The sequence below is a fragment of the Theropithecus gelada genome, chromosome 5 (assembly GCF_003255815.1).
Source record: "Theropithecus gelada isolate Dixy chromosome 5, Tgel_1.0, whole genome shotgun sequence".
Lineage (NCBI taxonomy): Eukaryota > Metazoa > Chordata > Mammalia > Primates > Cercopithecidae > Theropithecus > Theropithecus gelada.
This window is the reverse complement of record NC_037672.1, coordinates 170,211,185-170,283,273: the sequence shown is the minus strand read 5'-3', so window position 1 is coordinate 170,283,273 and position 72,089 is coordinate 170,211,185. Positions and strand designations below refer to the sequence as shown.

Sequence of the window (72,089 nt, the reverse complement as noted above, 5' to 3'; positions counted from 1 at the left end):
ATCAAGCCTAATTAGGAATCAAACATCATTCCTAAAGTCTGTGTCGTTCGTTTTCTTGATTTCATTTGTTTTCATTTCTTCCTCATCTGTGATTCATTTTCTTTTCGTCATCCTCCACAGTGGCTTCTGCAAGAATATCGGTCTTGAAATGTACAACATGGCTCGCACCCTCTTCAAACATTGTTTAAAATCTCATTTATTATTTTGTACTGTGGTCTCACTTAAAAGCCCGTGTTACCAGGACTGCCGAGTACATGCCTTTAATTCCTGGGGTAAAGGGGTGTGGGGTGTGGGGTGTGGGGTGTGGGGGAAGAGAGAGGGCAGGAGCAAGCAAGAGGAAAAGCTAACACTGAGACAGTCCACACGGAAATGTGAGGAAAACAAGAATATTCAGAAGTCTTATAGGCAGATGAATTCTCTCTGGACATTAGAAAACTGGAAACTACCCAAACCCAGGCTTAGTAAAATACAGAAAAGTGATGAAGACCAGGACTGTTTTTTCTTCTTTTTTTTTTTTCCCATCAAGAGGTTAGTTGCCTAAGGACCACATTCCCAGGATTACAAGGATTTGCCTTAATAACCCAGGGAATATTCATCTGCAGTAGAATTATTAAGATGAAGAGATGAGATTCTATGTGAGTCACCTCTTACATGAGACTATATTTCAAACTTAAAATTAAAACTGGGAGTAATCATAGTACATTGAGATCAGCAGGTTAAAGCTATATTAAGTCGGAATTATGTTTTTCCAATTAACTTTAATTTTCAGATACTAAAATCCAGGTGTTTTGGGGAGTCAAGCCCAGATTTTTTCCACAGGGATTTATCTCCAAAACCCAGTTGGATCCCAGCTCTTTGGGAGGCCAAGATGGAAGGATTGCTTGAGGCCAGGAGTTCAAGGCCAGTCTGGCCAGCATAATGAGATCCTGTTTCTATCAAAAAATTTAAAAATTACCTGGGTATAGTGGTGCATGCCTGTGGTCCCAGCTACTCAGGAGACTGTTGGGGGAGGATCGCTTGAGATTGGGAGGTCAAAGCTACAGTGGGCTATGATTATGCCACTGCTCTTCAGCCTGGGCCACAGAATGAGATCCTGTCTCAGGAAGGAAGAAAGAAAGAAAGGAAGAAAGAGAAAGCAAGAGAAGAGAAAAAAAGAAAGAAAGGAGGGAGGGAGGGAAGAGAGAGAAAGAAAGAAAGAAAAAAACCAACTGGGTTTAGCATTATTCCTTTAAATAAAAACAAAAACAAGACCATGTACTGAAATATCTCACGCCAGTAGTTTAATCATATTTAGTCAACTAACTTTCCACTTTCCTTCCTCCACTCCCAGATAGAAAATAGTCACCTACAATTGAAAGCTGCTTGGGTATGGGCTGTGCTGCCTTGGAAGAGGAGAGTATCCCAGCTCTCCATAGGGTGTGTGCTGAATTGATGCACCTCCCACCCCAAAACATTTTGGAAATGACAGAATAGAAAGCATTTACCTAATAGGAAACAGCAGAAGATGGGAGGGAAATTTCCCTGTTCCTGGTGCAGTGGATATTTGTTCTCTTTTTCTAAGAAAGCCGTGAGTGACACCTTTATAAGAAGCTCAAATTTCAGACTACCCATGTGTTTCAGGCAATTAATTACTCAACCCCTCATTGTGGCAGGGTCTCTTCATTCTGGAAGTTGCAGTAAGATATGAGACACAAGATAAGTGAGCAGCAGGCATTGAACTACACTTTTCATTCCTCTTGTTGAAGGGAGCTTGGCTGGAAAAGCCAAAGGGGGTGGTGTCCCAAGTTTCCACCTTTTATCTACTGATTCATTTGAACAAACTGCTCTTACATACGGTGCTACCATTTCTGACATCAAATTTTCAAATATCTGGCAGCCAATTCCTTCCTTCTGTTCCAGGTAAAACAAGGAACCAACACATACACGTCACCCAGATATGCTAATTGTAGTCACTTACGATGGAAAATCTCATACATGTGAAAAAATTACCATGGAATGTTACTATGAAGGCTCCAAGTATTAGGGTAGCTTAGAGCTGAAAGGAATGTAATATTGGCTTCTTTTTAATTTTCCATTTTTTTTTTTCCTTTTTTAGAGACGGGGTCTTGCTCTGTCACCCAGGCTGGAGTGCCGTGGTGCAATCATAGCTCAGTGCAGCCTCAACCTCCTTGGCTCAAGTGATCCTCCTATCTTAGCCTCATGAGTAACTAGGACTATAGGCCACCATGCCCAGCTGTAATTGCTTCTTATATCAGGCTGGAGATTCAGTACGCAAGAAATTTAACTTTTTGATGCAATTAAAATTATATTTCAAGCCCTTATGCAGTCAGTTCAGGAACTTTCCCTATCCATATGCTGTTACCTATGAATTCTGGGCTGGCTCACACAGAACCAAGGCATTGGAGGGTCTCATGTGGTTCTATAGGTTGTCTCTACTCAGTAGACACTGACTTGCGAATCAACCTGGGTTGTCCATAGTCATAAATTCAATCCTTATGAGGCCTTTATTTCCATCTGCCTACCCTTCAATTCCCATGCGTCTGCTATTGCCCCACCACTCTTGGGCACACAGCAGTTATTCTGTTTTTATACTCACTGGGGTCCAGGCCTGGGGATTTTGTGAGACTGTTTAAGACCTGAATGGCCAAGACATAGCACATAGTTTTATATATATTCTTTTCCTCAGGGATCTATCTAGGAAATGAGGTCGAAGTTTCCTTTGTCTTAAGTCTGTGAAGGTTTCTGCCCATTCCCCAAGAGCAGGGTGCAGGCCCTTGCCCAGGAGCCCACAGTATCTGCCTCTCGTGCTTGCCCACCATGCTTCTTCCCCCAGACTTCTTCAATTTTGGTACCAACGGCAGAACAGACTTGCTTTCAACATCAGCTCCTCTCCACGAGTGAGTGGCATTTTTTATTTTGAAACTGTGATAAAATATATATAATACAATTTTACCATTTTAACCATTTTAAAATGTGTAGTTCAAGGCATTAAGTACATTCACATTGTTGTGCAACCAACACCGCCATCTGCTTCCAGATTTTTTTCATCTTTCCAAACTGAAATTCTATATCCATTCATCACTAACTCCCTCAGGCCCTGGCAACCACCCTTCTACTTTCTGTCTCTATGAATTTGACTATTCTAGGTACTTTCTATTCCTATAAGTGGAATTATATATTTGTCTTTTTATTACTAGCTTATTTCACTAACATAATATCTTCAAAATGTATTATGTTGAAGCATGTGTCAGATTTCCTTCCTATTTAAGTCTGATTAATATTCTGTTGTATGTATATACCATGTTTTCTTTATCCTTTCATACACTGATTGACACTTGGCTTGTTTCCACCTTTTTTGACTTTCATGAACATTGTTGTATAAATATCTGTTTAAGTCTCTGCTTTCAATCCTTTTGGCTGCAAAAGAATTATACCCAAAAGTGGAATTGCTGGATCATATGGTAATTCTCTGTTTAATTGCTAAACTGTTTTTCACAGTGCTGCACCATTTACATTCCCACCAGCAACGTAAAAGGGTTCCAATTTTTCTATATCTTTGCCGTCCGGTGAGTTTTAACAGGGGTGCTCTTGACACTTGGGGTCAGCCCTTCTTTGGTATGCAGGACTGTCCACTCCTTGCAGGATGTTTAGCATCCTTGGCCCCACCCACTACTTGCAGGTAATGGGATATTTCCCAGTTATTGTGACAAACATCTCCCCAATCCCACACAACATAATTCCAAATGTCCCCTAAGGGGTGGGAGCAAGCTTCCTGGTTAGAACCCCTGGTATATGCCATGAGTCCTTGCTGCTTCCTTAAGGCCTCATCTCTGTAAACTCAAAATCCTAGTAGAGGCTCCTTTTTTCTCTTTCTGTCACATTCCTTTCTTGGTTCAATAAGCAGAAGATGATATAGTTTAATTGAATGGAGGAGACATGAGGGGATCAGAGAAAATACAGAGGAAAAGAGAGAGAGATTTCAAAATACTAACTCACCACACAAGGATTTTTCATCTTATTTACTTTCCTGTTGAGAAACTAATGGTTTTTGTGATCTCTATTTTCTTGTCAGACAAATTGAAATTTTCTAAAAAGACCTCAGGCTTGCAACATATCCTTCCAAAAAGGATATGAGCTATATTAAAGAAATGAATGTAATGATAAATACAACTCTTGTGTCTTTCCTGGGATGTTACACTGGTCTAGGGATGTATCTGATTATGACTTGCTTAGTCTCTTAACTTCTCATGACCTCTGACACCTCCCATGGGAAAGTGAAGTTTAGTTAAATGGTTGCCAAGTGTCATCCCTTAAAAACAGTGTAATTGTAGGCAGTGGTCAGTAAATAATCACAAAAACTCACATATAATTTGAAGGAATCAAATTTCTGAAAGTGTAAAGAATTTCTGACTCTTTTCCCGTTTCATTTAAATTTTGTGTTACATTTTCAAGTTTTATTTTCATAACTTTCTGATGTTCTGTCTCCCTATTCACAAGTCTGGATTTACAGAGTGGTTCAATTCCTGAAAAGTGGTCACTAATTAACTGATGCTTAACATGAAATAACTTTCTCATAAAAATAGACAAAAGCAAAAGATGTATTCCAATCAATTGGAAAAATTGGCAATTATGCTACTTCCCCCATTTCTGTATTGCACTAATGTGAAGTTAGTCAATAGTCTAAGAGAAAATACGTAATAATTGAATTTTAAACTTTTTTTTTCTTGAGAGGGAATCTCTCTATGTCACCCAGGCTGGAGGGCAGTGGTACGATCTTGGCTCACTGCAACCTCTGCCTCCTGGATTCTCTTGCCTCAGCCTCCTGAATAGCTGGAAGCACCACCACACCTGACTAAGTTTTATATTTTTAGTAGAGATGGGGTTTCACCATGTTGGCCAGCCTGGTCTCAAACTCCTGATCTCGGGTCATCCACCCACCTCAGCCTCCCAAAATGCTGGCATTACAGGCGTGAGCCACCATGTCCCGCCCAGGAAGTTAACTTTTAACAGATGTGTTTGTTGTTCTAAATCACAAATCTAACCAAATCGTTATCTGCCGTGACTGACACTGTGTCATATAACTGCCATCAGGATGTATTCAAGCTCTTTAGCACAATAGAGTGAGGCCTCCGGGATGTGGTGGCTGCAACCCCCCATGGCCTTATTGCCTCCCCAGCCCCATCAGCACCCACTGCCGTAGCCAGGTCTGCATATTTACAATCGTCCTGCACCCACGACTGAGTCCTGCCTCTTCTTCCTTATGCACAGAGTTCCCTTCTTTGACAAAGCTCCTTTCCTTTTTTCTCTGCATCTTAAACATCACTCTCATTTTTCAGGATTAATCCCAGGATGGAGGGCTCTCCATCTCCCATCCTCCAACAGCTAGATCATCTGTTCCCTCCATGGGCACTCCTACTGTATCTTACAGAAACTTCTCTCACATTGCCTACACCCAGTTGGCTGCAAAATCTATTGCCCAACTTAGGGTACGTTTGCAAATAATAGAGAGCTATTAGTAGACTGAGAAAACTGTTAGAAAAGAGGACAGCTCTAGGCTAATAGGATGTGTGGTCAGGCCAGCCTACCATTAACACTTTACTCGTAATTTATTTATTTAGCTGTCCCACCTTGCCAGATGGTGAGTTCCTAGCTGGCAGAAACCAGGTTTCTTTTCTTTGGTATCTGTATGCCATGTGCCTGACACAGTGCCTAGTATATAGTAGATACTCAACTAAAGTTTGCGGAACACATTCGTGGCTAAATAGATGAATTAATCAACACATTAAGTGGGGGCTACTTTTTTAGAATAGTTTTTATTCCAGCAATAGCTTTGAAGATAATGTTGCAATGGCTAATTTTTCCTTAAATTGACTAAGCATGTCTTTAAATATTCTGTGGCCAAATACTTGAGCTTATAATATAGGCAAAATTCTTTGCATGTAAATTTATTGTCATTTAATCATATATTTATTAAAGTTACTGAATCATGTGATTCAATCTCACCTGCTGTGATGGTCAATTCTGTGTCAACTTGACTGTCCCACGGGGTGCCCAGTCATTTGGTCAAACATTACCCTGGGTGTGTCTGTGAGTGTGCTTTTGGGTGAAATTAATATTCTCAGCAAAAAAGATTTCCCTGCCTAATGTGGGTGCACTTCATCCAATCAACTGACTAGAATAAAAGACCCAAACCCTCCCTCAAGTAAGAGGTAAATAATTCCTCCCGCCTGTCTGCCTTTGAGCTGGGACATTGGGTTTTCCTGCCTTTAGACTCACACTAAAACATCAGCTCTTTTGAGCCTTGGGTCGGCCAGCTTGTAGACTGGAACTGTATCATTGGCTCTTCTGGTTCCCAGGCCTTTGGACTCAGACTCCAGCTACGCCATCAGCTCTCCCAGGTCTCCAGCTTTCTGACTGCAGATCTTGGGACTTCTCAGACTCCACAATCACATGAGCGAATTTCGTATGATAAATCTCTTCCTCTACTTTATTAGTTTTGTTTCTAATTAGTTAGAATACTAACTAATACACTTGGCAAAAGAAAATCTAATTTTGTCAAGTTCATCCATAAAGTGTCACAGCTTCACGTAAAAATAATGCTTGTAAAGGTATATACTGGAGATAAAACTGGTAAAGAAAATCATAAATGATAAAGGTAGACTATATGTAAACACACCTTGCATATTATTAGTTTACTCCATAGCCATTTTTAGACACTGAATTTTATTTTTCTTTGTTTTCCTTTTTAAAAGAAAAATTATTCCATGATATATTCACTGCATAACAGCTAAAAGGTTTGTGCCTCAGTTAAGGAAGAAATGGTAAGAAAAAGAAGGCACCCAAGTGTTAAGAGGTCAGTATGGTTCTTGCTTTCAACACTCATTTTCCGGCCGGGCACAGTGGTTCATGCCTGTAATCCCAGCATTTTGGCAGGCCAAGGCAGGCGGATCACCTGAGGTTGGGAGCTCAAGACCAACCTGACCAACATGGAGAAACCCCGTCTGTACTAAAAATACAAAATTAGCTGGGCGTGGTGGAGCATGCCTGTAATCCTGGCTACTCAGGAGGCTGAGGCAGGAGAATCGCTTGAACCCAGGAGGCAGAGGTTGCGGTGAGCCGAGATCATGCCATTGCACTCCAACCTGGGCAACAAGAGCAAAAAAGCAAAACCAAATTCATTTTCCATCTTCCACCCTTCAGGACTTAATACCCTCTGCTAGGCTGGGTGTGTACATAGGCTACCAGAGTGCCCATTTGCCAATACTTACCAGGCAAGTCAATCCAAAAACTGGTTTGCCTGAACATTTTTTTTTTCACTCTGAAATGGTCATTTTTTAAATTTTTATTTTTTGTTGAATTAAAGACTCATTGAAGTGTAAAATGGTGTGTGTAGCAAGATGGGTGAGGTTGGTAGAAGCTTAAGACAAGATTATTCCAATTTCTATACTATCAGCTGCCTGCAGGATGGGGTGATTCTTTGTAGAAATATTTCTTATGTTTGTTTCATAAAAAGCCAAAGTTAGGATACCAATAATGTCAGAGGTCAGGTCCAGTGGAGGCTTGGCCATAATGAAAAAGCCTAGAAAAGTCCAGAAGGTTTTGGTTCTCTGGTCCAAAACTGCATTGTTTTCTCCCAACTGTACCCAGTTTATTAAGAATTTACCCTACCATGTGCTTGCCATTATACGGGATGAACCTAATACTTCAAAGGACTTTTGAATTTATTCTCATAAATCAATCAGATGGTTTCTTTTTTCTGACTATCACTATACTTAGTATATAAGTATTTCTAATCTTAGTATCCAGGAGTAATGACTTTTAAAAATTCTTTGTGCACAGTCATAATTTTATCACGTGAACAGAGTTTCTTTTAATTTTCAGAAAGTATATGACATTTTCAGTTTCTATCTCTTCTTAAATACTTAATCTTTAAAGGTTTAAAATTAGCAGTCTTTCCTTATTTCATTTTAATTCATTCCCTTTGATCTTTGGGGGAAAATGTGCTGAAAGTCTGTTGCTCACGAAGGAATTTTTTAAATGTTTTCCAGAGTCCACTGATTTTTATGAAGTTTATTAATTTTATTTACCTTTTGTCATTAAACTATGAACATATCTAACTTTTAAAAACTATTAAATAAACTTGTATTTCACTGCTATTAATGAGAATGATGGTGCTTCTAAAAATTCCCACAATAGTGAAAAATAACAAATCAAGTTACTTAATTCAGATAATTTCCTTGAACTATATTAAAACAGTCATATGGTTTCTTTAATGTTGTATAAGACAAAAACTGATTTTAGTAAGTAAATATCTTTATGAAGCACATTTAAAAATAGAAAATGACTAATGATCCAATTTGGCTCTTCATTATTTGATTTGCTTTGGTGGAAGGGTGATTTGTTTCTTCACAGTCTTTATAACCACATACTCAGCAACCAAAGACTGCCTGACACGTCAGTATGACTGAAGCACTCAGTTACCTGTGAGCTGGTCTCAGTCACTTAGACTGTAAGCTCCACAAAGGAGGAATTATGTCTCATTAGTCTCACATCTCCCATATGACCTGCTTGGTGGGTTGCACAAAATAGATGCCCAATATAGGTTTCTGTACCAATTAAAAGTCTTGTTATCTTCTGTTCTTGTAATAATTTATACTACCTGGTAAACACATATTGAGATGCTTTACCAATGATATCTGAAACAACAACAACAAAAACAACACATCCCGACCACCACCCATGCAAAAAAAAAAAGAGAGAGAGAAAGGAAGGGGATAGATCACAAATATGAACTCTACCTCATGTCCCCATTCCGCCTGACTCTGTCTGGGCATTCTTCCTGGGCTAGAGATGCTCTGCCTCCCAGCAGAAGACAAGAGCCCTAGAAAGGCTGTCATTCATTTACTGGAGAGAGAAATGGTTCATCTACACACATACTCAGAGCCTGGCTAGCTACAAAGCCGTGGTCCGTGGTAGGATGTGCGTCCTAGTGGAATAAGTAACCTTGAGCAGGCAATGGATCCAGCAGTAACAAGCCTCCCCTGATGCCGGCATAAATTCCGAAGGAGCTGCACGGAGAACGATTCTTCCTTCACTTTATCTAAATCCTCTGAAGGATGAGTGGGAGGATGGTTTCTTCTCCCTTCCTGAGATTGTTCTGTTAGTGCCTTATGCTAAGAGAACTCAGCAGATACAAATTTATTATTTTCTTTTAGACAGCATTTTCCCTGCAGTTGGAAGAAAACCGCAGCTCACATCCAAAAATATCGAATTCCCAAAATACATGATTCCAGTAGGGAGTTTACAAACTTTGCTTCTTACCAAAGCAAAATCTTGAATACATGAAATCTAATATCTTGCCAATTTAATGAATGCCTAATAATTTTTAAATAGCATATATCATTTTAATACTTTAAACAGTTGGAAGATTATTGAGGGATAAATTGTCAATTTTTTAATAAAAAGAAAATTCATAAAAATTAAATATTCTACATTTATTTTATATTATTATCTTGGCAGTTTTATTTTTTATGACAAAATTCTGAGTCTGTTATATTGTCCAAATCCTAAAAAGATTTAATTGATTACAGAAAAATTTATTGGGAAAAATTGCTTTGCCCCTTCTTTTTCTCTAAACAATTCCTGAGTTTTAAAAATACTCCTTAAAGGAACTGATTTATTTTTCGTGGCCCATCACCAATATCCAACAGAGTATCCAATTTTTAAATACTGAACCCTGTCTTGTGTGACTTCCAAACTAAATGAAATGAAAAGGCCTCAGGCAGTCTGTGTATACACAGGGTGGCAATATTAACCTTAAGTTACTCGGATCACTGCACTGGGGATACTTCAGAGCCTCTACTCAGGCTACTTCTGAGCATACTATGTAGGTCACTGTGCAGAAGCCTACCTCTTTCACTCTAGATAAAACATGACTTTCTGAGCACTTACTCTGAGCAAAGCATGGTGCCGCAAGTACAAAGGTGGATAAGACTCAGTCCTTGATTTGATGGTCTTTATTGGAATAGGTTTTCAAACTGTGATGTCACTGGGTCTCCCAGGGGCAAAAAGCTTGCTTTTATGGATGGGTTTTTAAGTAGGGATGAGTTACTTATAAGTACACATTGTGTTATTTGTATGCTTGACTCTCCACGGTGCAAAATTTCTTTCTAATGCTGATCAATTGCATACATGATAGAACAATGAAATACTTCAAGGACATTCTAAATCACTCTCCTCCTTGTGAGAAAATATGCTAGAGAGCCTAGCCTGGTACAGGCAGCTGTCCATGTCTGATGTGGGCCATCTCTGAGAATGAAACCCCTCAAAGGGCCAGAGGGTGCTCTTTCTTCATTTCCCTTACACTTGGGTGTTATTCAATACTCATCTACAGTCATGTGTCACTTAACAACTGGGATATGTTCCAAAAAATCTGTCATTAGGCTATTTTGTTATTGTGTGATCACAGAGTGTACTTACACAAGCCTAGGGTGGTATAGTCCACCGTACCACCAAAGGCATATAGTGTAGCCTAGGCTACAGTATACCTAGGCTATATAGTATAGCCTGTAGCTCCCAGGCTACAAACCTGGACAGTATGTTACTGCACTGAATAGTGTAGCAATTGTTGCACAGTGGTAACTATTTGTGTATCTAAACATATCTAAACATAGAAAAGATACAGTAAAAATACAGCAGTATAATCTTACGGGACCACCATTGTATCTGTGGTCCATCGTTGATGGAAACATTGTTATGTGGCACATGACTGTATATGCTTAATATATAGTGAATATTCAGCAAAGGTTTTCATCAGTGAATGGATAAATTGGCAAATTTCGTGGGCTTAATTGGGCTAAAATATATAGGGAGTCACTATTTGACTTAACACCTAGACATTATTTTACTGATATTTTTCAATAATTCTATTTTTGTAAAGCCTTCCTTCCATTTGGGTGCAATTTCCACTTGGAGAAAATCTCCTCATTCCCCATCCTCTTGTAATTAAAAAGCATGGTTTGTTTGTTTTTTTAGATTATTTCAAAATGTTCTCTACTAATCCCAAAGCTTGCTAGTTTGCATGACTCAATGTGACAACATAATTGGAACATCAGAATATATGTGGCTTTTAGAATTCAGATGAAATGAGATTGAGGCAGATTCAGTTAGCCTAGAGACACTAAATCTCAAAGGACCATTTTAACGAGAGTGTCCTAGGCTAATATTTTGCACCAGTGGGAGGGGTTCTAAGAATTATAGGTGAATGTCTAAGTTACCATTTTTTTTTCTAAGTTGTTGGCAAAGTTCTCCCAAAACAATTCAAGACAAAAATCTGGCCTCAGGTGACAAGCAATTTTTGTCCTCATATTCAGTCTTTTCTAATCTCCCCATGCTCACATAAACCTAAAAGGCAATAGTTAGGATGCTAAGGATGACTTCTTTGCCCCTGTGGTTGCCTGTCTCTTGAGTGGATTCATTCACTTTTAATCTAGTGCATTGACTAATCACTTAGGTTAAATTCTAGTCATCATATTACATAGTATAAAGGATGTCTGGATTCTACACCAATGCCAAAAAACTAGATGATACGATGTTTTACTACAACAGGAAAATATCTTTTTTTTTTTCCAATGGACTGCTTACTCACATTCAAACAAGAGAAGAGTAGAGGAAATTAACATGATACATTAAGAAAAATATATTTTCTTTAAAAATATTGCTTCAATTGGTTGTACGTTCCATGGGGAATGTTTTTGAAAATCCAAATGATCAGAGAAGTTCCAGCCCTCTGCTTTTTATGTAGAGTTCTGTATGTTCCTTGTCCTAATATTAGGTACAAATTTGGAAGAGGAGGAGAAACGCTCATAACTGATAACATTCAGAAACTAGAGAAATTAGTTGATAGCCAAATTTATTTTTTTCCTGTGGACTTTCATGAACAAGGTGACTAGATTATGTTTGCTGAGTCAAATAGAATATTGACATACTTCAAATGAAGTAAATGAACTTCAGTATTACTAAATTTTACATTTCAAAAATTGTGTAGTGTTCAAACTGATATCTAATTTTATGATTCACTATATTTTTGCAGCTTTGAGTATGGAGTACATTACTTTGTCAAATATTATATGGCTGAATGCTAAAATTTCATTATGAGATGGCCCACATACTTCAGACGCAGTATCGGAAAAAAGACTGAGTTAAGCATTTCAACTCTTTCTTTAAGTTTTTGTCAGATATTTATCAGGTCTGACATTATTTTTCCATTTTCCCTAAGTGGTTATCTTGTACCGAACCCAGCATTGCCTCTGATTAGAATCCTGGTCTCCCTTAACACCAACACTGTGTTGGTTTCATAACTCTGTATGAGGTTTCAATCCTCATTCTGCCATTTGACTGTATCTTCCCGACTGAAAGACCATGGAAAAAGTGTCGTGAACAGTAATGAAAGGACTTGGACTTTCGCTCTTTCTGTAGACTGAAAAATTGTTGGTTAGGAGTTCTTCACTTGGATTCCCTTCCTAAGATGGAATGTAACATACTCCAGCTGACACTATTCAAGGCAAGAAAATATATCATGATTAATTTGACAAATGACTCTAGACCCAGCACTGCTGTTTAGGAATTCTCCCTTTGAGTGCATTGCTTAGGACAAATTTATGTACTAAATAAAAAAGAAACTTGTTCCATTTGGCCACGAGTGTAAGCGCTCTGAAGTTGCATAAGATTTTTTTTTTTCTTCTTCTTTTTAACCTGTATCCCTGACTTCAGACTGGCCATTTTGTCCATAAATGGTCTTTAAACCAAGGAAAGGGGACTTGGCTCCAAACTTGTGCCAAGTCTCCTTTATTGCTCATAATTATCCTCTCTGTTTGAAAAGAAGGTTTGGAGAAAAGGAAATGACACTACCTTCATACCTGGGAAGAAAAACCACTTGTCCAATGCACACAAAGGTAAGGTTGAAGCACAGAAAGACAAATACTGCATGTTCTCACTCATATGTGGAAGTGAAAAAAGTGGAGCTCATGAAGACAGAGAATAGATTGGTGGCTACCAGAGGCCAAGAAGGGGGAAGCGGAGGGAGGAAGGAGAAAAAAGAATATAAATTTATTTATTACCATTGAACTGTACACTTAGAAATGGTAAAGATGGTAAATTTTATATATATATATATAATTTGTATAGATGTATGTATATAATATGTATAGATACAAAATATATATATGTATGTACATAATTACCTCAATAAAAAAATCCCCTCACCTAGGCCAAATAACACAATTACAGGAATGATATCACAGGAGGGACATCCCATTACTTCCTCACGTCCTGCCCACACTCAAGGAAAGGGGACTATCCAGGGCACATATATCAGTGGTTGGGAACCTTGAAGGTCATCTTAAAATTCTGCCTATCATATTAAATATTCATTGTACACCACAATTTATTTATCAGTTGTTCTGTTAATGGACATTCAGTTTCAATTGTTTTGGCCATTATGAATAAATCTGCTGAAAACATCTGGAAAAAAAAGGGAAGGTCAGGATTTTGTGTGTGTTGTCTATGCATGTGCACGCACATACACAAATTGTGGTTTAATATTCATAATATTTACCATTTTCACTATTTTTAAGTGTATCATTCAGTGGCGTTAAGTCCATTCATATTGTTGTACAACCATCAGCACTATCTATTTCCAGTGTTTTCACCTTACCAAACAGAAAGTTTGTACCCATATCAGAATAACTTCCCATTCCTCTCTTCTATCAGCACCTGGTAACCACTATTCTACTTTCTGTAACTGTGAATTTGACTATACTAGGTACTTGATATAAGTGGAATTGTATAATGTTTTCATTTTATTACTGGCTCATTTCACTTAACATAATGTCTTCAAGATTTTTCCATATTGTAGTATGTGTCAGAATTTCCTTCCTATGTAAGGCTAAACAATATCCCATTGCATGTACACACCATGTTTTGTTTATCCGTTCATCCGTGATGGACATTTGTGTTGTTTCTACATTTTGGCTATAGTGAATGATGCTGCAATGAACAGGGATGTACAAATCTCGGTTCAAGTCTCTCCTTTAAATTCTTTTGTGTATATACCTAGGAATAGAACTGCTGAGTTATGTAGTGGTTTCAAGTTTAAGTTTTTGAGAAACTGCCAAACTGTCTTTCGCAGCAGCTGTGCCACTTTACAGGCCCACCAGCAAAGCATGAGGTTTCCAATTTCTCCATTTCCTCAGCAACACTTGTTATTTTTTGGTGGTGGTGGTTGTTTTATAAGAACCATCCTAAGTGGTGCATACCCCCCATATACATTTAACATTTTGAAAATGATACTTAGACAATATAAGGGTACTATTCTGATAGTGTTTCTTTACAACCACAATTTTTGGTTAATTTGGTGGTTATTTTGTTAATTGAGAAGGAACAATTAATAGTGCTTCCAACTGAATGCATCAACTAAACTTCCTGAAAACCCTGAATAAACACATTCTTCCCCTGTTTTATGGACAGCCATGACCTGTGACTCTGTCTGTTTATTAAAGTTCATTTTACTTTTTGGGTTTAGCAGGTAATGTTAAAAAGTGAATGGGGATATTTCCAGATATTTTTTATAAAATATTGAGATGGTTGAAATAAAAGTGATTTTTATTTCATTATTTAGGTAATTTCAATATTCTGCTTTACTCGTGTGTTCAGATGCTGTATAAGTAGTGAGATTCTAATAATATCTTTTAGAAGCCCCATTCTCCAACATTCCCCACCCTTCCACTGAAACAGAAGATTGTAAAAACTGGTCAACTTACTTGACCACAGACTCTTAACAGTTTGAAAATTTGGTCATAAATATTGCTTGACTGCTGCTTGAATTGGCATTTTCCCCCCGACTGCCCATTGAATCTTGGCTCAGCTGCCTGTTATGCCACCAGCTCAGTTCCTTTGCTTTTTGGTTGATCCACTGGATAGGACGCCAGCCCCATGCTACCCATTAGCGTATGAGCCCCACCCACTCAGCTCCTTCTCTCCAACCTTCCAGGATTCTCAGTGTTCATTGTCATTGGTATTTCACACACAGTCTATAAGCCACAAAGTTTTCATTGGTATAAACACAAAATCACAAAATATCAGAACTTAGGGGTGTCAGAGGAAACTGACCCAGATAGGTTAAAGAGTTTATTTGGAGTTAATGAACATTAGATTAAGAATAAGAATTCCTGTCTACTGCTTCTCGATTCAGGTTCCTTCCGTCAATGATATAGCCTTTCTTTGGAGAGAACCCATTCTGATTACAGATACCAGACAGAACTATTAAAAACCAAGGCAGGCAGATCATTCGAAGTCAGGAGTTCAAGATCAGCCTGGCCAACGTCGTGAAACCCCACCTCTACTGAAAATACAAAACTTAATTGGGCATGGTGGCGCGTGCCTGTGGCCCCAGCTACTCAGGAGGCTGAGGCAGGAGAATCACTTGAACGTGGGAGGCAGAAGTTGCAGTGAGCCGAGATCATGGCACTGCACTCCAGCCTGGGCAACAGAGTGAGATTTCTTCTCAAAAAATAAATAATTAAAAAATAAAAATAAAAACCTGTATTCCAGGAATGCAAGTTTGTGGTAATTCTCAAAATCCAGGAAGGGTCCACAGCCTTATTCCTACACCCAAGGCAGCTCTTCCACAGGGCAGTGTAGAGCCTGTCAAGGCAAAGGGGAAATTAGTCCATTTACATCCAATGTCATTATTGATAAGTAGGGACTTACTGCTGCCATTTTGTTAGTTGTTTTCTGGTTGTTTTTTGGTCTTCTCTTCTTTCTTTCATTCCTGCCTTCCTCTAGTGGAGATGATTTTATGTGGTGATATGATTTAGTTTCTTGCTTTTTAATTTTTGTGTATCCATTGTATGTTTTTTGGTTTGAGGTTGCAATGAGGCCTGAAAATACTGTATTATAACCCATTATTTTACCCTGATAACAACTTAACGCTATTTGCATAAACAAACAAGCAAAAAGAAAACTAATAAAAGCTTGCCTTAATTTCATCTCCTCACTTTTTAACTTTTGTTGTTTCTATTTATATCTTATTGTACTATGTCTTGAAAAGTTGTAGTTATTATTTTTGATTGGTTCATCTTGTAGTCTTTCTACTTAAGATAAGAGTAGCTTACACACCACGGTTACAGTGTTATAATATTCTATGTTTTTCTGTTTACTGACTATTACCAGTCAGTGTTGTACCTTCAGGTGATTATTTATTGCTCATTAATATCCTTTTCTTTCTGATTGAGATACTCCCTTTAGCATTTCTTGTAAGATGGGTCTGGTATTAATGAAATTCCTCAACTTCTGTTGTCTGGGAAAATCTTTATTTCTCCTTCACGTTTGAAGGTTGTTTTCACTGGATATACTATTTTAGGGTAAGAGGGATTTTTTCTTCAGTGCTTTAAATATGCCATACTGCTCTCTCCTGGCTTGTAACGTCTCCACTGAAAAGTCTGCTGCCAGAAGTATTGGAGCTCCATTGTATGGTATTTGTTTATTTTCTTTTGCTGCTTTTAGGATCCTTTCTTTATCCTTGACCTTTGGGAGTTTGACTATTAAATGCCTTGAGGTAGTCATCTTTGAGTTAAATCTACTTGGTGTTCTATAACCTTGTTGTACTTGGATATTGATATCTTTCGGTAGGTTTGGGAAGTTTTCTATTATCCATTTGAATAAACTTTCTCCCCCATCTCTTTCTGTACCGCCTCTTTAAGGCCAATTACAGATTTGCCCTTTTAAGGCTATCTTAAGGCTATTTTCTGTATAGATCCTTTAGGATCTTTTTTCTCCTCTGACTGTGTATTTTCAACTATCCTATCTTCAAGCTCACTAATTCTTTCTTCTGCTATTAAAGGGCTCTGATACATTCTTCAGTATGCCAATCGCATTTTTCAGCTCCAGAATTTCTGCTTGATTTTTTTTTAAAATTATTTCAATGTCTTTCTTCAATTTAGCTGATAGAGTTCTGAATTCCTTTGGTGTTATCTTGAATTTCTTTGCGTTTTCTCAACACAGTTATTTTGAATTCTCTGTCTGAAAGGTCACATATCTCTGTTTCTCCAGGATCGGTCCCTGGTGCCTTATTTAGTTCATTTGGTGAGGTCACATTTTCTTGGATGGTGTTGATGCTAGCAGATGTTCTTTCATGTCTGGGCATTGAAGGATTAGGTATTTATTGTAGTCTTTACTATCTGAGCTTATTTATAGCTATCTTTCTTAGCAAGGCTTTCCAGATATTTGAAAGACTCAGGTGTTATGATCTAAACAGCTTTTGTTTTAGGAGGCACCCCAAGCACGGTAATGCTGTGGCTCTTGCAGACTCGTAGAGATACTGCCTTGATAGTCTTGGACAAGATCCAGGAGAATTCTCTGGATTACCAGGCAGAGACTCTTGTTCTTTCTCCTTACTTACTCCCAAACATACAGAGTCTCTCTGTTCTGAGCCACCTAAAGCTAGGGAGTGGAGTAACACGAGTACCCCTGTGACCACAACCCTTATGGCTAAACTCGGTCAGACCTGAAGCCAGCACAGTGCTGGGTCTCACCCAAGGCCTGCTATAACCACTTCCTGACTGCTGTCTATGTTTGCTCAAGGCCCTGGGGCTCTACAATCAGCAGGTGGCAAAGCCAGCCAGGTCTGTGTTCTTCCCTTCAGGGCAGCAAGGTTTTCCAGGCCCTGGGTGGGTCCAGAAGTGCCATCTAGGAGTCACGAACTACAGTCAAAAACCTTAGAAGTCTACCTGGTATTTTATTGTATCGTGGCTGAGCTGGCACCCAAACCACAAGATGCGGTCCTTCCCACTCTTCTCTCCCCTTTCTAATAGTAGAGGACACCCCTGCTCCCCATAGGCACCATCACCCCTGTCCATGAGGAGCACTGCCAGACTACCACCGATTATCTCTTAAGGCCCAAGGTCTCTTAAGTCAGCTTGTGGTGAATGTTGCCTAGCATGGTAATCACACTTCAAGGCAGCAGGCTCCCCTCTAGCCCAGGGCAGGTTCAGAAATGCCATCCAAGAATCAAGTCCTGGAATCGTGGACCCTAAGAGCCCACTTGGTCCTTTACCCACTGTGGCAGTGTTGATACCTGAAGCCAGCACGTCTCAGAGGCTCACCAAGGCCCTCAATGTAGTACCTGGCTATCACTGCTGGTTATTTGGGGCCCAAGGGCTCTTCAGTTAGCAGGTGATAAATGTTGCCAGGACTAGGTCCTTTCCTTCAGGGCACGGGGTTCCCTTCTGGACCAGGGTGTGTCTAGAAATATTGCCTTGGGGCAAGGGCCTGGAATGGAGGCCTCATGAGTCTGACCAGTGCCCTATCCTGCTGTGGCTTAGCTGGTATCCAAGATGTAAGACAAAGTCCTCCTCATTCTTCCCTCTCCTCTCCTCAAGTGAAACGAGAAGGTCTCTTTTGAAGCTGTGAGCTGTGCAGTATGGGACTAGAGGAGGGGTGATGCCAGCACTTCCTCGGCTGCCCCAGCTGGTGTCTCAGTATGTCGCATGCCCTATGAGTCCACCATCTCTGAACTTAGTTCAGCACTAGGACTCACTGCTGCCTGGGGTGGGGCAGGGGTGGTGTCTTGGCAATTCAGTGGCGAGTCAGGACTGTTTTTTTAATCTCTTCAGTGCCTCTTTCAGCGATATGAAGTTAAAACCAGGTACTTATGAGTGCTCACTTGAGTTTTGGTTCTTATGAAGGTATTTTTTTCTACATAGATCGTTCTTAAGTTGGTGTCCTTGCAGGAGGGTGAGGGGGCAGCAGGGACGGGATGATAGGTGGAGCCTTCTATTCCGCCATCTTGCCCCGTCTCCATTTGTGATTTTTCCATACATGAATATAAGGTGTAATGATCAAATCAGAGTAATTAGGATATCAGTCACCTCACACATTTATTATATTTTTGTGTTAGAAACGTTTCAAATCTTCTGGCTATTATAATAAATTATTGTAAACTAGAGTTACCTTGTTATGCTGTCCAACACCGGAACTTATTTCTTCCATCTAACTGTACTTTTGTACCCATTAACCAACCTCTTTACAACCTCCTAACCCCCTTCCCAGCCTTTGGTAATCATCATTGTACTTTCTACCTCCCTGAGATAAACTTTTTTTTAGCTCCTACATTAGGTTGTTTATTTGAAATCTCCTTACTTTCATGAAGTAGGTGTTTATTTCTATAAACTTCCTTCTTAGACTGGCTTTAGCTGTAACTCATAAATTTGGGTATGTTTTGTTTTTATTTTCTTTCGTTTCAAAAAAACTTTTAAGTTTTCTTCTTAATTTCTTTGTCGACACATTGTTTACTCAGGAGTATGTTGTTTAGTTTTCATGTATTCAAGAGTTTCATGAATTCCTGTTGTTAGTGATTTCTGGTTTCATTCCACTGTGCTCAGAAAAGATACTTGATATGATTTTAATTATTTTAAATACATTAAGACTTGTTTTGTGGCCTAAGATATGGTCTATCCTGGAGAATGTTTCATGTGCTGATGAAAAGAATGTGCATTCTGCAGCTGTTGAATGAAGTGTTTTGTCAATGTCTGTTGGGTTCATTTGAAATACAACTGAAATACAATGTTGCTTTGTTGATTTTCTTTCTAGATGATCAGTGCAATTCTGACAGTGAGGTGCTAAAGTTCCTAACTATTATTGTATTGAAGTCTATATCTCCCTTTAGATATAACAATATTTGCTTTATGTATCTAGGTGTTCCTATGTTGGGTGTGTATTTATTTACAATTGTTGTATATTCTTTTGCTGAAGGATCCTTTTGATCCTTTTATCATTACATAGTAACTTTTGTCTCTTTTAACAGTTTTTGACTTAAAGTCTATTTTATGTGATGTTAAGTATAGCTACCCCTGCTTATTTTTTGTTTCTGTCTGTGAGGAATCTTTTCCATCCGTTCATTTTTGGTCTATGTATGTCTTTATAAGTGAAGTGAGTTTCTTGTGGACAGTACATAGGTGGGTCATGTTTTTTTCTCTTAATCCTTTCAGCCAGTCTGTATCTTTTGATTACGAGGCTAGGCAACATTCACCAAAAGCTGACTTAAGAGTGGGGAATTTAAGCTGTTTATGTTCAAGGTATTATTGATAAGTAATGAGTTACTCCTCTTATTTTGTTAATTGTTTTCTGGTTGTTTTATATATCCTTTGTTCCTTTCTTCCTCTCTTATTATTTATCATCGTGGTGATGGTTTTCAGTAGTGATAAGTTTTTATTCTCTTTCGCCTTTGTGTATATGCTTTACCAGTGGGTTTAATATTTTTGTGTGTTTTCATGATAGTGATTATTGTCTTTTCACTTCCAGATGTAGAACTCCTTTGAGCATTTCCTGTAAAGCCAGTCTAGTGGTGACAAATTCCTTCAGTTTTTGCTTGTTTGTAAGAGAGTAATAATATTTTAGACACGTTGGATTACATAAAATATAATATTAAGATTAACTTCATCTGTTTCTTTTTATTATTTTTGATGTGGTTACTAGAACATTTAAAATTACATATGTGACTTGCATTATATTTCTGTAGAGCAAGTGCAGGACCAAACAATCAGTCACTATTAATCTGATTTTTGCTTTCACTGACTGGGCTAATTTTTATGCTCTTGAATTCCCCTCAGACATTCTCAGGATGGCTGGACTCACCCTGTTTTACCTCAGGTGCCTACGGCCCTATGCGTGAGCACTCAACTTCTGAGTTTGGATTATTTCAGCCAGTCCTGGGTACCATGAGGGCAGTTAGGGATCTAGAGCTTCCCATCCCCCTTTCAGGGGAACTCAAAGGGCATTCTATTCATAGCCCAACAAAGCCCTGTCTCTGAGAGTGCTCTCATGCCTGCCAGGTACCCCTAGAATCCAGAGAAACCCACAGTTCTTCCTGTAGTTGAAGACATAGACACACCTTTTACCAATAGAATGTTCTCAGGGAACAAGAAAACATTAGGACTCCTTCAGGGAGAAATGAGGAGGATGCTGGGGTCGGGTACCAGAGCTGAGGGTTAGGGACAACAGGACACCAATACAGGATGGGCAGCACCTATGCATCAAGCTCTCCAGGTAGTTTAAGTATAACTGTCACATACTCCTTAGCTGGCAATAAGATTAGGGTTACCTTTTATAAGCATGCAGAAATGCCTGAAGTACTAAAAATGTCAAGGTCCCATAGATCAAACCTAAGTTATAAGTAGCATAACAAAAGAATTTCTACTCACCAGTTTCAAGGCAATCTCACAGTCACCGAGTGCCAGCCTTGCTAGCCCACATCTGCGGGGACAGACACCTCTCGGGGAAGAGAGTGGGAGACTGTCTGCACAACAGCCAGGCTGCAGGGATCAATTATGTTTTTAATTGATAAAGATGGTTACCCAATTCTTTGACACTATATGGAAAACAGACCAAAAAATAAAAAAAATTAAAAAAAACTTTTCTTTTTAGAACAACAAAAAAACACCAGGAATTGGCTCTATTCCAGAATCTTCTGAAATGTGAGAACATCCTCTTTTTCCTTGCTTCTGAGTGTCATCAACATTATCAGCACCCTAACAGAACACCGTTTATTGTGTGCCTTTCTGTCTTCAGAATTTGTTGGCTTTTCCCACAAGACTCCTAAATACTTCATTCCTCAGTGGTTGTGCAGGGCATGACGGTGCTTTGTGGAAAAGTCCCCTCTGCCCTGGTACACTTTCCTCTGCAGATGCTTTGTTAAGTGCCATAGGTCATGGAGGAGCTCAGGCCACCCTGGCCTTCAGCATATTTTGATGCTAGTTGGGTGGCAGGGAAACAAATACATTTGCTCCTAATTCTCTTCTATCTCTTTCTGGCCTTTGATGTAGAGAAAGAGTAAAGAACCTCTCTGAGCCCTTTCAACCTCTGAGATGCAAAGTCAACTGTTGCCCATAAAGCAAGCAAGTACAGTAAACCAGTCTCTAGGCTGAGAATCCCTGGGAGGCAGGGACTTTGATACTTGCTCCTCTCACCTCCTCTACCCTAATGAAGCACAAGAAGGGAAGTTATCTTCTAGGACACCAAGCAAAAACCTTTCTGTCCTATCTCTTTGGAGCAGAGCAACTTTCCCTACTCTTTCTACTTTTTTTTTTTTTTTTTTGTCAACGCTTAGAGCTGTTTTCTCTAATTTCTACCTAATTTTTGTGCCTATTCTCAGAGTTCAATGTACATAGATTTACCTTACCAGTGCTAGAAATACAGCATTTCTACCTGTGACCTCTGAGATTTTCAACAGATGTTTACAAATAGGTGTGCATTACATAATAAAAAGTTTGAGGTTTAAAAAAATGATAAAGGAACCCAAAATGTTAATTATAGCAGCGTTTGTATGTGTACGCACGTGTGTGTTACAGGTGATAACAGACAATCAAATGAAACGCTAAAAATGGAAAAGGCAACTTCCTAGAAGTCTTGGGGTGTCTTATGATTTTCTAAGACCAAATCAGACCTTCAGATTCATTGACACAAAATCAGCTCACATAATTATCTACAACTGAATGTTAAGATATACTTTGCCATGTTTCCTGTTCACTAAAAAGAAACTTATTACCATGCAGATTTTAATTCAGTATATATTTTCAATCAAAGTTGTAGGGGTTTCACAAGAACACTCTACTTAAGATTCGAGTTCTGTGTACATAGAATCACAGAGTCCTAGGGTTTAAAATTAAAGTCACTTAGTTCCATGATTAGCTGCTTGAGTCCTATTGCAATATTCTTTCAATGTGGTTGGGATGTCAAGGCTTGGATGTCTCAAATGACAGAGAAGTCAATATCTCCCAAGTCACCCGTTCTTGAAAAGTGCTATTAGATCAGGTTCCCCTTGACCCCCTCTCTGTTATAAATCTGTTTTTTGTGGTTTCCATCCTTTATTGTTGATTTCTGCCTACCATGCTCCTGGGAAAATCTTCCTCTTGACAACCCTCAGAATATTTGAGGGCAACTAGCATGGCTTCCCAGGTCTTTCCACATGCATCCTGTTCCTCCGACTGCTCCCAAGGTGACATGGCTTGGTTCGCCTTACTGACCTATTCTGAATGTATCTCTCCTCTGTACACTTAAAATATATATACTCCTTTCTGAGTGTGGTAATGAAAGACAATGCTTTGGGTGCGGTCATTTTCCATCAGTACACTGGCACTTTGACTGCTTTTTTCACATATGACATATGATTCCTTTTCTTGACATGAGCCTGCAATATTCACTCCAATTCTCCCTGAAGGCTTACACGAGCCACTATGCAAACTTTCAGGCTCGCTTTCAGGGAACTGTCTAATGATGGGTCTGAGTAAGGCCATGGGGGAAATTGCTCCTTCACCAAGTGCAGTGGTTCCCAACCTGTGGCTGACACACCATAGGCAGCCAATGGCCAGGGGACTTCCCATTAAAAAGACTACCAACTGTGACGCCCCTTCACTGCTGGAACCTTGGGGTACTTGACATCAAAAAACACCACCAGCCTTCTCATTAAGTGTTATTTAGTCCCCGCTGGAAAGCACACTACAGGTATATGTTCTGTGACAAGTGTAATGTGTTTATGAGCATGTGCATAATGAATTATTGGAAATAGCTGTGTTTTTAATACCCCCTTAATATATAAAGTTTGACTCCTGTCAGCCTTGGGTCTGTTAAAAATATTTAAGGGTTTCCTTACATGGTGGTCTGCCAAAGCCTTCGGTGGTGATCTAGTGGCCTCACCGTAGAATCACTGAGGACCCAGGATTGTGGGAGGCCCCCAGAGGGTGATGCAAGGCTGGGGAACATTTAAGGTGTCACTTCACTCATTTTTGGAGAGGCAGGTGCGAGACTTGCCCACCTTTCTTACAACCAGGGAGCCAAGACTATTACATAAGAATAATAAGAAACCACTACAGAACACAGAATTCCAATCTCCAATACTAAGGTTAAGGAAATAGCTATTTAGCACTTACTTTATCAAGGGTTCCTCTGTTTAAGCCATTTGCTTGTTAGTACCCTAAGTTTCCTTGAGGAGTGTCCTTTATACTAACTTTCTCACCTGGTACTGTAACTGGTCTTCCATGTGCAATAGGTGTTACTTCTATCAGTCTGACCCACAACAAATGTCTCCCTTATCCTGGCCAGAAAGGTATGCCCATGAGCTTCCTAGACCTGACCCATAACACTTTCAGGGAATTGCCTGATCCCAAAATGTATGGCAGAATCCAGCTCTAAGAACATGTGGATGACATCCTCTTGGATGAGAAAGGCTATGAAGTGTCACTTAAGGCAATAGACTTATTAATGATACTGTAAATCAATCCTCAAATATACAAAATTACCTACCGAGTTTGCCTTGGTACTCTTTAGTGAAGAAAATAAAATTGAGTAAATACAGGTATATCTCACATGCAGAACAAATTCAGGTATTCCATACTTCATGCTCAGACCCCTGCAATAGCTTCCCTTCGTCTCCTTGCCTTGCCCCTAACTTCCCCCACTCTGGCCCATCTTCCTCTGTGTTGCCAATTAGCACTGTTACTATTCCTCCTCATTACAGTAGGAAAGTTTCTCCAGGCCTTCCAGAAACCAATTGTAACCTCCCTCAGCTTTCCTACATGAACTTTCCCTTCCACCAAACTTGTCTTTTGTAGGTTTTCAACTACATCACCACATGTCTGTCTTCACACCCACTTGAATAAGTAAAAGCAATCTCCACCTTCCCTGGCCCAGGTTCTCCCTTCCCTGGCCCAGCTGCCTTCCCAGATCGCACTGCCTGCAGTGCTCGCTTCTTCTTTTTTTTTTTTTTAGATGGAGTCTTGCTCTGTCACCCAGGCCAGAGTACAGTGGCACAATCTTGGCTCACCACAACCTCCACATCCCAGGTTCAAGCGATTCTCCTGCCTCAGCCTTCCGAGTAGCTGGGACTACAGGTGCGTGCCACCATGCCTGGCTAATTTTTTGTATTTTTAATACAGATGGGGTTTCACCATGTTGGCTAGGCTGGTCTCGAACTCCTGAATGCCAGTGATTCACCCGCCTCGGCCTCCCAAAGTGCTGAGATTACAGGTGTGAGCCACTGCACCTGGCCACTCACTTCTTTTTTTTTTTTTTTCTTTTTTCTTTTTTTTATTATTATTATACTTTAAGTTCTAGGGTACATGTGCATAACATACAGGTTTGTTACATATGTATACTTGTGCCATGTTGGTGTGCTGCACCCATCAACTCATCAGCACCCATCAACTCATCATTTACATCAGGTATAACTCCCAATGCAATCCCTCCCCCCTCCCCATGATAGGCCCCGGTGTACGATGTTCCACTTCCCGAGTCCAAGTGATCTCATTGTTCAGTTCCCACCTATGAGTGAGAACATGCGGTGTTTGGTTTTCTGTTCTTGCGATAGTTTGCTGAGAATGATGGTTTCCAGCTGCATCCATGTCCCTACAAAGGACACAAACTCATCCTTTTTTATGGCTGCATAGTATTCCATGGTGTATAAGTGCCACATTTTCTTAATCCAGTCTCACTGATGGACATTTGGGTTGATTCCAAGTCTTTGCTATTGAATAGTGCCGCAATAAACATACGTGTGTATGTGTCTTTATAGCAGCATGATTTATAATCCTTTGGATATATACCCAGTAATGGGATGGCTGGGTCATATGGTACATCTAGTTCTAGATCCTTGAGGAATCGCCATACTGTTTTCCATAATGGTTGAACTAGTTTACAATCCCACCAACAGTGTAAAAGTGTTCCTATTTCTCCACATCCTCTCCAGCACCTGTTGTTTCCTGACTTTTTAATGATTGCCATTCTAACTGGTGTGAGATGCTATCTCATTGTGGTTTTGATTTGCATTTCTCTGATGGCAAGTGATGATGAGCATTTTTTCATGTGTCTGTTGGCTATATGAATGTCTTCTTTTGAGAAATGTCTGTTCATATCCTTTGCCCACTTTTTGATGGGGTTGTTTGGTTTTTTCTTGTAAATTTGTTTGAGTTCTTTGTAGGTTCTGGATATTAGCCCTTTGTCAGATGAGTAGTTTGCAAAAATTTTCTCCCATTCTGTAGGTTGCCTGTTCACTCTGATGGTAGTTTCTTTTGCTGTGCAGAAGCTCTTTAGTTTAATTAGATCCCATTTGTCAATTTTGGCTTTTGTTGCCATTGCTTTTGGTGTTTTAGACATGAAGTCCTTGCCCATGCCTATGTCCTGAATAGTATTACCTAGGTTTTCTTCTAGGGTTTTTATGGTATTAGGTCTAACATTTAAGTCTCTAATCCATCTTGAATTAATTTTCGTATAAGGAGTAAGGAAAGGATCCAGTTTCAGCTTTCTACTTATGGCTAGCCAATTTTCCCAGCACCATTTATTAAATAGGGAATCCTTTCCCTATTTCTTGTTTTTCTCAGGTTTGTCAAAGATCAGATGGCTGTAGATGTGTGGTATTATTTCTGAGGACTCTGTTCTGTTCCATTGGTCTATATCTCTGTTTTGGTACCAGTACCATGCTGTTTTGGTTACTGTAGCCTTGTAGTATAGTTTACAGTCAGGTAGAGTGAAGCCTCCAGCTTTGTTCTTTTGACTTAGGATTGTCTTGGCAATGCGGGCTCTTTTTTGGTTCCATATGAACTTTAAAGCAGTTTTTTCCAATTCTGTGAAGAAACTCATTGGTAGCTTGATGGGGATGGCATTGAATCTATAAATTACCTTGAGCAGTAGGGTCATTTTTACGATATTGATTCTTCCTATCCATGAGCATGGTATGTTCTTCCATTTATTTGTGTCCTCTTTTATTTCACTGAGCAGTGATTTGTAGTTCTTCTTGAAGAGGTCCTTTACATCCCTTGTAAGTTGGATTCCTAGGTATTTTATTCTCTTTGAAGCAATTGTGAATGGGAGTTCATTCATGATTTGGCTCTCTGTTTGTCTGTTACTGGTGTATAAGAATGCTTGTGATTTTTGCACATTAATTTTGTATCCTGAGACTTTGCTGAAGTTTCTTATCAGCTTAAGGAGATTTTGGGCTGAGACAATGGGGTTTTCTAAATATACAATCATGTCATCTGCAAAGAGGGACAATTTGACTTCTTCTTTTCCTAACTGAATACCCTTGATTTCTTTCTCTTGCCTGATTGCCCTAGCCAGAACTTCCAACACTATGTTGAATAGGAGTGGTGAGAGAGGGCATCCCTGTCTTGTGCCAGTTTTCAAAGGGAATTTTTCCAGTTTTTGCCCATTCAGTATGATATTGGCTGTGGGTTTGTCATAAATAGCTCTTATTATTTTGAGGTACGTTCCATCAATACCGAATTTATTGAGCGTTTTTAGCATGAAGGGCTGTTGAATTTTGTCAAAGGCCTTTTCTGCATCTATTGAGATAATCATGTGGTTTTTGTCTTTGGTTCTGGTTAAATGCTGGATTACGTTTATTGATTTGCGTATGTTGAACCAGCCTTGCATCCCAGGGATGAAGCCCACTTGATCATGGTGGATAAGCTTTTTGATGTACTGCTGGATCCGGTTTGCCAGTATTTTATTGAGGATTTTTGCATCGATGTTCATCAGAGATATTGGTCTAAAATTCTCTTTTTTTGTTGTGTCTCTACGAGGCTTTGGTATCAGGATGATGTTGGCCTCATAAAATGAGTTAGGGAGGATTCCCTCTTTTTCTATTGATTGGAATAGTTTCAGAAGAAATGGTACCAGCTCCTCCTTGTACCTCTGGTAGAATTCAGCTGTGAATCCATCTGGTCCTGGACTTTTTTTGGTTGGTAGGCTATTAATTACTGCCTCAATTTCAGAGCCTGCTATTGGTCTATTCAGGGATTCAGCTTCTTCCTGGTTTAGCCTTGGGAGAGTGTAAGTGTCCAGGAAATTTGTCCAGGAAATTATCCATTTCTTCTAGATTTTCTAGTTTATTTGTGTAGAGGTGTTTATAGTATTCTCTGATGGTAGTTTGTATTTCTGTGGGGTCGGTGGTGATATCCCCTTTATCATTTTTTATTGCGTCTATTTGGTTCTTCTCTCTTTTCTTCTTTATTAGTCTTGCTAGTGGTCTATCAATTTTGTTGATCTTTTCAAAAAACCAACTGCTGGATTCATTGATTTTTTGGAGGGCTTTTTGTGTCTCTATCTCCTTCATTTCTGCTCTGATCTTAGTTATTTCTTGCCTTCTGCTAGCTTTTGAATGTGTTTGCTCTTGCTTCTCTAGTTCTTTTAATTGTGATGTTAGAGTGTCAATTTTAGATCTTTCCAGCTTTCTCTTGTGGGCATTTAGGGCTATAAATTTCCCTCTACACATTGCTTTAAATGTGTCCCAGAGATGCTGGTATGTTGTATCTTTGTTCTCATTGGTTTCAAAGAACATCTTTATTTCTGCCTTCATTTCGTTATGTACCCAGTAGTCATTCAGGAGCAGGTTATTCAGTTTCCATGTAGTTGAGCGGTTTTGATTGAGTTTCTTAGTCCTGAGTTCTAGTTTGATTGCACTGCAGTCTGAAAGACAGTTTGTTATAATTTCAGTTCTTGTACATTTGCTGAGGAGTGCTTTACTTCCAATTATGTGGTCAATTTTGGAATAAGTGTGATGTGGTGCTGAGGAGAATGTATATTCTGTTGATTTGGGGTGGAGAGTTCTGTAGATGTCTATTAGGTCTGCTTGCTGCAGAGATGAGTTCAATTCCTGGATATCCTTGTTAACTTTCTGTGTCATTGACAGTGGGGTGTTGAAGTCTCCCATTATTATTGTATGGGAGTCTAAGTCTTTTTGTAAGTCTCTAAGGACTTGCTTTATGAATCTGGGTGCTCCTGTATTGGGTGCATATATATTTAGGATAGTTAGCTCTTCCTGTTGAATTGATCCCTTTACCATTATGTAATGGCCTTCTTTGTCTCTTTTGATCTTTGATGGTTTAAAGTCTGTTTTATCAGAGACTAGTATTGCAACCCCTGCTTTTTTTTTGTTCTCCATTTGCTTGGTAGATCATCCCCCATCCCTTTATTTTGAGCCTATGTATGTCTCTGCATGTGAGATGGGTCTCCTGAATACAGCAAACTGATGGGTCTTGACTCTTTATCCAGTTTTCCAGTCTGTGTCTTTTAATTGGACCATTTAGTCCATTTACATTTAAGGTTAATATTGTTATGTGTGAACTTGATCCTGCCATTATGACATTAACTGGTTATTTTTCTTGTTAGTTGATGCAGTTTCTTCCTAGCCTCGATGGTCTTTACATTTTGGCATGTTTTTGCAATGGCTGGTACTAGTTGTTCCTTTCTATGTTTAGTGCTTCCTTCAGGGTCTCTTGTAAGGCAGGCCTGGTGGTGACAAAATCTCTAAGCATTTGCTTATCTGTAAACCTGGAAATTCAAAAAATAATAGTGCATCTACCCCTGCAAAGGAACGCAGCTCATCGCCAGCAATGGATCAAAGCTGGCCAGAGAATGACTTTGGCGAGACGAGAGAAGAAGGCATCAGTCCATTAAACTTCTCAGAGCTAAAGAAGGAATTACGTACCCAGTGCAAAGAAACTAAAAATCTTGAAAAAAGAGTGGAAGAATTGATAACTAGAATAATTAATGCAGAGAAGACCATAAACGAACTGACAAAGATGAAAACCATGACACGAGAAATACGTGACAAATGCACAAGCTTCAGTAACCGACTCGATCAACTGGAAGAAAGAGTATCAGCGATTGAGGATCAAATGAATGAAATGAAGCGAGAAGAGAAATCTAAAGAAAAAAGAAGAAAAAGAAATGAACAAAGCCTGCAAGAAGTATGGGATTATGTAAAAAGACCAAATCTACGTCTGATTGGGGTGCCTGAAAGTGAGGGGGAAAATGGAACCAAGTTGGAAAACACTCTTCAGGATATCATCCAGGAGAACTTCCCCAACCTAGTAGGGCAGGCCAACATTCAAATTCAGGAAATACAGAGAATGACACAAAGATACTCCTCAAGAAGAGCAACTCCAAGACACATAATTGCCAGATTCACCAAAGTTGAAATGAAGGAAAAAATCTTAAGGGCAGCCAGAGAGAAAGGTCAGGTTACCCACAAAGGGAATCCCATCAGACTAACAGCAGATCTCTCGGCAGAAACTCTCCAAGCCAGAAGAGAGTGGGGGCCAATATTCAACATTCTTAAAGAAAAGAATTTTAAACTCAGAATTTCATATCCAGCCAAACTAAGTTTCATAAGTAAAGGAGAAATAAAATCCTTCACAAATAAGCAAATGCCACTCACTTCTTACTCAGGTGAATGTTTGTCACATTTGGTATTTCTGGTACTTGTGTAGTACTTGGCATACATAGTCATGCACCATATAATGATGTTTTAGTCAACGACAGACAGCATATTTGATAGTAGTCTCATAAGATTATCACACCATATTTTTTAATGTACCTTTTCTATGTATACATATGTTCAGATAGATAAATATTTACCATTGTGGTGCAGTTCCCTGGAGTATTCAGCACAGTAACATGCTGTACCGGTTTGCAGCATAGGAGCAATAGGCTCTACCATATAGCCAAGGTGTGTAGTAGGCTCTACCATCTAGGTTTGTGTAAGTCCATTCGATGATGTTCGCACAATGACACAATCCCCTGATGATGTATTTGTCAGAACATCTCTGTTATTAAGTGATGCATGATTGTACTGCCTTATATCTGCTGGAGACAGTTGTCCATGGGTTTCCCATGTCTCTGCACCTCTTGCCAGAAGATATACTGACTGCATTTATTCTGAACTATGATTACAAGGATGTTTATATAGGGGATAGCTTTAAAATATGAAAACAAAGTCTCTCTCTGGAGAAAAGGGCAGGCATGTCTGCTGCCCATTAAGACATGGGTTCCTTAAGCTCCAGGTTTCTCTCCTATAATGCAACCTACTTCATGTGCTGGTGTCAAATGGCCATCTGTGTCACCTGTTGGGAATTGGGGCCTGGGGAAGTCACAAGAAAAAGTTGGTACTGTGGCTATTGCTATGGTTATAATAAAGGCCTTTATGTGTGACCCAGGAGTCCTGTGTCTTCTGCCAGCATCCATGACACTGCAAGGTAAAAATCTCAGACCTTTCACAGTTCTTGACATTATCTTTCCATGGGAGCTTCAGCTCCTCTAAATGAGAAAGCCAGAGATTAGAGACAGAAATCTGTATTGTATTTCTTAACATGTCTGATATTTTCCCCTATATATTCTAAGTACACGATAAGTTTTATTGATGATACAAATGATATTGAAACTAAGACAAAATCATCATAGCAACAAACTCTCCAGTTTGACTCAGTTTCAATCCATACTCATCCTTTCTGCTCTGCATGGCTCTGGATTTTGAGCAGTAGGGTCTTTAAAAACAAATACATGTGTGCAAGAGGGAATAGGAAAGGAATGAATGTGAGGAGCCCAGGGAACAAAATCCAGGAAATGGGTTTGAGAACCAAACTGTGACAAGGATGCCTAATTGCCTCTAAATATTAATTCTGCATTTTTTCCTTTGTAAAAAGAACACTGATTTTTGTTTTATCTGAGAACATTATGGCTAGCTAAAATAATACAGTTGGCCCTTGAACAACCCAAGTTTGAACTGTGTAGGTCCACTTATATGTGGATTTTCTTCTGCTTCTGCCACCCCTGAAACAGTAAGACCAACCCCTCCCATCCTCCTCTTGCTTCTCCTTTTCCTCAGCCCACTCAACATGAAAATAATGAGGATAAAGACCTCTCTGATGATCCACTTCCATTCAATGAATAGTAAATACATTTTCCTTATGATTTTCTTTTTTTTTCTCTTTGAGATGAAGTCTCACTCTGTCACTCAGGCTGAAGTGTAGTGGTGCGATCTCAGTTCACTGCAACTGCCGCCTCCCAGGTTCAATCGATTCTCCTTTCTCAGCCTCCTGAGTAGCTGGGACTACAGGTGCCCACCACCACGCCCAGCTAATTTGTGTATTTTTTTTAGTAGAGACAGGGTTTCATCATGTTGGCCAGCCTGGTCTCGAACTCCTGACCTCAGGTGATCCGCCCACCTCGGCCTCAAAGTGCTGGGATTACCAGGCATGAGCCACCGTGCCCAGCCTCCTTATGATTTTCTTAATAAAATTTTCTTTTCTCTAGCTAGCTTTACTATAAGAATACAGTACATAGTACATACAACATACAAAGTATGTGTTAATCAACAATTTACGTTATCAGTAAGGATTCCAGTCAACAAGTATGTTTTGGGAGAGTCCAAATTATATGCTGATTTTTGACTATATGGAGGAGTTAATCCCCCTAACCCCTACATTGTTCAAGGGTCAAATGTATATTCTTCAGCCTGTCTTGTAGGTTATATTTCTGGGCTCTAGCTAATGAGATATAAGGGGTAGTGGAAGGGAGAGCATTTCCTTCTTCTTGCCCCCTTTTCCTTTTTATTACCTGGGTTGCAGATTTAATTGTTGGAGCTCTAGCAATCAAGTTGAACCATGAGGCAAATTTGAAAATAGAATCCTTGCATAATGGAATAATAAAAGGAAAGCATGAGCCCCTGATACCATGAAGCCACCACAACAGGTTTTAACAAACTATCTCCTAACCTCTTTTACATGAGAAAAAAATAAACTTCAGTTGCCTTTAAACCACTGTTACTTTTTATTTTCTGTGTGTAGTGAACTTATTCCTAACTAATACACAGACCCAATTTTCACTGAGGATAGAGTATATCGTCAACCGCATTTCTTAGAGAGAGGCCATTTTATGTCTTTTTGACACTTAAAAACATTAAAAAGTGAGGACTACAATCAATCCACATGTGTGACTATATAGTCCAAGAGAAAACCCATTTTAAATCATTGAATTCAATTCTGTTTTGAATGATTCATGCAAACTTACACGTGCATAATGTGTCTTAGGAATATTTATATCAACCCAATGAAGAATGGCTTTTCCAGAAATTTTCTGACCTTTTAAACATAGTCTTATTATGTCAAAAACTATTTCACAGGTACTTTGACCGGGCGCGGTGGCTCAAGCCTGTAATCCCAGCACTTTGGGAGGCCGAGACGGGTGGATCACGAGGTCAGGAGATCGAGACCATCCTGGCTAACACGGTGACACCCCGTCTCTACTAAAAACTACAGAAAACTAGCCGGGCGCGGTGGCGGCGCCTGTAGTCCCAGCTACTCAGGAGGCTGAGGCAGGAGAATGGCGTGAACCCGGGAGGCGGAGCTTGCAGTGAGCTGAGATCCGGCCACTGCACTCCAGCCTGGGTGACAGAGCGAGACTCCGCCTCAAAAAAAAAGAAAAAAGAAAAAAAGAAAATGCTTTAGAGCATTGAGTTGTACCACGTTTTAGTCTATTTGTGCGGTTATAGCAAAATACTTCAGACAGGGTAATTTATAAATCGTAGAAATTTATTTCTCATAGTCCAAGACCAAGGTGCCCACAGATTCAGTGCCCAGCGAAGGCTGCTTTCTGCTTCCAGAATGGTGCTTTGTTACTGCATCCTCCAGAGAGGAGGAATGCCATGTCCTCACATGTTGGAAGAAATGGAAGGAAAAAAGGACCAGGCAGCTCTCTGAAGCCTCTTTTATAAGGTCACTAATCATATTTATGATAATGAAACACTTCTGACTTAATCGTTTCCCAAAAGACCTCTAATACTATTAGCATGAACTACTAGAGTTGGATATTAGGTTCCAATGTGAACATTTTGTAGAGACACATACATTTCAACTATAGCACACCAGCACTGCCAAAAATCAGGCTGGATCTAGCTTCCAACCTTGGTGTCCTTTGTCTTGTACCCCAGTCATATGTTCAGCCATGATTTAAATTCTTAGGACCAATTCCAAGCTAAGGCAAGAGGTATTCATACCCCATCAGCTCCATTGTTTGAGATCTCAGCTTCAAATGACCATTGCTGCTCATCAGTCTGCTCTAAACGAAAGTGTGATTTTTTTTTTTTTTTTCTTGAGATGGAGTCTTGCTCTTGTCACCCAGGCTGCAGTGCAATGGCATGATCTCTGCTCGCTGCAACCTCTGCCTCCTGGGTTCAAGTGATTCTCCCACCTCAGCCTCCCAAATAGCTGGGATTACAGGCATGTGCCACCATGCCCAGCTAATTTTTTGTATTTTTCATAAAGATGAGGTTTCACCATGGTCTTCAACTCTTGACTTCAGGTGATCCACCTGCCTTGGCCTCTCAAAGTGCTGGGATTACAGGTGTGTGCCACCGCATCAGGCCAACTGTGATTCTTAATAAACCCTTTTGTGTACTATGGAGAAGAGATCAAGGTAAGAGAATGCTAATAGCCCTAGAGTTCTGGATTCTAGTCCTAGAATCCATTTACTAATTTGGGTACCTTCAGGACAGCATGTGTTTTTGTTGTCTCTGTTTCTTCACCTGATAGACATAGAGTAACTCAGGCTTTGACTTTCTCCCTGGGCTTCCTTGAGATTTCATGACACAGTTAATGAGGAAGAGCTTTGTAAAATGGAAAGGGCCCTATTATGTCACATGTCATGAAGATGATGACTCCCAACAGTTAGAAATTCAATGGAAAAGGAAGGAAACTATATGGGATAACCTATTGGGCATACATTAATTTTAGAAGGATGGCATCCTTAAAATCAGTAAACTCTTGGATGCCTATCAACCCAAACTTATTAAGATCTTCTTGCAAGAGCTACCTCAGAGACTATTTCCTTCTGACCTCTTGTTCAACACACATAGTGGAGGTTAAGGGTATTACTTTGATTCAACAAGCCAAACAAGCAAATTTTGCATGATACCTTCAAAAAAAGCCAATGGACAGAGGTAGTATTTAAAAGCACAAGAATTGCTTGAACCTGGAAGGCGGAGATTACAGTGAGCTGAGATCGTGCCACTGCACTCCAGCCTGGGTGACAAAGCAAGACTGTGTCTCAAAAAAATTAAAAGGTAAAAATAAATCAAATAAAATGGTACCACTGTAGCAATACTACTCTTTACCATTTTAGTAGGCCATTAGAGATAGAGTTGAGGCCCATTCTTTAGTCAGTGGTCTCTTGAACTTCATGAGGAGAATGTGTTATCTTCTTGGTAAAGTCAGAACTTTTGAGAATAACCCTAAAGCTCTGTGACAGAATTGGAGGAATAAAATTCAGGCAGCTTTCTGAATGGAGCTAACTTGTGGGGCTACTCCCCTCAGCAGATGGGTCTTAGTTTCAATTTCAGCTTTGCTACTTAGCTCTTACGTGTTCCTGGTCCAATAACCAAACTTCAGTTTCCTCATCTATATGATGGGAACAACAAAGCATTCCCCATACTAGATGCTGGCTTACTCTTATTCCCTTTCCTCTTAGTTCCTCTCAAAAAACCAGGATAACTAGGAGATCAGAGGCTGTTGATATGTACACTGGATCTTAAGGAATCTGTGCCTGACTTCTAGTGTCCTTGGACATCCAAAGAGAGCTTAAAGCTGATTCAGAGACATTTCTTGGAGAAACAGCTTCAAAAATTATGTCAGATGGGACTATATTGGATAACCTCAAACCAAAGAGAGGCAAAATTGTGATGTGGGCAAAGTATGTCTTCAGTTCCTCCCCTCTCCTACTTTCAGGTCCCTTCTCTCTCCTGGTTGGCTGTTCTTTCTTGGACACCAAGTGTCCCTTTGCTGCTTGTGGATATCCTGGGTCAGGCCTTTTCCCTCTGGGGAGGCCCAATGACCCAGACTGGGTCTCGCTTCTCATCCCTCTTATGTCTCAGCTAACCTCATCATACTCTTGTGATGCATGGAACTACTCTGAGTTGAGGGTCTTCTCAAAGAAGAGCTGATAAGGCAATTTACTCAGAGGCTAAATCGCTAGTGAGGTTTTTTGGGTTTCCCTATCTGAGAGTCTGAGAGAATCTGCAGTTCCTCCTGCAGGAGGTCTTAAGGCTAAGGCACAGTCAAGGAGCCCTTTTAATATCCTTCATAATCCCCATCCTGAACCCACGTGTAAAAAGCCAAAGAAGCAAAGTAACCAACTGCTAGTAGTGCTTGCTATCAGTATGAGATCCCAGTGCGGCCCCGTGCTGTCGTCTAATCACTGCCCAATACGAGTCATCTGAGCCACTAGCACAGAAAGACTCTCTAAGATATTTGCGATGACTCAGGAACACCCAGGATCAAGCTCCAGAGATGAACCTTTGGGGACTTTCAGCTTTAAAAAAATATCTGGAGTACAGGCTTGATATATGGTTTGGCTCTATGTCTCCACCCAAATCTCATCTGGAATTGTAGTCTCCAAATGTCAAGGGAAAGCCCTGGTGGGAGGTGATTGAATCATGGGAGTGGTTTCTCTCATGGTTTTCTCATGATAGTGAGCAAGTTCTCATGAGATCTGATGGTTTTATAAGTGGCAATTTCCCCTGTGCTTGCTTTCCTCCCTGCCACCTGGTGAAGAGGTGCCTGCTTCCCCTTCACTTTTCACCATGATTGTAAGTTTCCTGAGGCCTCCCCAGCTATACAGAACTGTGAGTCAATTAAACCTTTTTCCTTTATAAATCACCCAGTCTCAGGTATGTCTTTATAACAGTGTGAAAACAGACTAATACAAGGCTGATATGGGAACGATTTTTTGATCGGTTTAAACAGTTTCTTCCCTCAACAAACTGTATAATGTGTGACTATTCCACATACAGGAGAGGCATATCTCAGCTTCTTCTCTGCTTTTCCTATTCCATTCTGCTTTTCCTATTCCTATTCCTAGGACAGGCAAAACTGAGAAGAGTCGTGCAGGGGGAATTATCTCAGCACCTAAGATCTTTCCAGTTGAGAACATTCAAAAATGTCAAATGGCAGAATAAAATCACCAGTGAACGAAGCTATTGAGAAATACAGCCCACCTCAACATAATTCTCACAGAAGTCACAGCATGGGAAGGAGGTGTGGCACGTGCCTGGCTAGCCTTGGCATGGAAGATAGTAAGCAGACCAGGTAGGAGGTGTAATCTTCATAAAAGTTCAGGAGAGAGACATTCAAGCAATTCAAGCCGCATTTTTGGAATGCAAGAGCCAAGAGGCCAGTGCAAGAGCAGCAAGGTCTGGTGCAGACAGAGACACGATGACTTTGTGACAAGGCCAGCTATGCCCTGGGAGACCAAGAGATACAAACCAAAAAAAAAAAAAAAGATTTATCATGTATGCTCTGCAGAAAGGCCTTATCATCTGTCACATTCGGGTATTTTCAGCCACACTTGCATACAGGGATAGCCACAGTGTCAACAGTATCATCCTTGACTACAAAGGATGACAGTGACAAATCTCAGGGTCCTTTGAATTTGAAGATAACATTGTTCACTACTGTGAATGCCAGACTTTTATTGTCAACAGAGTTTCTCAAGTTATTTATGCCTGCAACAACTTGTATTAGATCACACGCCTCTTTCAGCTGCTTCCCTGAGATGTGTTATAGTGAAAGTGAGGGTGTTGTCAGCAGTAACATGTCCTACATTGCCTAAACAACCACTGAAATTGGAGTTCCCAAATGTACACTGGAGACCTCTCACTGTGTTAGCCTCTCCACTTCAGCCTGTCTCTGTGATTCCCTTGGGAACTTAGCAACTTTGCAAAATGCTATCTCATTCTTTATTCTGGAAACTGAAAATCTTCCAAAAGAATACTTTCTGAAACTCTTTAAACGCGTGGTCCTAAACCATTCCTGTAGAGATTTTGGAAGAACCTGTACAAGGAGGCTATTGTATGCATATACAAATAAATGACACAACTCAATGGTTTAATACTACCTGCCAAGTTAAACTACTGCAGAGCAGCTGTGCATATTTAAAATGATGCCTGGCACAACTAGAGATCCATAAATCATCAGCTGCATACTTTCATCCAATTAAGAGAGTTAAGTAAGAAAAAATCCACAAATTAAGATGTGTGTAAGGACATGGATGACATCGTCATTCCTCTCTGAATGCAAAAATAAATAAAAATAAAAATAAATCCTCATTTTGCTGATGTTAAGGCTAGAGTTACTTTTCTAGGGACACAACTTTTCCGGTGTTTCAAATCCTGGCATAAAATCTTGTTCGCAGAAGGGTCATTTCAGGCTTGTCGGTTTTCTTTCTGTAAATACTGGAGCAAAACAGAAGTAATGACTTAAACTGAAAAGCAATCCTTCAGCAAGAGAGGATGGGTAAGCCAGGATCCTAAGGTTTTCCTGGGACAATGATAGCCATTTCATAGGATTGGAGCACTGTCTCTGTGCAGTGAATCCCTTTGTTCTGGTTTATCTGTAGCACAAAGATGTTCAAGAGGATGGCAGATGGCCAGGCCAGCAGATGCCTCATTCCAACTCTGGCTGGCCTTGGGTTTATAGATTTGGCTAGAGAAGCCAGAGCAAACTAAAATGAAGAGAAGTTGCATTATTATAATTTGGGTCGCTGTAGGATAAGGTGATCCACCATCCTGATTGTCTTTTTTTTTTTTTTTTTTTTTTTGAGACAGAGTTTCACTCTTGTTGCCCAGACTGGAGTGCAGTGGCACGATCTCAGCTCACTGAAAACGCTGCCTCCCTGGTTCAAGTGATTCTCCTGCCTCAGCCTCCCAAGTAGCTGGGATTACAGGTGCATGCCACCACACCCAGCTAATTTTGTATTTGTAGTAGATACAGAGTTTTACCATGTTGGCTAGGTTGGTCTCTAACTCCTGACCTCAGGTGATTCACCTGCCTCAGCCTCCCAAAGTGCTGGGATTACAGGGATTAATTAACACAAATAACTACAAAAGTTCTTATCCGTCTGACAACTGTCATGCTTTGGTACACAGCAGAAGTACTGTAATATGTGCCTCTCATTTTGTGTCACAGAATATTAAAAACGTGTACACTGTGCTCACTTCAGCCGCACTTATGCTAAAATTAGAAACTAAAAGTGAGCCACCGCGCCCGGCCAGATCCTGATTGTCTTGTTCAGATAATTGAAGCCATTCTTCTTTGATGTGCACCACAATTTGATACGTGGTAGTTTCTCAAGCCTTATTTACAATGCGGTATCTGAAAACAAATCAGTGAACTTTGTGTTCCTGTTTCATCAAAATCCATTGATCCATCTTGCGCAAATGTTGACATATTACAATCGCAATCATTAATAACAATATCGCTGATCTCATCCAAAATGTCTCTAAGTATTGGGAAGCTGCAATGGACTGAATGTTTGTGTCTTCCTAAAATTCACATGTTCAAATCCTAATCCCAGTGTGATGGTATTTGGAGGTGGGATCTTTGGGAGATAGTTAAGTCATGAGGTGTAACTCTCATAAATGGGATTAGTGGCATTATAGGAAGAAACCAGAAAGCTAGCTAGCCCTCTTTTCACCATGTGAGGACACAGCAAGAAGGTGGCTGTCTATAAATCAGGAAGAGAGCCCTCATCAAAAACCCTGCAATGCTAACACCCTGATCGTGGACTTCCAGCCTCCAGCACTGTGAGAAAAAAATGTCTGTTGTTAAGCCAGCTGACCTATGGCCATTTGTTATGGCAGCCTGAACTGCCTAAGACAGAAGCTATGAAGCTCACAGTGGCAGATAAAAATTTTTCTAAAATTCATATTTTCATTTGTAAACTCAAGATTTTATCACTGACAACATTCCTTGAAGTGACTGTCTCACGTGGTTCATTTTAGAGAAAATATCTGCCAAAATTCAATCCAAATAACCATAGTCCATCAGTCATTCTTTCAAGTAAAGATGGCAGTCTATGAAAAAAATGAGGCTTGTTAAGCTCATAACACAAACAAGCACAAAAGTTCTTATCCTCCTGACAACCGTCTTGCTTTGGTACACAGCAGAAGTACTTTATATGTGCTTCTCATTTTGGGTCACAGAATATTAAAAACATGTACACTGTGCTCGCTTCAGCCGCACTTATACTAAAATTGGAATGACACAGACAAGCAGGACCCTTGCACAAAGATGACATGCAAATTTGTGCAGAGTTCTGTATTTTGCTTTCCTTTTCTAATGGTTATGGGTATGGAAACTGAGCTGTGATGAGTGAGGTAACTTGCCTAATTGAGGAACCTCTGGCTTCAAATCCTACTCCCAACTCCTCCTCCAAAACCAAAACATATATATATTCAAGGTTGAGATTTAATAAAAGCAATAATTATATTGATTCTTTTATGACCATTCTTCATTAAAATTGGCTTTTCCCCCCTTGAGTGCTTAGCATCAAAGAATGCAGTGACTATTAGTAGAGTTAGGTGTCACTGCCTTGTTTCATGCTAAAGTGCCAGCAGTTTTAACCAGCTTTTGCACCATCAATGCAAACATCCACTAAATGAAAAAGGCAAATACATAATGTCTTAGTATTATTACAAAATGGTTTTGACCTGATAGACCCTCTGAAACTTAATGTTTATGTTGGAAGCAGGGTCATCATAAAGAAAATAAATGATTATTAGCATTCCCAGGGACACAACAGGGGAACTATTACCTTATACTTCTGTATCATCTGATCCTTTATGATTTTTGTAGTTCTAAAAAAATGAACAAATAATATACCTGGAAGTGTCTTCATTAAAAAGGGGGAGGGGGCCTGAATGATGTCTCAAGAACTTATCATGTGAACCCAAATCTCCTTAAAATTCACCTTAAAGGCCGGGTGCAGTGGCTCACGCCTGTAATCCCAACACTTTGGGATGCCACAGTAGGTGGATCATGAGGTCAGGAGTTCGAGACCAGCCTGGCCAACATGGTGAAACCCCATCTCTACTAAAAACACAAAAATTAACCAGGTGTGGTGGCATGCACCTGTAGTCCCAGCTACTCTGGAGGCTGAGGCAGGAGAATCGCTTGAACCTCGGAAGCAGAGGTTGCAGTGAGCCGAGATCCCACCACTGTACTCCACCCTAGAAGACAGAGCAAGACTCCATCTCAAAAAAAAAAAAAAAGTCTCCTTAAAGAGTCTTATGAAAATGTCCCCTAAAAATCTTAATGGATTCAGTGACTTGCATGAGTATTTTCTTTTTTTTTTTTTAGCAATTTTTTTTATTATTATACTTTAAGTTCTAGGGTACATGTGCACAATGTGCAGGTTTGTTACATATGTATACATGTGCCATGTTGGTGTGCTGCACCCATCAACTCGTCAGCATGAGTATTTTCTATATTTTCTGTAGTAAAACAATGTAGAGATTATGAAGATGTAAGATAAGGACTTCATATAATATATATATATACACACATATTAATTTCAGTTTGGAGTAGCTAATTATATTGTTTGAATTCATCAATTTATATGTACTATAAAAACGTTATATAAATGTAGCTGATTTGACATGGCATTTTTTTATCATTTCAGTTAAAAATTGGACACTGTATTCTTTATCAGAAATGTAATTCAAAGCATATGACTTTTCCCCATAGAGAAGCCAAACTCAACTTATATGATTTTGGTGTCATTTTAACGTCTTCTTCCAGGAATACAACAGTATCAATTATTATGCTTTCTTGGAAGGAAGAAAAAGGCTAAATGGCTTACACAGAAGGACATTTATTAATTTCCATAGTTTGGAGACCAGAACAGCGTGGGTTCCAGGTCATGTAGGTCAGGGTCTCTCTTCTTGGCGATTCTCTCAGCCTGTTGTCCTGCATCAGGTAGGTGGCACAATGCCTGCTCCCACCACAACAAGATGCAGAGGAAAACAAGGGAGAGGCTCTAACTGTGCCTCTTTAGAATTAAGGAAACCTTTCCCAGAGGTCCCCACTATATTTCCTTCATGTTTCCTTAACCAAGATTGGGTCACATGCACAAGTCATTTTGACCAAGTCACTGTTGAGGGAAATAGTATGACCAGCATTGATTGAAACCAGAAATCAGAAAACTACAACCAAAGGCTAAAGCCGGCCTAGAGCCTATTGTTGTAAATAAAGTTTTATTGTAACACAGCCATACTAATTCATTTATATATTGTCTATGGCTGCTTTCTCATGCAACTGCACAGTACAATGGTTGTAACAGAGATCATGTGCCTGCAAAGCCTAAATATGCACTATGTCCTTTATGGAAAATGTTTGCTGACTGTTGGTGTACAGAATTATTCAAGGAAGAATAGATGATGACAAGTTAACCACAATGACCACTACAAGATAGAGTAGTTCTAAAAAAAAAAGAAAAAAAAAAAAAAAAAACAAGCTCCTGGCCAGGCGCTGTGGCTCACGCCTGTAATCCCAGCACTTTGGGAGGCCGAGGCAGATGAATCACCCAAGGTCAAGAGTTTGAGACCAGCCTGGTCAACATGGTGAAATCTCATTTCTACTAAAAATACAAAAATTAGCCAGATGTGGTGGTGGGCACCTGGGATCCCAGCTACTTCAGAGGCTGAGACAGTAGAATCTCTTGAAACTGGAAGGCAGAGGTTGCAGTGAGCCGAGTTCTCACCATTGCACTCCAGCCTGGGTGATAAGAGTGAAACTCCATCTCAAACACACACACACACACACACACACACACAAGCCCTTTGCCCTTGAAATGTTAAGATAAAGCTTACAGTATATATGACACATAAAACATATAAATTATGTGTCAAAGATTGCAAGTGCTGTAAAAATGCAGAGGAATCCAAGCGCAGTGATGCATGCTTGTAGTCCCAGGTATTCAGAAGGCTGAGGTAGAGGACTGTTTGAGCTCAGGAGTTCAAGGGCAACCAAGAAACATAACAAGACCCCTTCTCTTAAAAAAAAAAAAAAAAAAAAAAAAAAAAAGAATTCAGAACAGAAAGTGATCACTAAAGACAAGGCAAAAATATTTTCAGTTCAAGACCGGCCTGGACAACAAAACAAGACCCCTTCTCTTAAAGAAAAAATTCCAAAGAAAAAGTGATCAATAAAGGCAAAGTGATAATATTTTTAAAGTACACAAATTCTCCCCTAAAATGTTTCATGAGCCACCCATACAGAATGCTGGTCTATTTTGACTTAGCTTCCTTGTGTTTTAGTGTTTTAGCGTTTTCTATTGACACTCTGGTGAGCAGCATACCAAGGGGCAGTCTGGCATCCTTCTGTCTGTGGACACTATTACAGTATTACAGGCCCTGTTTTCCCCCAGGCTTTCTTATGTCTTCTTTAACCTTAATCATTGCATAACACAAGGGCTCATTCTAGATAAAAATGTACAAATTTTATCTTTGTTGTCCAGCTGTGTTGATACAAGTCTCGTATCATTTCCTTTCTATTCTGTGATATTTTTCTCCCCTTTCCACCTATTAGAATGTCTTACACAGATCTTATAAGATCCGAAAAGCATTCATGGTAGGAGGTAATGCTAGAAGCCTCACTCCAGTCAGCAGGATATGCATTAAAGAGAATAGAAAATCCTTGCGTTAACTAGAAAGGAATCGGTGTCTACTTCTTGTTATCCTCAAAACTACCACTTTTAGGTACTTTCCTAACCTCATACTTCAAATGTGCACTATTACACCTCAAGCATTGCACTGAAAGACAAATACTGAATGGTGCTATGGTTTGAATGTCCCCTCTAAAACTCATGTTGAAATTTAATTGCCTATGTAACGGATTGGGAGATGGGGCCCTTAAGAGGTGATTAGCTTGTGAGGATCCTGACCTCATGAATAGATTAATGCCAGTGTGTTAATTACCTCAGGGGTGGGCTCCTGATCAAAGGATAAAGTTCAGACCCCATTTCTCTTTGTCCCACATGTTCACTTGCCCTTCCACAATCATATGACACAGCAAGAAGGCCCTCACCAGATGCAGCCCTTTGAAATTGGATTTTCCAGCCTCCAGAACTGTGAGCCAAGTAAAGTTCTGGTCTTCACAAATTACTCAGTCTGTGGTGTTCTATTATAGCATCAGAAAACAGACTAAGACAAATGGATAGAAAAACATGGAGACATGCTCTTCAAATTCCTATCCCATCTGCTCTACAGGACTCCTCAGAACACTAAGTTTGAACATTAGGTGATGACTTCAGATATCTCGTGAGTTCCTTGAGATGAGAACTAGATGGGAAGCAGTTGTAGTAGTTTGAAGAAAAGAGAAAGATCTTGCATCATCTGTTCCATCACATGATCCCAAATGTATTTGTCCCAGCAGTGACTCTCACTCAGGCCATTAGCAGGAAGCTCTAAGAGGCACGTCGGAGACATGGTTGCTCCTAGGAAGTTGCATGTCGTCACTCTAAACCTAAAATATAGATGAGGATCTTCTTTCTAGCAGAAATAAGGCAAGGCAGTAGAGATCCCAACAAGGTTAAATATTAAATTTCAAAGCTGAGAATGAATCAAAGGCCTGAAATTAAGTCCATTTTAGAGATCTAGGCAGGCAAGTTCCCAGAGTGCAACTGTCAGGGAATTTAAGATCCAAAATATTTCTTCCTGCCCAAGAATGTTTAAACCTTTTAATTCAATTCAGTAACTATTTCTTGAGTGATTATTGTGAGCCAGAAGTTGAACTATGTGTGGGATAGAGCCATAAACAAAGTCAACATGGTCTCCTTTGCTATGGATTTTACGGTCTATCATGCATATTACTTGTTTTGCTTTCCCTTTTTAGAATGCAGACTTTATTTTTTAAATTGAGAGGCAGGGTCTTGCTGTGTTGCTCAGGCTGGAGTGCAGTGGCATGATCATAGCTCACTACAGCCTTGAACTCCTGGCTGATCCTCCTGCTTCAGCCTTCCAAAGTACTGGGATCACAGGTGTGAGCCACTGCACCCAGCCTAGACTACAGACTTTTTGAGGACAAGACTTATATTGTATTCATCTTCTTAATTGCCTCACACCTAGCAGAGTGGTTTACACGTAGTTAATACTCAAAAAAGTTTACGGAATTAATGAATGACTTGACTGAATAAATGAAGTCAGTTCTGATCCTAATACAGTGATCCTTTATACTTTTTTTATGAGCAAAAGTAGTCCCAGATCCAAAATTAGAGAAAAATAAGAGGTCTACAGGTGTTCCACGTTTAGTTAGAATCAGGACAGAGGGGCTGGGATTACAGAGAGATTTTGGCACCAGGAAGTGTTAATGCGATATATATTTAGCACATGGACTCTAAATATTTCACAGCTGAGACTACAGTAGGATTGCCTGGATTAGAGCCGTGACGGAGACTGCCACAGGAAAAAGACAAAGTAAATGTTTGAGACTGAACCTGCTGTTAACTAAAATAAGTGACACAATAAAATTTTGTGTGTAGAAGGTATTTTTAGCCTCCTTTATGTGTGTCACACATGTTTAGGTGATGAACCATCTTATTTCTCTTTTAACTTTCATTTATCCTTCAGGATACAGCTCAGCTACCATCTTCTTTTCTAGGAAACATCCTTTGATCATCTTTCTGACTTGCCCTCGTCTGAACTCAATGCCCTAAACTGCTTTGAATAGTTCCTTCCAACCCCCAAATTCATGTCTACCGTGAAACTGTGGAGGTGACCTTATTTGGAAATGAGTAGTTTCAGACCGAATCAAGTTAAGATTAGATCATACTGGATTAGGGTGGGTACTAAATTCAGTGTGACTGGTGTCCTTATAAGGAAGGGGAAATTTGGTCACACATAGAAGAGAAAGCCATATGAAGATGAAGGTGGAGATCGGAGTGATGCATCTAGAGGCCAGTGAATGCCAGAGATTCTCAGCAGCTACCAGAGGCTAGAAGATGGAGGAAGGATGCTTCCCTAGAGATTTCAGGGGGAAGGTGACCCTGTTGACACCTTGATTTTGAACTTCCTGTCTCCAGAACTATGAGAGCATACATGTCTGCTAGTTGGTTTGTAGTGATGAGGTACAGCAGCCCTAGGAAACCAGTAGAGAGCCCTCTCCTCTTACATCCACCTATGCTCAACACCACCACACCATACTGAATATGTCTTTTTGTATATATTTCTCCCTTCCCACATTATGACTTCTTGGAGAGAAAAGCATAGCTTACTGATTTCTGTGTCCTCAGCACCTAACACACTATCTGTCAAAATAAATGTTATTAACGTAAACTGATTGAGCCAGGACTGGCAATTCCAAATGTTCAACAAAATTCAAATTTGCCATGCCTGCCAAAATTTCAAATTCCCACTAACCCATGTCAAAGCCATGCCCACTCCCCTAGAATTAGCCTACATATTCCACGGTGAGGAGTAGGAGAGAAGTAACAAAATATGGAAAAGCAAATTTATTACTACTTTGTAAAGCCTTTAGTAGATGAAAAATCTTTCAATCCACATGGATTTTGTAGAGGGCAAAAGTTAGAAATGAAATTCTTTATGGTAAACATACTACTAACCACTCCCCTAAACCATTGTGTGTGAAAAACAAACAAAAAGAAACCTGTAGGGCTTCTCATTTGCCAGGCAGTGAAAATAGAGAGAAACTGAGTTTGCTTAAATACACCAAAAAACTAATTTTGACAGAAATATCACCATATTTTTGCCGAAATACAGCTGACACATCAGAAGGACTTCTCTGAAGCTTCACCTAGAGATGTTCACAAGTTGACTAGTTGGATTTAGAGCTGCAAAAGAAGTACCCCTATTACAACCTGAGAGGAAAATCATTTCCATGCAGACAGTGTCATGTGTCCTTGTTCAAAACAAAGAAGGAAGAGTCATTAAACACGTCACTACCTCAAGTCCCTCAAGTATCTGACAGGAACATCTGATTGGTTGAGTCAGGCCACATGCCCGTGTTTTTGCCAGAGAGAAGGGACAAGAATTATCTGTCCACCTTTACCTATCATGGTAGGAGGGGAGGACATATCTCCACCTATTTGCCCCAAGTAAGAAAACTTTTATATGTCTAAAATACAGCTTTCTCTATCTTTGCAATTACATATTTATAATAGTTTTTGAAATCATATAATAATGTGTATTATTATATATTTGCATTGTATATGTAATACATATAATTATACGTGTATAATGCATGTCTATAAAAAAATCTTTTTTTTTTAAACAGGGCCTCTCTCTGCTGCCCAGGCTGAAGTGCAATGGTACAATCAAGGCTCACTGCAGCCTTGACCTCTCAGGCCCAAGTGATCCCTGCCTCAGCCTCCCAAGTAGCTGGGACCACAGGTGTCCTCCATTGTACTTGACTAGTATTTTAAATTTTTTGTAGAGACAGAGTTGTCCTATGATGGCCAGGTTCATCTCAAACCCCTGGACTCCACTGATCCTTCCACAGCAGCATCCCAAAGTGCTGGGATTACAGGCCTGAAAATCTTTAACACAAAAAAAGGTTTATTCTTGGATCATTTAAATGGGTATTCCTGACTCGTTGGAAGTGTTCTTCCAAGCAGTAATGTTTTGGGACCCAGGTTCCTTCCATCTTGTGACTCTGTCATTTTCAACTGTTTCCAAGAGGCCTGAACTTATGTGCATTAATCTGGAAGAAGAGGAAAGAAAGCACGTGGATAATCACTCCTGGGAGGCTCATAGGAGGACAAACCCAGAAGTGTATACATCACTTCTGCGCACATTCTATGCACTAGGACTCAGACTCGTGGCCACTTCTAATTGGAACTGTTCCTTGGAAACCACGTAGGTATCCAGGAAGAAGAGGAACCCGGTTTGGTGAACAGCCAACACAGTCTCTGTCTTATTATCTGCAATAATGATTGTCCATTACAACATCTCAATACTTTATGAAGTCTTAAATAGAAAGAAGTGAAATATCATGATCAAGCTTTGCAAGAATTAGGTAAATCTATGAAGTCCCAAAAGCAATAATTGAAAGAAAAAAACTGAATTTAAAAAATACAAGATTTATTGAGAAATGTCAGCTTTGATAAAAACAGGGCCTGCAAATATTTAGAATCCCATCAAACATTTAGATGGTGTTTTTCTGACTTTCTTCTGGATGTTTGTTATTAAGAAACTAATGGTCGTTCATGTCCTTTGTAGGGACATGGATGAAGCTGGAAACCATCATTCTCAGCAAACTATCACAAAGACAAAAAACCAAACACCGCATGTTCTCACTCATAAGTGGGAATTGAACAATGAGAACACCTGGACACAGGAAGGGGAACATCACACACCGGGGCCTGTTGTGGGGTGGGGGGATGTGGGAGGGATAGCATTAGGAGATATACCTAACGTAAATAACGAGTTGATGGGTGCAGCACACCAACATGGCACATGCATACATATGTAACAAACCTGCAGGTTGTGCACATGTACCCTAGAACTTAAAGTATAATAATTTTTAAAAAGTTAAAAAAAAGAAACTCATGATTAATATATTAGTCATTGTTTAATCAATTTGTTGCTCAGTTCATTATTTTATCAAAACAATCTCATTTCCAATCAAAGTTTAAAATTTTAAATAATATAAATATAACAGATGACAGCAATTTTGATTGAGCTTTAGTTTTAAACTGCAGGCTCCCTTATAAAACGCTTAGTGGATCAGACAGAGTGGCTTATGTCTGTAATCCCAGCAATTTGGGAGGCTGAGGTGGGCAGACAGCTGGAGGCTGAGGTGGGCAGACAGCTTGAGCCCAGGACTACGAGAGCAGCCTGAGCAACATGGCAAAATCCTGTCTCTACAAAAAATACAAAAAAAAAAATTAGCCGGGCATGGTAGCAGAGGCCTGTAGTCCCAGTTACTCCGGAAGCTGAAGTAGGAGAATCACCTGAGCCCGGGAAGTCAACACTGCAGTGAGCCCGTATCATGCCACTGCACTCCAGCCTGGGCAACGCTCATGACACCCTGTCTCCAGAATTCATTAATTAATTAATTAAAAAATTAAAAAGCCAGTTTTCAACCTAAGGTTACCAATTTTTGCTATGAGAATGGCTGACACTACACAACCATAATTTTGATCAAACCAATTGACCTTTCTGATAGCGTCCATAGCAAAACTACAAAGTCCTGGTGTTCCTTGGAATGATGTGGTATAGCAGGCCTTATGGATGAACTGAAGGAAAGCTAAGTTCACTGTGACATTTGAAACTGTTCTCTCTTTATGCATCTTGGCACTGCCTACGTTTTCTGTTTTATTGTTGCTGCTGTTTTTAAATTGGTGCTTCTACACTGTCTTTTCCTGCAATTAAGATTAAGGCAGCCAGGCGGGGACTATGTCTAAATTGTTTATCTTTCATATATAAAGGGAAAGATTGTCATCAGCCTGCTTAAAAGATAGCATATATGAACTCAAACAAGATCAGCCTTTGGTAATTCCTAGTTTCTGGTGTAGCTTTTCTTTTTTTCCGTTTTCTTTTCAGCTAATGTATGACCCTAATAAATTACCACTCTAATTGGGTGTTTGCTCAGTCAATTCAAAAACAGAGCTATTTAGGAGGGCAAATGAGTGAATAAGACCTTTTGTTTTTCTTAAGGCATCTCTTAAAACCTAAACGTTAATTACAAACCATTATTACAAACCTTCTTCCCTTATTTGATGACATCGGTGGCTAAATGTTTGGGCCTTCCTTTGGGTGTAAGTTATTGCATTAAGTACTGCCAGATCAAGTAAGTGGTATGTGCTTTATTAAATATGCTGTTCAGCAAGCAAGGTTTGAAAAATTAGAAAGTATGCCCAAACTGTTTTGTTTTGACCTACTCTGTGTGTGTGTATTTTGGTTTGTTTTGTGTGTCTTACATAGTAAATTGTCCTAAGATTGCTCGGTAACACAACTTCATGCTCTGGGAAGGTGGGGTAACATTTGCTTCTTCTCTGAATGTAGTCAGCAGAGAGCATATAATAGAACAAAGCCAGGAAAGCAGGAGGTGATGTTAGCGTAAAGAGAGACTGCCTTTTCTGTCTTCCTGGATTCCACAGAGAAGAATCGCAGCCTCATTACTGAGCAATGAATGTTTCCGGTTAGTTTGGGTGTGGAAGCACATGAGAAGGGGAGAGGGGAAAGCCAGCAGCAGGCTTGGACGGCTAACTAATCTATTACAGTCTGGGGAGATGCTTAAATGAGTGAAGCGATTAAAATCAACACACCTGGAACACCAGGGGAAAAAACTGGAGAAGAGTGATTAATGAAAATCCAAACACATTAACAGTTGTAGTATCTACATGAAGCCTGCGAAGTTGGTGGTTCAGCCAGGCATGAAGGTGTCTTACTCCCTTACTGAAAAACAAGTAAACGTACCCTACAACACACACAAATGATTTGTGTACAGATGCTGACATGGCTTCCAGTTTACCCATCCCACATACACAAATAGCTTATGCACTTTTATGGGCAGTATATATGTTTATACCAAAAAGAAAGAACGCATAGAGAATGACTGTTTTGCTTCAGTGTTTGGTGAACGTTGATGGAACTTAGTGAAATAGAACATTTATGACCATGAGAAATGGCCCTCTGGGGAGTCATTTCCCTGCCCACGGCTGGAGGCAAAAGGCTGCAGTGACAGCGCCGGGTAAGAGAGGGACAGAACAATAGGTTCTGTGAGTTCGAGAAGCAGAGGTTGCCCTCACTGGGTGGGTGGTAAGAGCATCAGTCCTGAGCAGCACATAACTCAGAGAGAAGTGATAGATTCGTGTGGAATGTGCACATAACAAAGGGCGTAAAGCAAGAGCAAATTATAAGTGCACTTGAATCACCCAGTGTGCTGAGGATTTTTCCTGCCAACAAGATTCCACTATTGAAAAGCCACACGCCTGGTGGATTTCCTGATCAAATCCAGAACACTAAGTAACACGAACTAACAAAATGATATAACCCAAACCAGACTCCACCAGGCGATTAGCTGACTGAATCAATCAGAAAACAAGGAGTTTTTTCACCCTTTTAATTAAAATAATTAATTTTGTTGTTTGAATTAAAAAGAATTTTAATACAGTTAAATCATTGTGCCAATTTATTCCAGCTCTTTCACTGCCAAAACTGGGGACAGAGGCTGCTTCAGTTTCTCTGCCTTCTCTTTGTGATGACCAAGGTATAAAGGTATCTGTTGCACTGAACTTGTAGCTTCACATTACTCTTATATGTCTTGATCCTGAGTTATTTGGCATCCTTTTGTCGACTGTGAGCAGAAAGTCCTTGATTTTCTTAATTTTGAGAGGCATGGCGACAAGACAGGGCCTGCACCAGCAGTGCCAGGGAAACACCCTTTTCCCCCTTTCATAAGAGTGTTTAAAAAACATCAAGATTCTCCTTTGCTCTGTATTTCATTTCAAAGTCACAAAGCAAGAAAATTGACTCTGACTAATATTAATTCTACTCTTTTTTGCTGCCTACACTGGCGATGTTCTTATATTTATTTCATTTTCCATTCACCTGACAAGCCCCTGGCAGTCTCTGTGGATGGTTTTGAAGTCAGCTGCCTGGTTACTATATCTCAGACTCACACACAGGTAACAGCCTAAGAAAAGCTTTGCACTGATGAGTGAAAGGCCCACTTTGGACCCTCATATCCCAGCATCGTGAGAGCAGGGTGCCCCTCGGAGCCCCGGTGACCCGACAGGGATGTCCAACCACCACAACAGAACTTGCCAGGACCTCCTTGGCTCTGAGGATTCATGATTGGCTTTGACACTGGGTGGAGGATGGTCAAAAGCCCTTCAAAAATCAGTCTCCTAGGGAAACTCCATTGTCTTTCATCTATTCTAGCCCAGTGTTTTCCAGACTGCCCCCTACCAAGATAGTGACTGTCAACACTGTGTTGCTCCTAGCTCCTCATACTTTAAATGGTGGTGGAGGAGAAGCTGAATCTAAGTTCTTCACACACACACATAGATATATATGCATTTTAATTAAAAGATTTTTATTCTATATAATGGTGAATCCTAAATCTATTAATCATTGGATTCCTTTGATCACATAAGGTGGTTTTTCAAAAAATATCAGTTCCTAGGATCCCAATCCTAGCATCTCAATCTAAGACCCCAGCCTGAAACTCGGGGCCTGGGATCAAACTCAGCAATGTGGAATTTTAGTGCCCCCCAGATGATTCTAATAATCACCAATATTTATGAACCTGAGACTTAATTTAGTTTTTGGTTTTTTGTTTTTTTTTTTTTTATTTAGAGACAGAGTCTCACTCGGTTGCCCAGGCTAGACTGCAGTGGAACGATCTTGGCTCACTGCAACCTCTGCCTCCCAGGTTCAAGCAATTCTTCTGCCTCAGCCTCCCAAGTAGCTGGAATTACAGATGCCCACCACCACACCTGGCTAATTTTTGTATTATTAGTAGATACAGGGTTTCGTCATGTTGGCCAGGATGGTATTGAACTCGTGACCTCTGATAATCCATCCACCTAGGCCTCCCAAAATGCTAGGATTACAGGCATGAGTCACCATGCCCAGCAGTTTAGTTATTTATTAACCAAATATTTTAAAATGTATCTTTGGAAATTCCATTTAGAACATATTGCTTGCACTTCACTCCTGATTCCAATACTTTACCACGTCACACGATCTCGTTCCCCTTTCTTCAAATACATCGTTTACAGTTGTGGCAAATAGAGCCCTGAGAAAGGATTCCTTTAGCTCCCTTTTTACTAAACTTGTGGGATAACATAACTCTTTAAATAAAAAAGAAATTCATAATTCTACTTTTTTACCGCAACCCAGATCATCTCCTATTATCTTAAGGAATGTTGTAAAATTTTTGAAATGAAATTCCTCTGAGTTCCTTAAATTTCTAACATTTGAAAAACACTGCTTTAGATTCAAGGAAAGAATTCAAGGCTTATCCTCCCCTGTCTCCTCTACCCACCCTCCTACCCTCGCCCCATCTCAGAGCCACTCCTGTGGAGGACTGTATTCTTTTCCATCGAGGTCCAGTCGAGAAAATGGACACCACACTAGGTATTTTAACAGAGGGAATTTGATATGGGAAATGTATTACAGAGGTTGAAAGGCTAAAAAGCAAAAAGAGGCACTAAGATAACAGAGATAGAAGGAAGCAACTACCACTCTTGGGGAAGAGGTTGGAGTTTCCAGAACTGTAAGTTGGATGAGAACCTCATAGAGCAGGGACCCATGTCTTGAGGTGGGGCCGCTGCCAAGTCATTGCTGATACATCAGGAGCTTGTAGGACAAGTGTCCTGGATCTGGGGCTCTGACCTCCGAGGGAGGCGCTAGCTGGAGGCCACTGCTCTTCAGATAGATTGCAGTGAGGTTCTAAGAGCAAGGAAAGAAACTGAAGACAGAAGATGACTACTGCTGCCCAGAGAAAGGCCACTGATAGGGTGACACCTAGAAACAGCAAGCAAACAGGAAGAAGGAAAATCCCTGTCCCGCCTGCAGCCCAGAGTCCCCATAGGGCATCCTAAGAGGAAGTTCACCGACCAGAGCAAAATACACTTTTCAGAGTCTTGGCCCTTGCATCGCAGAGCAGAGTGTACAGGGCAGTGTCACTGAGATTCATCCAGCACAGGATCAGACAATCTCTTGGGTCAGAAGAGCAGCAGAACTTGGCATTGGCAGACACAACAAGGTTAAAAGCTTCTGTTTACATGACTATGTTTTTTTGGAAGGTCAAATACATTTGGGAAAACTATCTTTATAATTTGGAGTATCACAAAGCCTATTAGCATATCAAAGGATCAGAGAAGTCTTGCAGTAAAGGAAACTGCTTTATTTTGTTTAATTATTTCTAAAATTTATTCAGTGTGAATCCCTTCCCCACTCACACACACATATAATATTCCTCAGAACATGCAAACTGTTCTAAATGCTGCTCTATAAAAAGTTACTAAAGTCCAAACTGCTTTTGTTGGTTTGCTTCTAAAGCTAGGAAAAAGAGAAAGAATATGTATATTAAATGAAATCAAATAATTGGGAAGAAAAACAGAATATCTGCAAAGTATTAAATCCAATTATGTTTTTTCATGCTTTCTGATATCTGTAAAGGGGAGATCCTCCTCTGCCCTTTACCACACCATTAGAGAAAAAAATTCCTCATGTAATCCTCAGATAAATCATGAACCACAAGCTATAACAAAGACCACCAGCTTCAACGAAATCTAAGAGAACAAGGTAGTGTTACATGAATCTGCACAAATAAATCATCACACAGCACTCCGAGATGCCCAGCTGCCTTAAACGTATAGGGTAGCTTGAAAATTATACTGCGGGGCAAAGAGTGGCTGTATTTCTACTCAAGAAGGTAAAAAGAAACTCTACTCTCTCCCTTTCTATACCTTTTAGGACTATGGTTACTTTCCACTCCCTCCATGCTTGCCTCAGGCAAGAGGAGGCACCTGACAGAACCGAAACCTAGAGTGTGGCACATGGTAAACTCTGGGGAGCTGGGCTGGAAGGTCATGTAGACACAGGGGCTGAGGCCAGCATTCAGCAGATATAGGTGAATGGGTAGAAAGAGTTATCCACAAAGACAGATACTGAGATAAAAGGAATGACCAGGATGGAGGGGGTGGGGAGAGAGAGGAGAGGAGGAAGAATGAGGAGAAGGGAGGAGAGGGAGGAGAAGGAGGAGTAAGACGAGGAAGAGGAGGAGGAATCTCCCTTTTATCGATGTCAGGAAACATGAAAGAAGATAAAAGGAAGGAAGGAAGGAAGGAAGGAAGGAAGGAAGGAAGGAAGGAAGGAAGGAAGGAAGGAAGGAAGGAAAGAAAGACGGACCTGTAAAGTATATAGAAAGAGGGAGGGAGGAGGGAAAAAATTACTGCTGGCTGATTTTCCAGATCCCATGATACCAGCTTTAAATTCTTCCTACTCAACTAGAATGCTTCATTTGACAACATCACAATGTGCAACCACTATATGTATCCTCATCAAGTTATGCTAATCTGGCTTTTACCTCTGAGTTGGATTTTGTCCGTGAAGACAAGTGATTCCTGTCTGGAAATCTGGAAGTTTCTTAAGCAAACAGTTTGAATTGATTTTATTTATTTAATTGACTATTCCATTCCTTATCAAAAAACAGGTACCAAAAAGTTCCAAACAGTTGAATGTGGATGAAAGTAACCATCACATGTCTTCAACACACCTCCTTGCATGGTGATGTACTACCTACAGACCTGGCATGACATGAATTCATACTATGATAAAATATCAAGGCCTAGTTCTAGTGCTAAGAAACTTTCAGTCCCATTCACTGGGAAGATGATCAGACAGAAGACCCTGGAAGTTTTGCCTACTATACTCACATAACAAAGGACAGACATTCCTGGGGCAGGGATGGGAGAAACCAAACTCTAGTTAAATATCTATAGTTCAAGGCATTAAAATTTGCTATTAAAGCCCTAGCATAGTCTCTTTTATTGGATCGGGCGTCACTTTACAGGCAAAGCAATACCTCTGACTATTGCCCCAACCAGCTTCCAATCACAGACTCCTTTAAAGGTGACTTATGAACAGGTACTTATATTTGTGTTTTTTGCCTTAGAGTACACCACATCTTCTACCTTCTAAATTCACTGGCTTTGTCGTGCTTTACTTTCATTGGATTCTTGCTGTTTCTACCCTTTTGGAATTAATCAGTCTGTTTTCCAAACTCACTTTCAGTTGGAGTACAGACTGAAACTTCCCTCTGCCTGCTGGTCCACAGTCAAAGGCCAGGAGGCCTGCCCACTACCATGCTCAGTTCCCCTGCTTGAACCCCAGCCTATGCCACAGGAAGTGGTCCCTCAAATAACATGCAGTACCCCCTTGCCCATCAGTAGAACTGTTTGCCTTTTCTCTTTAACAGTTTTAAACATACTTCTTTTCTTCTTAAAAATTATTTTAGATGCCAGTGGTACATGTGCAAGTTCGTCACATGGGTATACTGCATCATGCTGGGGTTTGGGCTTCTACTGAACCCATCACCCAAATCATGAACATTGTACCCACTAGGTAGTTTAAGTAGTTTTTCAACTCTTGCCCTTTTGGAGTCCTTACTGTCTATCATTTTCATCTTTGTAAACATGCTTATTTTCTAGTCTTTCTCTAAATGAGGATCTAATTATATTGACTGCTTTTCTGATGACTCTAGATTGTTTTTCCCTGTATTTTGTCTCTCTCTCTCTCTCTTTTTTTTTTTTTTTTTTTTGAGACAGGGCCTCACTCTGTCACCCAGGCTGGAGTACAGTGGCATGATCATGGCTTACCATAGCATCTACCTCCCAGGCTTAGGTGATTCTCTCACTTCAGCCTCCCAAGTAGCTGGGACTACAGGTACATGCCACTATACCTGGCTAATTTTTGTATATTTTGTGGAGACATGCTGTCTCTACATGTTTCAGCATGTTGCCCAGGCAGGTCTCAAACTCCTGGGCAAAAGTGATCCTCCTGCCTGAGCCTCCTAAAGTGTTGGGATTACAGGCATATGCCAGTATCTGCCTTTCCTGTATTTTGTAATTTAGAATTGTGAGTTCGTGTTGGGTGGGACTTTACCTACAGGATTCCTATGCAACCTAGGTTGAAAATAAGTCTTCCTAGAGAAGGCTTTTAGTCACTCATATTAGGAGGCACCAGTATTGTTATCAACCCGAGAATGCTTTTTACATTATTTTGTGGAGAATCTAGGTCATCCAGATAGTATAAACTCAAACTCTAAATCTGAGTGAGAGCAGCCTAGGGTTCAGGTTTCTAATATCCTCAGGATTTTCCTTTGCTTCCTCTTTTCCTAGTAGATCAGGCCAAGCGCAAAAGTTTGTCTCCTAATGGAAGAGGATGAACATTTTCCGTTCTCCTGCTTCACAGATCTACAGTAATTCAAAAGTTCTTTATTTAAGGGTCTTAAGTCTAAATTTCTGCCTTTCACAGGTCCAAAGATTTGTCTCCTGTACTTTCATGGCCATTAAAATCCAAACCCATTGTTAACTATACTGACAAAAAACTAAACCCCCAGCCATCAAATGATCAGTTTGCAGGGTATTTTCCTTACTTTCTTTGTAGCATTTAAAAGCATGCTTGTTATATTTTAGCTTATGTAAGTGATTTATAGTAAGAGAGCTTTCAGATGACCTTAGCCACATTGCTAGAAATCAAAGCTAATGTTATTTTTCATGTATTTATACTTTGAACATTTTTGTTCTTATTATATGTCAGGATTCCTTTGGATGTGGAGTCACTTCTGGAAATGGACTGGTTTGATAACCACATTTGATTCCTTATGGACTTACATTGAAAATGTCTTCTTAAGCAAAGTGAAAAGAAAATTTGTGCGATTATGTGCCCGTCTCAATCAACAATACAATCCATATGGAGAGAGCAGCTCCTTCTGCTCACCCCTCACGAACATGGTTCGAAATTTTCTCAGGATGGGTTCAGTGGCTCATTCCTATAATCACACGCTTTGGGAAGCTAAGGTAGGAAGATCACTTGAGGCCAGGAGTTAGAGACCAGGTTGCACAACATAGCAAGACCCTGTCTCTACATAAAAAATAAAATAAAATTAGCCAGGCATGGTGGTATGGGCCTATAGTCCCAACTACTCAGGAGGCTAAAGTGAGAGGATTGCTTGAGCCCGAGAGTTTGAAAGTTTGAAGCTATGGTAAGCTATGATGGCACCACTGCACTCCGACCTGGGTGACAGAGCAAGGTTTTGTCTCAAAAATTGTTTTTTCTCATACTCTCCAAAACAAAATAGAGAGTATGAATGGTTTCTTACTAGAAAGGTTTCTGGAAATCAGCTTTGCAAAAATAAAAAGAAAGGAACAACCCCATTCTCAAAGAAATCCAGCTCTCCCTGGCGAAATCAGGATTTACACCTTAATTCTAATATTTGGAATTCTTCTTTCCATTTTCTATTTTTCTTTGGTATGACTTTAATAGAAATCTTTGAGTGGGAACATTACAAGATCATGTCTTTACGCACCAAAATTAACTTTCAATTTGATCAATTTAGTCAAACCCAACAATATATTTTTAAAAGTATATTATTTTACTGAATTGAGTAATAATAATTAGAGGGATTCTTTAGAAAAAAAATAAGAGTGATGTTGGAAAAGTGAGTAAGGGAATGCAAATTTATATGTTGGTTAGGGTATTCAGAAGGTTTTATGATTTTTGAATTTTAGCAATGCGATTTCTATCAAAATTTTATGGATCTTCCTAAAAAAGGTATTGTTTACCCTCTATTTTACATCTAATGTACTGGTTACATCCACCACATAATAGATGGTGGACACCTATTTTCCTGGTTACCCATGCAGTCAGAGAGTATTTGGATCTAGCCTAAATTCTTCCTTCTGCAATTAAAATGTATTTCCTCTGGCCCTATTCTTAATGGAGATCAGATTCTTACAAACAACCCTCCTCTTCTTGAAGTCTCCCCTCTTTTTCATGCATTCCACTGCATTGCCTTAGGTGTACAGCCTCCAAGAAGGATGTCCTGAAGGGGAGAGTTCAAGATCAAATGATATGTCTCTCTTCATGAACTAACAAATGTAATGTTCTGCTTTCTGGTTATATTAACAGTGAGAATTTCTCTTTGAATAACACATGGAAGCCTAAGGTGCCGCAGAAAGTGTATCATTTTAAATCCCACAGTGGCTTCAAACTGTTACTCTAGTAAACATTTCCCCAGCAATGCTGTTTGTTGAATAATTACAGTTTGAGTTTTTCTGTCATCAAAATCAAAGAAAAAGTTCTGACTATTTCTGACACTAATTATATTGTTCAAGGGTAAAGTGTGATTCCATTTCTGTCTCCCTTTGACACAAAGCTCAAGAGGTAAGTAGATATATTGACCTGGTCTGGGAAAAGCAAGGTCTTCACTGGGGCCAATGGGCATTAGCTACTTGCCCTGGAAATCAGTGGGAAGCTGGAAAGATGAAAGCAGACATGAGTGAGAGGGCCTTAGGAAGCTGAGGGAGTTGTGTTTGCCTGCCTGCTCAGGTTGGACGTGGGGACATAAATGGAAATGGGGTAATTTTCCTGGAAGAAGATCTGATGGATGATAAAACAGCACAAGTTGGGAGGGAGGGGACAAGATGCCCAGAGAGCAGGTGGTAGAAAACAGACAAGGACCCAGGAGGAAAGGAAAGATTTCCCACTTTTTAACAGCTACTACAACCGAAACTCTGGTCCAAGGGCCAGATATGCCAAGAAAAGGCCGTTACCCATAGAGGTGTTGGAGGTGTTGGCTGTCCAGTCCATGAGGGTGCCTGGCCAGGTCAGCAAGTGCAGCTAAGATTCAGTCTGCGCTCCTCCTACCAGGCTGTGTGCCATGGAGCTGCACCGTGTCTGACCAGCAAAAGGTGCCTCTTCCCCTAGGCTATATGTGGCCCTATGCAAGAAATTATTATCTCAAGATCATGGCATTCGCATTGGACTCTCAGACAGGAGGCAGAATAAAAAGACCTTTGGTCATCATACGATTAGAAAGCGGTACTTTATACACATGATGGTTCTATGCTTTTGAGATTCTTTTTGTTTTTCTTCAGTTTTTCCTTTACCTTTTGTTGCTAGTGTTGAAAAGTCCCTTTTGTTGAGCTAAAGAAGAAATGCATTTCTTGTTTTTGATTTTTCCACATTGAAACCAAATTTCAAGAGGAAAATCAAACCACACACAAACTGTATGAACTGCTAGACAGCAGATAGGCAGAAATACATGGCAGTGATGTGCTACGGCTCACGAATTAGTCAGATCAACATGTGAAGCCCAGCTTTGCTGTGCAAATGGGGCAAACTAACTTCCTAAGTCTCATTTTCCTCACTGGAAAAGTCGTTCAACAGATTTTTACCAGGCAGGGCCTGGCACTGTTTTAGCATTCCCACATTAGCGTCTATATGCTCATGAAGATTAAATTCTAGATTAGGGTGGTAAAAAGGGGGAAAGACAGACAACGCTAAAAAATTCATATAATTTAATTTGCAAAATCCTCCTCCTCACAATTACATCAGTATGCATTTCTCTTTTGCATTTCTTGATATCTTATTAGCCAGAGAGCCATTGATCTGCAAGGGTAGCAGGGAGAGATCAAAGTAAGGCATCAGGAATGCAAAGTTATTTAAAGAGTTAATATTTAGTTTCTGACATCCAAATAAGCTTTCCAAATCAACAGCAAGATAATAATTCTTGACGCCAGGTGAGGTGCCTCACATCTGTAATCTCAGCACTTTAGGAGGCCCAGGCAGGAGGACTGCTTGAGCCCAGGAGTTCAAGACCAGCGTGGGAAACACAGCGAGACCTTATCTCCACGAGTACTAATTTTTTAAAAGTTAGCTGGGTGTGGAGGAGCACACATGTACTCCCAGCTACTTGAGAGGCTGGGGTGGGAGGATCATTTGAGCCCAGGCAGTTGAGGCTGCCTTGAGCCGTGATCGTGCCACCACACTCCAGCCTGGGCAACAAAGCAAGACCCCGTCTCAATAAAATAAAAATAAATAGGACCTGCTGACTAGATCACAGATTTTATGTACACTGCACATCCACATATACTTACACCTGGAGTAGGGATGTGGACATGCAGTGGACGGAGTTGAAAGTGCAAGAAGTCGGGGAGGGGAGGAGAAGAGGAAATCAGACACCAGTGGTTTTTTTCTCTGCTTCATTTTCTGGGACCCAATCTCAAACATCCGGATGAATGAGGAGAAACCTGGGCACGTTGGGGTTTGTGGCTCACTTCCACAGTTGTAGTACAGACAGGCTACCAAACAGGGCTGCCAGGTAAACAACAGGAAGCCCAGTTACATTTGAATTTCAAGTAAACAATAAATAATTTTTAGTATAACTGTGTCCCATGCAATATTTGGGATATACATTTTTTTCACCGTTTCTCTGAAATTCAAATGTAACTGGACTTCCTATATTTTTACTTGTGAAATCTGGCACACTTACCCCAGGAGAACTGTTAGCTTGGGGCATCAGCCCCCCATGGCATGGGCATGATGGCACGGAAGTGACAGTGGGAGTGTTGACAGCTAGGCCTAAGGAAGCATTCTTGCTTGATGTGTGGAGTTCTTGGATTGTCTGGCCCATTGTAAGTGCCCAATAAATATCACCTATTACTATCATTATAGCAATCAGTGAAACACCCTCTTATGTCCCTGGAGACATGGGAGCAGGAGAGGGAGAAGAATGCAGTAGGCAAGAATAGAAGAAATGAGCTAATATTATTCCATGAGTAAATTGGCACTGGCAAGGCTCCCATTGGATAAAAGATTGATGAGGCATTCTGGTGTCAGGAATGAATGTTCAGAATCCAGCCCTCATGCTGATCAGAGAGTCTCATTGGGCCCTGGCCAGGGGACTAAAAGAATGCAGAGCTCTAACAGCACAAAGAACTATAGGCCTGGAAATATAGTAGTCCATCATACCTCCCCCCTAGGGAAAACAGGAAGAGATCCAGTATACGTGTGAGAGACACAGAGTGGATATCTTTTAAAATAAGTGGGGTGAATTAGGTTTACTGCATTGGAAAACTACTGGAAAGCCAGCTATCAATTAAAATGACCAGAAAATTCCTTGCTGTTGAATCAAACTCAAGAAAAGCATACAGTGATCTTTTTGAACAGCTTTGCCTTCTGAATTTATGGCAAAATCCCCCTAATTAGTAATGTGAAGCCTTGGAAAATGAAAAGAATGTCCTAAAACCAAATTAAAAAGGCAAAATGGTGGTCATGAAATTGACAACTTACTGGTAACTCTGTCTCTTTTGCCCTGTGAAAATGTGCTTTTACTTATGGATTACTCAGCCTTAAATTTTTCCAGTGATGTTACAGAACCGTGAAAGTATTTCCACACCAGCATATTCTTGTCTTTAAGAAGTCATAAAGTGTATATGCAATCTTTTTCCTGACAATTGGCATAGGAACTTGGAAAGTTAGCAGAAATAGATGATGACTGGCAATTTCTATATAGCATCTTGTTGTGCTTTGGTTTACAAAGTCATTGAACATGATGGGCTTCACACTTTATTTTATTTTTTTATTATTTTATTTTATTTTATTTTAGTTATTTTGAGATGAAGTCTCGCTCTTTCACCCAGGCTGGCATGATCTTGGCTCACTGCAACCTCTGTCTCCTGGGTTCAAGCAATTCTCCTGTCTCAGCCTCCCGAGTAGCTGCGATTACAGGCCCATGCCACCATGCCCAGCTAATTTTTGTATTTTTAGTAGAGACAGAGTTTCACCATGTTGGCCAGGCTGATCACTAACTCCTGACCTCAGGAGATCCACCAACCTTGGCCTCCCAAAGTGCTGGGATTACAGGCATGAGCCACTGCGCCCAGCCTAGCTTCACACGTTTCTTAAGCACAGTATAGTAGAAAATGGCCTTGCATATTGTATGGTCCAGAAGGTAGTCCTACATCAGTTGAGCAATGATCTGCGCCAATCAAACACATCCTGGCCTGACATATCCAAGGTTTATATGATCTACTTTTAATAAGGCTACTGTGGGTTAGAAGAAACAGCTAATAATATTTTTTATTTCTAAGTGACATGTTGACACACAATGGAATTATCTATTTGTAATAGGCTGAATTGTTGCCTTGTAAATTCTTATATCAGTTTTGCCATTTTGAGAATAAATACAATTTCTATTTTGTTAAGAAATTAGACTAATCCAAATAGCTGAATGATAATAGTATGAAGCCCCACAGAGCATGGCTAAATAAGGCGTGTATGTTGTCCTTATGTATCTGAAGTTTTTGTGGTCTGCTCAAGTTTTTCCCTAAAAACTTCCCTCAATATGAGACTGTATGTTAAGGTTCTGATATGATTTGACTGTCCCCTCCAAAATCATGTTAAAATTTAATTGCTATCATAACAGTATTGACCAGAGGCACCTTTGAGAGATAATCAGGTCCTGAAGGCTCTGCCTGCGTAAGTAGATTTATGCTGTTATTGTGGGAGTGGGTTACTTATCACAGGAGTGTGCTCCTGATGAAAGAGTAAGTATTTTCTATTCTTTCTCTGTCTCTTGCATTTGTCACTTGCCCTTCTGCTTTCTGCCATGGGATGACACAACAAGGAGGCCCTCCTCAATGGCTGAGCAGATACTAGTACTATGCCTTTGGACTTCCCTGACTCCAGAACCATAAGCCAAATAAACATCTTTTCTTTATAAATTACCCAGTCTGTAATACTCTGTTGTGGCACCAGAAAATGGACTAAGACAGGTTCCATTGGAGGTATTACAGTCACAGCAAAATGCTATAAGGAAAAAATTTTTTAAAAAATTGAAAATAAAAGAGATAAAAGACCAAAAAAAAAAGGAAATTATACTATATGAAAGTATTTTATTCACAATAAGTTTACAAATATAAGGTTTTCTTATTATTAATCATTTAAACTAAATTTCAAATTTAGAATAATTTCTTCAGATTACCTTTATTTTAACTTTTTTAGCAAACGCTTTCTTTATCAACCATGCAAGTGAATGTGCTAAACCGATTAGGGAAGACTGGATAAAGTACTGAAATGGTAAAGCAATTTTTCTTGATAACATTGTTTCATTTCAATAAAATTATCTATAGGGCCAACTAAGTTTTTGGCCTCTAGAAGAACAATAATGACTTGAAGATATAGTTAATGTATGAACTTAGATTTGTATATCTTAGATGAAGCCTTATCTTTGCATTAAAAACATCTTAAAAAGACATTTACTAAGCAACATTGTTGGTGATAAATCAACTCTGTAAGCATTAAGTGTGTTATTAAAAATATTTGAAACTAACAAAGTCACTTTTTAAAGAAAATGTACACTTAGTATATTAATAGTTAAGTTTTTTTTTTCTTAGCCAGTTCAATGTCATGAGGTTCATAGTAGTTTCTTCACAATTATATTATGGAGAAAAACAGGTGAATCATGAATCACTGAAGTCTCCTTCAGCGTAGCTGAAACACCCATCCAAAGAGAAAACATAATCCTTGGAGACTGCTTTTTATAAAACAGTAAATTCCAAGACCCTACAGAGAAAATGTGAGTTTAGATAATCTTTCACAGGCAATTTTTTCCTTTTGTTTCCAGCTTTATTGAAAAGGTAATTTTTAATTGTCCAGGGTTATAATTATAGCAATTAAAATATAAAATGAAAAGCCAAGATACTGATAATGATTGGTATCATATATGGTCATAGTCATGATAAAACTTTATCAATTCAAGTTACTAGATTAGACAAAATGTTAATCTTCTGTCCCTTTTCAAATGGTTTTTAGCATCAGATAGAATCATACTACTAAATTCCACTATACAAAGGTCTCTTGTTTAGCAATATAGAATCACTGTTTTCTTCATTATCCTTCCTTTGAAGGATAATCTAAAGATGTGTCCACCAGTAAGGATCAATGGAAATCGGTGAAATTCGAATGAACACTTATTACAATTCTGGTAAAAGTAAGGATGGGAAGGGATGTGAAGTGAGTGGCTACAGTTAGTGCAAAATACATGACCCTGAATATAGAAGCCACTCTATAAATCCTTAATTAAATAATTAGGGACTTAATTAATTTTTGCCTTCTGGCCATTATCACATCTAATCAAAAGTTGATTATAACTATTACACCATGTGAAGCTACTCATGATCATAAGTTATATTTTTAAAAAGCACCGGGAAAATTAATGACCACTTAAAATACACACAACTTGATTATTCCAGTCTCACAAAACCTTTGGAAACCACAGCTGTTGATAATGTTTTTGATTTGCCAGATCCTGTAATAGTCCACTGACTTTGCCTTGAACGTGGCATTTGTGCCATATTAACGTCTGGCAAGCTTAATCTTTGCTAACCACTGGCAAATGTGAACATACTATAAAATATATAAACATGTTTCGGCCAAAGTCATTATCAGGTATGTATTTGCTTGGATTTGACTAAGAAACCTCTAATTTGTTCATGTGCACTTGGCATATTTACATTCTGTGTGATGATCATGCTTGCAATTTATATACTACGTGTCTGACAGCCAACGAAAGCTCTAAGTGCTATCGAGGAAGAAAAGAAAAAGGAGAGGAAGAAAAGAAAAAGAGAGGAAGAAAAAAAAATCCTATTTTACTTATTTTACTTCTGTTAGTGTGAGAATGAACTTCCATAAACTTTTAGAGGAAAGTCTTCCAACAGTGATCTTCCACATCCTCCCACCCTACCCGCCCCATACTAAAGACATTTTTGAAAAGTTGGCATATTCTCTTTCTACATCATCCCATAAGAGAATCTACCCCTGCATTTATCTGGCGACATGCCTCAGAATAGTGTAAGAACTAAGGTCTCTGGCCCTTTACCAACCCCAAGCTCAAAAAAAACATTATCTCTGATATGCCAACACAATGGAGTTCCTCAGTCTGGAAATGCACATCCTCCATTAAGGCGGCATCAAGCAAGTAGTGTGCGATTTTGAGATCATTGTTCTGTTTTGTTCATCCATGCATTTATACAAGGCTAGCAATGTGTGATACAGGGTAGAGTTTGTGCTTTAGTCTTACTTCCTCCACAGTGGGCCTCATGGAAAATTTTTCATTAAATTCCCATTTATTGACTAACTTTCCCATTTAAAAACTCAATAACCTTCCAAATATGGCATCTTACATTTATCTCACGACATGTTGTGAAGTAGAAAAGGTAGGAATTATGTGATGATTTATCATATATAATCAAAGGGAATGGTTCATTTTCAGAGCAGGACCAGAATTAGCATCTCCTCATCCTAGCTCTCCATCCAGGCCCACCCTTTGGGGTCTCGTGACAGGGAGCACATTCTATTTACTTTTCAGACCCAGGAGATGGATGCCTGTAATGAATAAAAAACACTAAACATAAACATAAAAAATATAACAAATCAGCCCCGGCTCAAACAAACCAAACCAAAACAGAGAAAAAGAAGCTTCTTCCTAAGAGTCATTTACTGTTCACGGACTCATTCGACAATTTATTGAGCTTCTACTAAGTTCTAGATGCTATCTTTGACACTGTTCACTTCAGGGAGTGAGATGACATGGGAAAGTAGCTATCACAGTGACTGATGCGTGGGGGACAATCAATAAAGTACATTTTCTTCCTTCTCAAATGTTTACCCTTGAACTAATCAATCTATCAAAATCCATATGCAATCAAAAGGAAAGTATTCGCTTCTGATCCAGAGTCATCATTCCTTTATACCTCCATATCTGTGGTTACGTACTGTGACATTTAGGCACGAGCAATCAAGCCAGAGAGAATAAACCACACTCAGGCCGAATCATGGCTTGTGATTTGTGGTTTGCTGTTTTTTTGTGGTAAAAGGGAAGAGGAAAAAGCCAGTCAAGTGTCCTGGTATTAATAGGCTTTATCAGTATATACTCCTGTGCTGCCCCAGCTCACGCACTCACGCAGACTTTGGGGAGGAGGTATTATTAATCTAAACAAATAGCTTGCGATTGAAAATAAACATTTTACTATCTTCTCTGATTATTTAAATTTAACTTCCATGTCCAAGCAATTTATACAGACAGACATAGCCTTGAAGCCAACACTTTCTGCCCTAACTTGCATCCTATTTTCTATTTGCTTTTCTTTTTTTTTTTCTCTGCTTGGCTCCCAAGACTAGGTCATATATGAAGGGGAAGCCAATCTGAGGCATCATTAATGTGTACCTTTCAGCAGTTTTCATGATCGACGCTAATGACTACCACCAAATTGTTCGTGTAGTAATCCACACTGATCACCGAGACATCTAGAATGAATAGATCCTTGCATACACAGACATAGTAGTTGTAGCTCCAAGATAATTAAAGAACTCATCTATGACCTCTACTGGTCATGTTACCAAAATACAACAGCTGCCATTCTTTCAGACATCTTTTCATTTATTAAAAAAATATTTTTCAGCCCCTACTATGTGCCAAGCATTGTTTAAAGTATTGCAGTAAACAAAACACACAAGACCCTTTCCCTCTTAAAATTCAGCAAGGGAGACATTTAAACTATAAACATGATAAGTAAGTTCATTGTAGAGTATTTTAGAAGGCAATAGGTGCTTTCTTTTTTTTTTTTTTTTTTTTTTTTTTGAGACGGAGTCTCGCTCTGTCGCCCAGGCTGGAGTGCAGTGGCGCGATCCTGGCTCACTGCAATCTCCCCCGCCTCCCGAGTTCAAGCCATTCTCCTGCCTCAGCCTCCCTAGAAGCTGGGACTACAGGCGCCTGCCACCACACCCGGCTAATTTTTTTGTGTGTGTGTGTATTTTTAGTAGAGACGGGGTTTCACCGTGTTCGCCAGGATGGTCTTGATCTCCTGACCTCGTGATCCGCCCACCTCGGCCTCCCAAAGTGCTGGGATTACAGGCTTGAGCCACCGCGCCGGGCCAATAGGTGCTTTCAAAAGGAGAAAAAAGTAGGTCAAGGTAAAGGGAATCAAAAGTACAGAAGAGGGCCCTTTTGCCCCACTAGTGCCAGGCCTGCAGATCTCCGTCGAGCCACGGACGTGGTCTCTGTTCTGCAGGATGGGGTTTATCACACTTGTTAAGAATAAGGCCTACTTTAAGAGATACCAAGTGAAATTTAGAAGATGACGAGAGGGTAAAACTGGTTACTATGCTCAGAAATGCTTAGTGATACAGTATAAAAATAAATACAACACACCCAAATACAGGATGATAGAGCTATCATTTGTTAGATTGCTTATGCCCGTACAGAGGGGAATATGATAGTCTGCTCAGCATATGCACACGAACTGCCAAAGTACGGTGTGAAGGTTGGCCTGACAAATTATGCTGCAGTGTATTGTACTGGCCTGCTGCTGGCCCGCAGGCTTCTCATGGACAAGATCTGTGAAAGCCAAGTGGAGGTGACTGGCGATGAATACAATGTGGAAAGCATTGATGATCAGTCAGGTGCCTTCACCTGCTATTTGGATGCAGGCCTTGCCAGAATACCACTGGCTATAAAGTTTTTGCACCCTGAAGGGAGCTGTGGATGGAGGTTTGTCTATCCCTCACGGTACCAAACAATTCCTTGGTTATGATTCTGAAAGCAAGGAATTTAATGCAGAAGTACACCGGAAGCACATCATGGGCCAGAGTGTTGCAGATGACATGTGCCACTTAATGGAAGAAGATGAAGATGCTTACAAAAAACAGTTCTCATAACTGCAGACATGGTGGAGGAGGTATAAAAGAAAGCTCATGCTGCTATACAAGAGAATCCAGTCTCTGAAAAAAAGCACAAGAAATAAATTAAAAAGAAGAGGTGGAACCACCCCAAAATGTCCCTTGCTCAGAAGAAAGATTGGGTAGCTCAAAAGAAGGCAAGCTCCCTCAGAGCTCAGGAACAGGCTGCCGAGAGCTAAACCAAACAGTTTTCTATGAGGATTTTTCAGATAAAGACAATAAACTTATGAACAGAAAAAAAAAAAAAAGAAGAGGTAGAGCTGGAGAAGTAGGTGGCAGAATTAAATTAGGTGTTCAGGATAAGTATCAGTGAGAGAGTGGAATTCAGCAAAGCCTTGAAGGAGGTAAGAGCCTCAGCAACTACTAACACTAGTAGGTTCTCAGATTAGTTAAATTAGATACTGTATTAGTCTGTTCTCGAATCGCTACAAGGAGCTACCCAGGACTGGGAAATTTATTAAGAAAAGAGGTTTGATTGAGTCACAGCTCCACAGACTACACAGGAAGCATGACTGGGAGGCCTCAGGAAACTTACAATCATGGCAGAAGGTGAAGGGGAAGCAGGCATGTCTTATATGGCCAGAGAAGAAAAAAGAGAGTGAAGGCGGAAGTACTACACGCTTTTAAACAACCAGATCTCATGAGAACTCACTATCACAAGAACAGCAAAGGGGAAGTCAACCCCCCGGTGATCCAATCACTTCCCACCTGACTCCTCCTGTAACACCGAAGAATACAATTTGACATGAGATTTGGGTGGGGATAACAGAGCCAAACCATATTAGACATCATCCTGGAAGTAGTGTCCATTTTCACAGAGAGTTTCTAAAAAGGTTTTGGAGTCAACCAGACTTGTGTTCAAACTCCGTACTGGTCAGCTTTTGGTGCAGCAACAAACAACACCAAATTCTCAATGGCTTTAGAAACTATTTATTTCTTGCTTACGTTTCATGAAGGCTGCAGGTTGACTGTGGGTCAACTGTGACTCTTTTGGGCTCAGCTCTGCTGGATTCGACTCAGCCACAAGTATTGTCTTCTTCTGGAGCCAGGACTGAAGGAAGAGCAACTCTCTAAGGTGTGCTGTTCTCACGGGGGAGTTCAAGGCTGAAGTAGGTCTCACCAAACCACACCGCTGAAAGCTTCTGCTCAGGCAGCAAATATCAAGTCCACACACATTTTATTAACCAAAGAAAGTGGCCAAGTCCAAGGTCAATGCAGGGAGGGCAATGTATTCTGTCTGCACAGAAGTATGGCAAAGGCAAGGAAGGACTGAATAATTGTGAACAAATAATACAATATGACCTTATTGAGCTCCTCATTATCTTTTATATTTCAGGGTCTATACCAATTGCCACCACCAAATTACTCATCCAGCCAAGTTGAGCCCATCAGACTTACAGCTGACCCACAGTCAACCTGCAGCTCTCATGAAACATGAGCAAGAAGTAAATATTTGTTTTTTAAGCCACCACCAAATTATTCATGTGGCAATCCACACTGACCACTGAGACAACCGGAATGAACAGGTCCTTATAGAAACACAGACGTAAAAGTATTTGCAGGTCCAAGGTATGTTGCAGGTCTCTGAATTTTACTTTGTTCATCTGTGGAACAAGAATAAGATCACCTTACTGCAGTGGCTCACACCTGTAGTCCCAGCTACTTGTGGGGCTGAAGTGGTGGGAGGATCAAGGCTTGAGCCCAGGAGTTGAAGGCTGCAGTGAGCTCTGATCATACCACAGCACTCCAGCCTGGATGACAGAGCAAGACCTCCTCTCTGATAAAAAGGAAGGAGGGAAGGAGGGAAGGAGGGAGGGAGGGAGGGAGGGAGGGAGGGAAGGAGGGAGGGAGGGAGACTAGTTATGAAGAACAGATGAGATCATGAGGTCATGTTTGTAAATGCATTTAGCACAATAACTGGCTTATAATAAAGGATCATTAAATGCTAGTATTCTTTTTTTGTCTTTTTCCAAAGGTGGTATCACTCTAGCCCAATTCCTTTGGAGGCTAAGGCGGCAACTGGGGCATGCTGGAAAATTGAGGAGCCTGGAATTCAAGAACTATGGATTCAATTCTGTTTCTAAATTCTGCATATATTCCTAATCTATAAAATGAGGCAGCTGTCTAAATGATCTCTAAAGTTCCTTCCAGTGCTAAAGATCCTCAATTTGGGATAAAACATGCCTGTAGATTGTTTTTTCTCCGGAGGTGCTGTTTAGTTTTAACACCAGGTGGCGCTAGATAACAACTAAATGGAAAAAGACAGGCTCTGTGTGTGTGGGGTGTGTGTGTTGTGTGTGATGATGTGATTTTTGTGTGTTGTGTGTGATGATGTGATTGTGTGTGTGGTCTGGTGTGTGTGTGGTGTGTGTGTGATGATGTGATTGTGTGTGGGGGGGTGATGATGTGATGAAATCTGGAGAGTTCTAGGCTATTTATATTTTCTTCTTATGTGTATAATCTTATAAAGCAGAACTCTTGAAGCTGATGGTTCCTCAGAAACCATCACTCTGAGGAAATGGCTTCCAAAAACAAACCAAGAACTCTGGTCCTAGGCCGTCACACTAAGGGAGAGGGCTCCAGGAGCCTGGGGATGGCACTAGACGCTTTCTAGGTTTGACTTTGAAATTTGGTTTCAGACTTTTACAATTAAAATAATTTATTTTGATTATTTTTAAGAGATGGGGTCCCACTCTGTTGCCCAGACTGGAGTGCAGTGACGCAATCATAGATCCCTGCAGCCTGCAGCTCCTGGGCTTAAGCGATCCTCCCACCGCAGCCTCCTCAGTCACCTGGACCACAGGTGCGCCACTACGCCTGGCACTGGACTTTGAAATTTGGAAACTTCCTTCCATTTGAACAGAGGTATGAGATCATCAGAGCTGTGCTGTAGGATGATATATCTAGCAGCCACAAGATGGGCGCAAGGAGTGGCTGGCAGCGGGGAGCATCGTTTGGGAGGCTCTTATGGCAGACAGGATCCCCGCACAGGCGTCTGAGCTGTGCTTTGGGAGTGAGCATGGAAATGAGGAAGTCGTTGTCGGGACATAATCCCTTCCAATTGGCAAATGTTTAAATAAAGAGGCTTTCAGCAGGATAAGACATTGTAAGAGATGACACTCAGATTACTAGGAAAACGTTACGGCCACTGACTGGAAGATGGCAGATGACTTCGGGGGCAGCATTGCTGCTATCCCTGCCCGGCTCATCTACACTGCGGGAGGGGAGACTGCTGTCCCCTGCCCTCCTAGGTACTCAAAACACCCCAGGACACACACGCTGCTCTTACTGGGGCCTCCTAGAGACTTGCCGGTGGGGCGCTTCAATATGACAATCAACCTTTTTTTTCAAAATATGTTTTCTTTCGCATGATTTTATTGGTGGTGCTTTAAAATCCTATGGCATTTCTCCAACTCCTGGCGTGCATGCAGCCACACAGCACAGTGGAAGGAGCAGATTTGAGGCAGAAAGGCCTGGTTTATCCTGAAACCTCACTTCTCCTGTATAAAACTCACCAGAAGAGATCATGTTTGTTTTAGGCTTCTAAGGTTCTTAATTAAGTAACTTGAGCAAGCTATTTAATTTCTCTGAGCCTCAATCCTATCCAGAACAAGGATAGGTGAAATATCTGTAATACCAATGTCACAGATTTGCCATGAGAAATAAAGGTCATTTAGCGACAGAATAAGTAATTGGTAAATGCCGATTCTCTTTCCCTTTAAAGAAAAGGTTATTTAGAGGCCCTTGTGTGAGTCTGTCAGACAAATTCAGCATCAGCACAGAGACTGATATAATGGCCACGGTTATCTATGACCACTTTTTGCAAGAAATGCTGAGCTGTCATGATACAAAACACTCAAAAATTAAATCTACTAAGCTGGCATACAGTTTGGGACTTAGGATATTCACTGGTCCGCAAGAAATAAAAAGGAAACAGGGGTTACACAATGCATCTCTGTTCTAGTTACTCAATCTTTACCCAACTGAAACCTTGCTTCACAACAGATTAGCCACAGCCCCTAAGGGCAATAAAATCCTGAATTGCAAACCCTGTTTTGCCACCTCACCGAACCTTCATAAATCTCAGCTGCAGTGAATGCATCTCCTATTCAATTTATGAAATGACTATTTTGAGAGACTATTCACACTAGTCATC

The 72,089-nt window shown here is 40.1% G+C and overlaps 1 non-coding gene and 2 pseudogenes across 1 annotated transcript; 2 read left to right on the top strand and 1 right to left on the bottom strand.

Moving 5' to 3' along the window:
- The first annotated feature begins 39,880 nt into the window (after nt 1-39,880).
- LOC112625573 lies at nt 39,881-39,982 on the top strand. The gene has a single exon (XR_003119660.1). It is a non-coding gene; the product is annotated as a U6 spliceosomal RNA (small nuclear RNA).
- A 10,825-nt stretch (nt 39,983-50,807) lies between these two features.
- On the bottom strand, nt 50,808-51,015 carry LOC112625379 (annotated as a pseudogene).
- Nucleotides 51,016-67,258: 16,243 nt separating this feature from the next.
- LOC112625233 lies at nt 67,259-68,112 on the top strand (annotated as a pseudogene).
- The last annotated feature ends 3,977 nt before the right edge of the window (nt 68,113-72,089 follow it).